At 42.7% G+C, this 69,967-nt stretch overlaps 6 protein-coding genes across 18 annotated transcripts in view; 3 read left to right on the plus strand and 3 right to left on the minus strand.

Annotated features, from left to right (window-relative positions):
- The first annotated feature begins 1,145 nt into the window (after positions 1-1,145).
- On the plus strand, positions 1,146-13,078 carry LOC110499935 (uncharacterized). Of its 3 annotated transcripts, none has more exons than XM_021576986.3 (9): positions 1,146-1,241; positions 2,123-2,325; positions 2,728-2,787; positions 2,981-3,076; positions 6,970-7,080; positions 7,193-7,316; positions 7,621-7,870; positions 8,012-8,061; positions 8,186-10,343. In XM_021576986.3, exons 2-9 carry the CDS (start codon positions 2,176-2,178, stop codon positions 9,565-9,567), a joined length of 2,223 nt encoding a protein of 740 aa, XP_021432661.3. In that variant the 5' UTR covers positions 1,146-1,241; positions 2,123-2,175; the 3' UTR covers positions 9,568-10,343. The 3 variants fall into 3 exon arrangements, with proteins under 3 accessions (XP_021432661.3, XP_021432659.3, XP_090069838.1); XM_021576984.3 differs by lacking the exon at positions 1,146-1,241 and adding an exon at positions 1,313-1,480; XM_090213712.1 differs by lacking the exons at positions 1,146-1,241; positions 8,186-10,343 and adding exons at positions 1,330-1,480; positions 10,367-13,078.
- Positions 13,079-14,015: 937 nt separating this feature from the next.
- LOC110499937 (uncharacterized) lies at positions 14,016-22,057 on the plus strand. Of its 3 annotated transcripts, none has more exons than XM_021576987.3 (9): positions 14,016-14,177; positions 15,008-15,210; positions 15,295-15,384; positions 15,605-15,700; positions 16,160-16,270; positions 16,383-16,506; positions 18,038-18,248; positions 19,936-19,985; positions 20,098-22,057. In XM_021576987.3, exons 1-9 carry the CDS (start codon positions 14,120-14,122, stop codon positions 21,210-21,212), a joined length of 2,058 nt encoding a protein of 685 aa, XP_021432662.3. In that variant the 5' UTR covers positions 14,016-14,119; the 3' UTR covers positions 21,213-22,057. The 3 variants fall into 3 exon arrangements, with proteins under 3 accessions (XP_021432662.3, XP_021432664.3, XP_021432663.3); XM_021576989.3 differs by having other exon boundaries at positions 14,031-14,177; positions 15,082-15,210; XM_021576988.3 differs by having other exon boundaries at positions 14,065-14,694.
- Positions 22,058-26,093: 4,036 nt separating this feature from the next.
- Positions 26,094-35,020, minus strand: LOC110499938 (uncharacterized). 6 transcript variants are annotated; one of them, XM_021576994.3, is made up of 10 exons: positions 34,816-35,020; positions 33,896-34,024; positions 33,514-33,576; positions 31,839-31,931; positions 31,636-31,731; positions 31,283-31,393; positions 30,965-31,085; positions 30,285-30,846; positions 27,742-27,806; positions 26,094-27,646 (listed from the first exon to the last, which is right to left on the minus strand). In XM_021576994.3, exons 1-10 carry the CDS (start codon positions 34,822-34,824, stop codon positions 26,295-26,297), a joined length of 2,601 nt encoding a protein of 866 aa, XP_021432669.3. In that variant the 5' UTR covers positions 34,825-35,020; the 3' UTR covers positions 26,094-26,294. The 6 variants fall into 6 exon arrangements, with proteins under 6 accessions (XP_021432669.3, XP_021432668.3, XP_090069835.1 ...); XM_021576993.3 differs by having other exon boundaries at positions 33,896-34,098; positions 34,816-34,992; XM_090213709.1 differs by lacking the exon at positions 33,514-33,576.
- A 226-nt stretch (positions 35,021-35,246) lies between these two features.
- Positions 35,247-45,023, minus strand: LOC110499939 (high-affinity choline transporter 1). The gene is made up of 9 exons (XM_021576995.3): positions 44,715-45,023; positions 40,268-40,451; positions 40,026-40,139; positions 39,708-39,863; positions 39,117-39,265; positions 38,629-38,772; positions 38,210-38,363; positions 37,864-38,081; positions 35,247-37,737 (listed from the first exon to the last, which is right to left on the minus strand). The coding sequence occupies exons 2-9, from the start codon at positions 40,449-40,451 to the stop codon at positions 37,171-37,173; spliced, it is 1,686 nt and encodes a 561-aa protein (XP_021432670.3). The 5' UTR covers positions 44,715-45,023; the 3' UTR covers positions 35,247-37,170.
- A 2,107-nt stretch (positions 45,024-47,130) lies between these two features.
- Positions 47,131-62,232, minus strand: LOC110501023 (integrator complex subunit 13). 4 transcript variants are annotated; one of them, XM_090213713.1, is made up of 17 exons: positions 62,103-62,232; positions 59,017-59,265; positions 58,789-58,863; positions 58,340-58,542; positions 54,729-54,809; positions 54,413-54,503; positions 54,008-54,136; positions 52,483-52,567; positions 52,244-52,336; positions 51,923-52,012; positions 51,618-51,796; positions 50,054-50,221; positions 49,752-49,906; positions 49,255-49,485; positions 48,295-48,428; positions 47,896-48,031; positions 47,131-47,417 (listed from the first exon to the last, which is right to left on the minus strand). In XM_090213713.1, the coding sequence occupies exons 2-17, from the start codon at positions 59,239-59,241 to the stop codon at positions 47,381-47,383; spliced, it is 2,112 nt and encodes a 703-aa protein (XP_090069839.1). In that variant the 5' UTR covers positions 59,242-59,265; positions 62,103-62,232; the 3' UTR covers positions 47,131-47,380. The 4 variants fall into 4 exon arrangements, with proteins under 4 accessions (XP_090069839.1, XP_036813094.1, XP_036813091.1 ...); XM_036957199.2 differs by having other exon boundaries at positions 61,772-62,165; XM_036957196.2 differs by having other exon boundaries at positions 61,908-62,151.
- Positions 62,233-64,301: 2,069 nt separating this feature from the next.
- LOC110499940 (anoctamin-6) overlaps positions 64,302-69,967 on the plus strand; it is a 24,485-nt gene continuing 18,819 nt past the window's right edge. Inside the window, exon 1 of the mRNA XM_021576996.3 lies at positions 64,302-64,532. Within this exon, the coding sequence (XP_021432671.1) occupies positions 64,439-64,532 (94 nt within the window). The 5' untranslated portion in view covers positions 64,302-64,438. The remainder of the gene's footprint in view (positions 64,533-69,967) is intronic.

Raw genomic sequence — 69,967 nt, forward strand, 5'->3', positions numbered from 1 at the left:
GGTCCTCATTTCTTTTTGATGACTTAATATAGTACACTTATCATAATTTGGTTGTAATCCAAAGAGGTTAGAAAAGGTATCTAGATCCTCTGAGGCTCTGAAGGTATCCAAATTGTGGATTTAAAAGAAACCATGAATCATCAGCGTACAATACCTTTGTTAAGCACCTTGTTTTGTAACACCTTGATACTTTGTAACACCTTGATATTATTGTTGGATCTGATTTTAACAGTTAACATTTCGATGGCAATAATAAATAGATATGCCGATAGTGGACAACCTTGTTTTACTCCTCTTGACAGTTAAAATCTCTCTGAAGTAGCCATTAACTATTTTACACCTAGGATTACTATACATAACTTCAACCCCCCCCCCCCCCCCCCCCACACACACACACATTGACTCGGCACCAGTACCAACTGAATATAGCCTCATTGTTATGTCATTTTCTTGTGTTACTTTTTGATTTTATTTTTTTAATTTAGTTTATTTAGTAAATATTTTCTTAAGTCTATTTCTTGAACTGCATTGTTGGTTAAGGGCTTGTAAGTAAGCATTTCACGGTGTATTCGACGCATGTGACAAATAACAATTGATTAGATTTATTTTGTGCTACCAGGGCCACAATAATATCCCTCCTCTCTGATTATCCGAGTGCGACCCCCTCCCCATAGGTTACTGCAGCTAGTGTTGCTAGTGTCACTCACTTAACTTTTAACACACTTTTCCAAACACAAAAACACAAACCCCACCTTCCATCACAATACATCCCTACATACCCACATACGGCTTCTTAGACTTTCAATGAGAATGACAGATCTATAACTCACATTTCTATGTCAATTTGGTTGCCTAAAAATATTACATTTTGCAGCATTAAATCCACTTCAATCAGTTTAGATGAATGGAAGGATATAGGTTAAATAAAGATTTTTAGGTGTTGAGAGAATTGAGACATGGATTGTGTATGTGTGCCGTTCAGTGGGTGAATGGGCAAGACACAATATTTGCGTGCCTTTGAACGGGGTATAGTAGTAGGTGCCAGGCGAACCAGTTTGTGTTATGAACTGCAACTCTGCTGGGTTTTTCACGCTCAACAGTTTCCCGTGTGTATAAAGAATGGTATACCACCCAAAGGACATCCAGCCGACTTGACACAACTGTGGGAAGAATTGCAGAGTCCATGCCCCGACGAATTGAGGCTGTTCTGAGGACAGGGGGTGCAACTCAATATTAGGAAGGTACTCTTAACGTGTTGTAGACGATGTACAGTATATCATTGCTGTGAACCCGTAATTAGGACTTTTATTTTGAAGACAATTTTGGACGCTGGAGTAATAGGCCTACTGGTGGCAAAGGTTTCACATCCTCTTTGTTCGTTGGCAGTAACGTTGGCTAGCTAGGTTTACTTTCTACCGTCTCATGCGGCGCTCACTAGCAAAGGTAGCTAAGATACTGATTGGCACATGGGCCATAATGGGTATGTATTCGTGGTAACTTATTATATAAAACAATATTGTGTTTTTTTTCTTGTTAATCTGTCTAGGTTGTGTTTTCTAGCTAGGTGGCCAACTAGCCATGATCAGGCAGGGTTGTCCTCATTCGTGTACACTTTACTAACCGTTTTGCAATGCAAAACGAAAACGAGCTTTTCTTATTGGATAAGTTCAGGCTGTCCCTGTCCGTTTTTTTTCCTCCTTCGGTGTCTAATGAACACGACCCTGATCTCAAGGAAGTAGCTGGGAAGCTAGCTAGGCCTACTTTGCCGTTTTTAGCGAAACCCCTTGATCTATCTAGCAGTGCCGCTACGGCGATCTGTTATATTATTGACTAACGTTCAGTTTTGAATTATGTTATTGTGCCCATTTGCGTACGTTCTGTGCAAGCTAGGCTTATAGCTAATACGTAAGTGCAAATTAAGCTATTAACGTTAAGTTAGCTATCTGCTGGCAATGTTATATCAACCGTAACATTTCTTATCACTCAATGAATAACTAACTACCTGTAGTTAAGATATGCAAAACTAGCTCATTTAGTTAGTTCTGCTATGTTAATGTTTTTACAAAATGGAATTGATTTAGCTAGCCATCTAACACACTTCACTGTACTTTTCACATTATAGATTCACCCATCCCTCTCTCCTCCCTGCGCCTTTTGGTTCCACCTCTACGGCTGATGTCTGCATTTATGTGGCAGGTAGCACAACAGAGGGCCATCAAGCACTATGGAAAATTAGAGGAGTTTGTGACCGTGGTAACACAAACTGTCCCAGAACTTATGACTGACAGACAAAGGACCCTCCTTATTTTGGGTCTGAGAGCAAGGGTAAGAAATGCCACATATTATGCCATACAGAATCCCTTCAATATGCTGGGACAGTCCCACCTGCATCCTGTCACATACTGTTTCTGAATGGGCTTTACAAAATAATGAAAATATGGGCATTTAAGATATTACATTCTAGTTATATTCGTGGATTAATTTACTTCTACCTGATGCCTTTTATGGAGGTTTTCAATTGTTTTTGTAATCGAAAAAAAAAACATAAGGCATCAGGTAGAATAGCTCAAATTACTGTGTTTATATGAATTTGTTAATATAATCTTGAAGCCCATTAAAAAACAGTATGCAACTTTATCCAGGAAGCAGGGGGACTTTCTTATTGTATAGGTAAAATGTAGAAAATAGTTTTATGCAAAGTATCAAACTTGATCACTTTTCTTGCAGGTAAACCCTGTCAGCCTCCGGACCCTCCTTTATAGAATAAAGTCTTCTCAACATGCACAGGTTGGTGAATCAAAGTATGAATACAATGCCAAGATTGGAGATTTTGTTCTGCTGAACACTTATGAGATAATTAACACCCTCATAATTCAGAAACATTTAAAAACAAGAGATTTAAGATTGTTGGTATGGATGGTTGTGCACCATTTGTCTGAAATTCTAAAAATGAGTTATTTTTTTAAACTTTGTTTTACAGTCCAATGATGCAGGCATGGAATCACCTGAAGCTAACTTTGCCAAGCTCACCCAAAGCTTGCTTATAGACCCGGTTGAGCGTGAACACTTCGTCCAAGTAAGTAGCTGTTAATGCCAAGCTTGTCTTGAACCTACAAGGCCTTCCCACACTACATCAGATTCAGTCTTTTACAATTATAACATGTCACACTGTGCAACGTGACCAAATTAAAATCTTGACATCAACCTGGCTGGGTTGTAAGGTTTACCTCAGTTCTGGCGTCATATGCTGTGAATGGCTTGCGAGGCAATGTCAGTCGACTTAGGCTACATCAACTGGGCGTATCAAGCATTGGCGTCAAAAGAAAAACAACAAGCTGTTGCTATGTTGATTGACAGACACTGCTCCTCCTACCTCTGTGACTGAGCGGTCCTTGTAATAAAAAGCTAAACTCTCGATTTGAAGAGGCTCATCACAACATGGAAACGCTAATGCCGAATATAAGCCCTGTAGCATAATCATTGGCATTACTCAATAAAAGCATTGCAATTTTGACATTCAAGCTGTGATGGTTATTTATAACTACAGAGCCAATTACTTGCACCAAGCTTTCATTCTACAAAGTGTGATTTAAAAAATTAACAATAAATGTTATGAATGGCATCATTGCTGGTCGTTTTCTTATTGATACAGCCATAACTTTTTCGAAGCTTAGGAAAAGTAGCGGTATTTAAAGGAAAATTCCACCCAAAAACTATATTTTGGTATTTGTTTTATTAGTCCATTGTAGGGCTGGGCGACTATATCAAAATAATTTGAAATTATGTTTTGTACGATATTTCAAGTAACTGTATCGCAAGAATCAAGTGTTTTTATTTTTTTATTTTTATGAGTGTTTATGTCCACTTGTTCTCATGTCTTTTTGGTCTCGGCTCCTTCTGTGATGTGTGCGCCTTCCCATTTTACACCAGAGATCTGTATGTAATGATGAGATGCGTCTTCGCATTAACAATTGGGGTTGTTGTCCCGAAGGCAAGCTTAGGTCCATAATAAGCCCATTTGAAACGCATTGGGCTTTATTTTGGACAGATTTTAGCGTGCGTGAACGCATCACGTGGCGTTTGACAAAGTTTGATTTTGGGTCCGGTTCAGTTTATAAATGTTACAGCATTATCAGAAAGCACAGCATTGATTTTCACGGCTACGCAGACGATACAACTTTTTACATTAGTGTCCCCGTTGGATTTTTAGCTCCACTGATAAATTATTAGACTGTATTAGTGATTTAAATACTTGGAAGGCTCACAACTTCCTCCAACTAAATCAAGTCAAGACCGAGGAACATCTTGTTGGAGCCAAAGCACAGAGAGAATCTGTCCACACCTATTAATTCACGGACAATACAGATAAAACACCAGGTAAAAAAACCTAGGTGGTGTTTTAGATTCTGAACTCCATTTTGAAATACACATTAGGAATGTGACATCTTTTTACCACCTGAGGAACATTGCCACGGTGTGGCCATTTCTCTTTTAGGCTGATACAGAGAGACTCATCCATGCTTTTATTACAAGCAGGCTTGACGACTGTAATGATCTTCTGTCTGGTCTACCCAAGAAAGCCATGAGTCAACTGCAAAACATACAGAATACTGCAGCACGGGTACTGACCAAGACCAGACGGACAGCACACATTACACCAATTTTAAGGTCTCGGTACTGGCTGTCTGTGTGTTTTAGTTTTTTTTGAATGAATTTTAAATAAATCCAAGAGTGTGCACCCCAATACATGTCAGGCATGCTTTTAAGTTATGTGTCCAGTACAGTAGATCCCACAGGTCCTCTGGCGCACTGGCCAATTAACTATCCCAAAGCCTAGGACCAGGAGTCATGGAGAGGCAGCCTTTAGTTACTATGCCCTCAGCCTCTGGAATAGCCTGCCAGAGAACCTGAGGACCAAAACTGTGATTTAAAAAAAATATATATATATCTTAAAACACACCTTTTTAGCTTTGCTTTTCCTTAGGGTACTTTTTAGTTGTTCAGATTGTTATTCATCCTCTTGTTGTGTAGTAAATATAGCATTTAAACATTTTTTTTTTCCTGTGAAGAACATTGTTGCATTCCAAGGCTGAAATGTGCTGTATAAATAAAGCTTGATTTAACCTGTTCATTTTCTGTAGCCTAATGCCTGCTACGTTAAGTTAGTCATTATTAGTGAATGTGCATTATGCAAGGTTCTGCTAATGTGTCCCTTTCCAACAATGCAGAGAAAATAGAAATAATATAAATTAGAAATAAATACAATGAGTAACAATAACTTGGCTATATACACTGGGTACTGTCGGGAAGAGTGGGTTGTGCCCGACTACACAAGCGGCAATGAGTGTAAACACGAGTTCAAGTTTCAGATGCTTTTACATTAGGTTTTTGTGTCTCTGGCATTGTAGTCCACAAACCGTTCAGGCCAGAGGGTGTTTGAAGACGGCGGCCACCTGTAGTCTCTTGCGGTGGTGTGGCCTCACTGGCAGAGTCCGTAACTCCCCTTCCAGGGAGTCTGTGGGAGAGAGAAACTGTAAGTGGGAGAGTAGGCACAGTGTGGCTGTGCCTTCCTAACTGCTGCAGGATAGATAATAAACAGTAAATGCAGCATGCTGTGATGATTTAAGAGTACAATGCAGATACTCTGTGTAGCTATTGATGAACTATTTAACAGTCTTATGGCTTGGGGGTAAAAACTGTTCAGGGTCCTGTTGGTTACAGACTTGGTGCATCAGTACTGCTTGCCGTGCGGAAGCAGAGACAAGTCTATGACTTGGGTGGGTGGTGTCTTTGACCGTTTTTATGGCCTTCCTCTGACACTGTCTGGTATAGAAGTCCTGCATGGCAGGGAGCTCTGCCGTATGCACTGCTCTCTGTAGCGCCCTGTAGGCTGTCTCATCATCGTCAGTGATTAGGCCTACCACCCTTATGTTATCGGCAAACTTAATGATGGTGTTGGAGTTGTGAGCGGCCACACAGCCGTGGGTGAGCAGGGAGTACAGGTGGGGACTAAGCACGCACCCCTGAGGGGCCCCCGTGTCGAGGGTCAGCATGGCGGATGTGTTGTTGCCTACCCTCACCACCTGGGGGGTGGCCTGTCAGGAGGTCCAGGATCCAGTTGCAGAGGGAAGTGTTTAATCCCAGGGTCCTTAGCTTAGTGGTGAGCTTGGAGGGCACATGTCAGCAATCACGTTTTCAAGATATAGAACTTTAGAAATTTACAAATACCAAAACACAGCATCATATGATTGTGCAAAAAGCAGCTGTATTTTGAAAGTTTTACATCTTAACTCGATTGCTGACATACAAAACATTTTGGGGCTACATCAACAATGGACTAATGAAACATACCAAAAGAGTGGAGTTTTCCTTTAATAGGCAGACCCTGTCACATTGAACAAGCCAAGACGTCCGACAATCGTTTACGACCTAAGAATTTACCCACAACGTGGACATTTTGTCTGGATGACAAAATCGTGTCATAAGGCGGCTAAAATCATGCAGTCTGTGCGGGCCTTTACTTGAACATTTTCTCTGGCCTGATTCAAGTTAGTTATGATGTTTGTGGAAAATATAGTTGAGTTGAGATTAAGTAAGATTGTTAGTCAACAAGATAGCATTTGAATAGTGAATAGGCCTACGCTACTATAAATCATAACTAGTCATTCACTAACATGAATTTGTCTGTGCTGTGTTTACACAGACAGCCCAATTCAGATTTTATTTTCAGTAATTGGTATTTTGACCAATCAGATCTGGTGTGATTGGTCAAAAGTGCCACAACATGTAGCCTTACATGCCACAACACTGATTCCTGTTCTTTGGGTACTGGATTATGCTAGCCTGGGTGCCAAGACAGCAGAAACAGGCTTGGCACCCAGGCTAAGATCATGCAGGGTCTCTCAAACAATAATTAATTGATCTAATTATTTTCCTTTTTGAATTATCTCACTGACTCCATCTTTTCAGGTGGTGTTTCCTGAAGAATTCAGACCTGATTTTGACCAAGTGCTTCAGGAACTGGTCTGTGACTTCCTCACTCGGCTGGAAGAGCTGCTTACACTACCAGACTTTAAGCAGGTGCAGAAATCACTTTCGTAAGATTGTCTTGAGACAACAGCATTCAAATGAATAACTGTAGTTGGCCTGGAATCTATTTTGGCATTTTTATTTGTGTCCCTCTTTTCCCTAGACTGCATTGTTGCTGAGTGCTGGCTCATCTGGCCTGGATGAATGCCTGCAGTCTTTCTCTCACTCAGAAGATCTCCAGTTTCTGCTCCAGAATTACAAACAATGCAGGACATTGTACACAAACAGTCAGTTCATAGAAAATTATCCATTTTTTACGCATCATTTTAGCACAACATGGTCAGATAAGGTTTATTGATGTAACAACTGTATCTGAGGAGAATAATATTATTTATGTGCAGGAAGTTCCTCTCACCATGTTCCTTACCTTCCTTGTTCATTTGAAAGGGATTTAAAGTAGGAAGGATTAGTCAAATAAAGTGACGGATTCAAATGTAATTTATGGATTTGAGAAGTTTTGCCTCTAGGTGTTCGGAACAGTCACCTAGATAAAAAAGTGTGTTTTTAATGTATTTGTTTTTGTCTGTGCAGTTTCCTCCTCTGACATTCCTCAGGAATCAGATATTGAATCCGATGCCTTCCCTGACCAGTTAAACCGTACCAATCTGGACACTGTTGTGGGGATGAGGACTGGGATACAAAGCAGAGACTGCCAAAGGATGGAGTTGGCATCACATTTAGTGGAAATGGGGAGCACAAGAGATATTATAGGCTGTGATGAAACCTGTGATGAAGGGAATGAAGATGACATTGATGTAGAGGACGACCCAAAACAGAAAAGGTATGAGAATAAATGTATTTTTGTTATTTCAAATGGTACAGTTGGTAAATATCCATTTGCATTTGGACAGTCTATCAAACAAACTTACCACTTGACCCAGAAATAGTCAACAATTTGCATTTCTGTTTGTGCTTTTCACAGGGCTGGTTCTGGTCATTCTCCTACCAGTGTCATGCAAGGTGGTGATACAGGTGAGACCTCACAAACTTTTAGTTGAGTACATTTACCCTTTGGAAAGCCTCAGTTGACCATTGTGGGGCAATGGTAAGGGAAACTTCCTCCATGAGTTCAATATTTGTATTCATTTTTTCGCAGACACTGTTGCAGGGGTGTCGTTTCAGGTGTTGACTCCCCTTTCTTCAGCTTCAAATGAGTGTGCCCCATCTACTTCCAGTTCATCACACATGAACATTTTCCACCAGTGTCCTCAGTGTGGGAAGTGCTTTAATTATCAGTCTCAACTTGTCCAACACCAGCAAATTCACTGTGGGGATAATCCATACAAGTGCTCCAACTGCGGGAATAGATTCAAATTCTTTACAAGTCTGTCAAACCATAAGAGGATGCAATGTGTGGGCACTGCCTTTAGCTGTTCCAAGTGCTGGAGAGAGTTTGGTTCTCTGCGTGAGAAATTGAGACACCAGTGTCCACACAACGAAGTCATGTACATCTGTCCACAGAGCGGGAAGAGTTTTAAGACGCCACAGCAACAACCATTCCAGTGCCGTCATTGCGCAATGGCCTTTTCCGAAATGGATCAACTGCATGCTCACGAAAAAATTCACGGAATCCCCCAAACTCTTGACTGTCACACATGTGGAATTACCTTCAGCAACTTGCCCAGTCTAGTGCACCACGTGGAAGCCCACAAGAGGTCGGATCTGAGGCCATCGTCGCACCTTCCAAAGAAGAAGAAAGGATTGCAGCTTCCGAAAACTCACCACTGTCACCAATGTGGAAAGTCCTTTGTAACAAACCGTCGCCTCAAGGATCACGTTCGTACTCATTTGAATTATCGTCCCTTCCCCTGCTCCTACTGTGGGAAATGTTTCACTCAGAAAGGTAATCTCAATGTGCACATAAGGATCCACACAGGGGAGAGACCCTACATGTGCTCTGTGTGTGGGAAGACCTTTCAGTCAGCAGGGAATCTGCAGGTACACCAGCGCTTTCACACTGGGGAGAAACCTTACCAATGCAAAGAGTGTGACAAACGTTTTACTAAGTCGAGCCATTTAGTGGTCCACATGCGTGGGCATACTGGAGAGCGTCCCTTCACTTGTAATGAATGTGGAAGGAGTTTTATCCGGAAAACTTGCTTAAAGAAACATTTGCTAGTTCATTCAGGGCAGAAGCCTTATTCACGGCCTCGTTGCCCGAATAATTCCAAGCGCAGCTCACAACCAAGCTATCATATGAAGGAGAATCCTACTAATGCGACTGCCATGACTGGACATGCGACTGCCATGACTGGACATGCGACTGCCATGACTGGACATGCGACTGCCATGACTGGACATGTGGCCGCCATGACTGGACATGCGGCCGCCATGGCTGGTCATGTGGCCGCCGTGGCTGGACATGTGGCCGTACCAGCAATCTATCATGACAGCCTTAACATAAAAATGTTGGCACATGTTGGCATGTCCCGAGGCTATGCCATGGAGAGACTAGGAGGTGGTCCTTCAAATTGTTGAACGCTGCCCTGCGCACAGAAAAATGTCCCAATACTTCCCCTCCGGCCCTACCTCTCAGTTTTGAGTAACCCTCTTAGTGGGTAGTTGGGAGTGCAATTCGCTAGCGAAGCAACAGGTTATGGGGTAAAATCAATACTAGTCCAGAGAGATTAATGGGTGTTCTAATTATTGTTAACATGGAAACAACTGCATTTTTCATTGTAGGTTTCAAACAAACCCTCTGCAATGGCTTCATGCACGGAATTTAATTGGAACAACTAAGAATTTATCATTAACACAGAAACAAAGGAATTGTCCGGTGTAGGTTTTCCAAAAACGTGCAGCGTCATTCACGGATGGGGGAGGGGCCTTGGAAGGTGAAGGGGGTGTGGACTGTAGTCTCTCTATACATCATGTCTCAGAACCTCATCACGTCCCTGATTTGGTGTCCAATCTACTGGACCAGTTAAGAAGCTACTTTTATAGTTTCATGTGATGTTCTGTTTTTCTCAATACAAATATTATTCCTTTACAGATGTATTATAGACATGTAGAGCTGTTTGCATGTAGACATGTTTATGTAATAGGAGCAGTAGTCATGGATAGAGGTTGAGCTGGTGAAATGCATGTGCAATTGTAATATAAGTATTTACTCTAACAGTAATAATGATAATGTGTTATTTGATAAGCGTATTTCTAGACTTTCAAGAAATCTAGAAAAGTGTATTTTCTTGTGTTATATTTGGAGGGTTGTGATATTCTTTGTTATACCTATTATTAAAGGTTTTAATACTTAAGCTTCTATTTATTTATTTTTTAGGGGCACTCAGCACTGTGCTCTCTGTGTTACATGCGACCAACCTGCACAATCACATGCTATCGCAACACCATCAGGTTGTATATTCTGTTTTCTGGGTTATTGGCTGCTCACAACTAGGGTTGCAAAGGGTCAGAAATGTTCCTGACATTTTTAGTGGGAAGTTAAGCCTGGAATTTTGCTTAAATTTGTCAATGTTGGCTCATAAAAGTTAACCTTTTTTTGTGGGATACACATAAGGCAATTCTAGGTCTTGTGGCATATTTTGGTTAAACTATCCCCAATTCAATAGAATTGCAACCCTCTGCATGCACAGTGCAATCTTCCATCACATGTACAGCTGATTCTCAAGGTCTTGCACACTAATGAGATGCTATTGAACCCACACTACAACACTGTCTGAGCCAAGGACTACATGCTTTCTGGTAAGTTTTCATTACAATACTGAGTGGAGTGAATATATTTTACATGACATACAATATTTTTTTGTTAACAGTAGCCTACAGAAAAGTGTGTTTAAATCATTTCTAACTTGTTAACAATTTATGCTAGTTAGTTTTTGCTACCATGTGGGTGTTCGCTTATTTGAGCCTGCTAACTGAGTGTTAGTTAACCTGTTTCCATACATGTTTCATTTTAAAACATGCATCTTACAAAGGAGTTGTTTAATATAACTGCTTAACTATATCTGTACATGGAATTGTATTTGGGATTTTTTTTCCTCTTTTTTTCTCCTAATCTTTACAGGAAAATGTCACTGTCTGATGTGTGGAGACATTTCACTGCAGCTAATGTAGAAGGAAAAGCTGTGTACATTTGCAAATTCTGTGCCAAATCATATGTGAAGAATGCAACAAAGATGCATAATCATCTGGCTAAGTGCATAAAGTTCCCTCAACACTCACTACAAGCAACCTCTGACAAAAGTCCCTCTACTTCTATTCGAGGTGAAAATGATGAATCCGACACCTTATCAATAGCAACAGCTCATGGGCCTCTTGGAATCAGAAGTTTTTTTGACTCAATGGAGGAACATCAGAAATGCTGACGAATGTCTTGCTCGAGCTGTGTATGCAACTGGTTCACCTCTGATGCTCACAGGCAATGTGTATTGGAAGAGATTTTTGAATATTCTTCGCCCAGCAAATACCCGCCCAACCAGACATACATTATCTACTCATTTGCTGGATGCAGAGTTCAACAGAGTTCAAGTGAAGGTCAAGCAAATCACAGAGAAAGCAGACTGTATTGCAATCATCTCAGATGGGTGATCGAATGTTTGTGGGCAAGGAATAATTAACTACATAATCTCCACCCCTCAACGTATTCTACAAGAGCACAGACACTAGGGACAACACACACCGGTCTCTACATTGCAGATGAGCTGAAGGCAGTCATCAATGACCTTGGACCACAGAAGGTATTTGCACTGGTGACAGACAATGCTGCGAACATGAAGGCTGTTTGGTCTAAAGTGGAAGAATCTGACCCTCGCATCACACCCATTGGCTGTGCTGCTCATGCATTGAATCTGCTCCTCAAGGACTGCATGGCACTGAAAACAATGGATACACTCTACAAGAGAGCCAAGGAAATGGTTAGGTATGTGAAGGGTCATCAAGTTATAACAGCAATCTACCTCACCAAGCAAAATGAGAAGAATAAGAGCACCACATTGTAGCTGCCCAGCAACACCCGTTGGGGTGGTGTTGTCATAATGTTTGACAGTCTCTCCTGGAGGGGAAGGAGACTCCAAGAAATAGCCATATCACAGTCTGCCAATATGGATAGCCCCATCAAGAGGATCCTCCTGGATGATGTAGTTTGGGAGAGAGTGGTAAGCAGCCTGAAACCTATAGCAGTAGCCATGGCACGGATTGAGGGAGACAATGCCATCCTGTCTGATGTTCAGACTCTGCTTGCAGATGTAAGAGAAGAAATCCATACTTCCCTGCCCACTTCACTGTTGCTCCAAGCAGAGGAAACTGCAGTTCTGAAATACATCAAAAAACATGAAGACTTCTGCCTGAAGCCCATACACGCCCCAGCTTACATGTTGGACCCCAAGTATGTTGGCAAGAGCATCCTGTCTGGTGTAGAGATCAACAAGGCCTATGGTGTCATCACTACCATGTCTCGCCACCTTGGCCTGGATGAGGGCAAGGTTCTTGGCAGTCTGGCAAAGTACACTTCCAAGCAAGGGCTTTGGGATGGAGATGCAATATGGCAGTCGTGCCAACATATCTCATCAGCCACCTGGTGGAAGGGACTTTGTGTTTCTGAGGCTCTTTCCCCTGTTGCCTCCATCATCCTCCAAATCCCACCAACATCAGCCGGCCTCAGCACAACTGGTCCTTGTTTGGGAACACACACACCAAATCACGCAACAGGCTGACCAATACAAGGGTTGAAAAATTGGTGGCCATCCGGGCAAATTTGTTTTGGCTTTTTGAGCCTGACAACGAGCCATCCTCAACTAGGTTGGAAAGTGACAGTGAAGATGAGGCCTCAGTCTGATTGAGGAGGAAGCCTGAGAGGAAGACAACCAAATATTTAGTTTTTAGACTATAATTTTACAGATGTATGTTGAAAGCATTTTTGGGAGATGCGATGGATCATTGGGGATCATTCAATATTCCCTTTCTTTTGTTGTTCAGTGTAATCATCCCATGTGAAGAGTCAACTCATTTAATTAAAGTTCAATTAGTAACTAAATTATTTTTTATTTTTTATTTTGGAAGGATTTAATCATTTGCAATTATGTCTACTTATAAGGTCAAATGTTTATGTTTGTCTCCATATATGGTAAATATATCCAAAGCAAAAAACATCTACATTTATGTGGTATTAATATTACTTTGCATATATTTCCGTTAACTCCCACATATTCTGTTAATTCCCACGTAAAATTTCCACCAATGAATATTCTCCAAACTGTGCAACCCTACTCACAACACACTGTTTCTGAAAACACTCACCCTCTTCCATACAGTTTCATAGAATTGTGGGTGCAATCAGCATTTACTCCCTGAATAGTGTACAGTGAATTATAGGAACAGGGTTTAGTGTGTGTGACTGCCGTACTCTATTTTGGCACAAAGTGACTATCAATGGGGAGGCATCATGAACAACACAGGTAAACACATTGGTGGATACCTTATCAACTTTCAGAAATGATTCAATTCCCTATGGTCCCTTGGTCTGACATGTCACAGAGTATTATGACTCCACTCCCATGAAGCTCCAGTAGGTCAAGTGGCTCGCATAATAAAAAATGTAAGTATATAACGGATGTAAGCCCTACCCTTACATAGCTTTCCTTGATAGGGACACATCTTAGGCTGCCATTGATTACGACTATTCAATTCACAATCACAGCATGAGGAAGTGATTAGTAGGCATACTATTTTAGACAGATATGGTCTATAATGGTATGATGATGTAGATGTCTCATGTTAGTCTACAATGCCCTTGTTACATATGTCTTAGACCTTATTATACTAATGATGAAGTTAATGGTTACATGTAAATATAGTTAGTAATAACTAAAATGCAGATTGTATTGGCAATAATCAAGTTCATTAATACATATATTGAATAGCTTGATGGTTAAATATTACACATTTAGCATAATTGATGACTTTTATTTTGAAGACTTTTTGGACACTGGCGTTAAAATAGTACTTGGTGGCAAAGGTTTCACATCCTCTTTTATGGTGGTAACATTAGCTAGCTAGATTTACTTTCTACTGTCTCATGCGGCGCTCACTAGCTAAGGTAGCTAAGATATTGATTGGCACATGGGCCATAATGGGTATGTATACGGTATTGGTGGTAACTTGCAAGATTAGAAAACAATATTGTGTGTTTGCTAGCTAGCTTTCTAACCTAGGTGGGCCAGGTCGCTAGCTAGCTATGACCAGGGTCGTATAAGAACAAACCGTAGCTAAACGTTTTGCAACGGAACATGTAAACGAGCGTTTCTAATTGGACAAATTCGGGTCGTCGCTCCACGTTTCGGTCAGTTTTCTAGCACTTGGTGTCTAGTGAAAACGACTCGGACGTCAAGGAAGTAGCTGGATATCTAGCTAGCTATTGTGCCGTTTCTAGCAAAACCTCTTGTATATCTAACGTTAGCTAGCTGTGCCTTTCGATATTTTTATGAAGCAATAAGACCGAAAGGTTGTGGTATATGGCCAATATACTACGGCTAAGGGCTGTTTACACGACGCAACGCGGAGTGCCTGGATACAGCCCTTAGTCATTGTATATTGGCAATATACCACAAAACCCCTGAGGTGTCTTATTGCAATTATAAGCTGGTTTCCAAGGTAATTAGAGCATTAAAAATACATATTTTGTAATACTGTGGTATACGGTCTGATATACCACGGCTGTCAGCCAATCAGCATTCAGGGTTCCATCCACCAAGTTTACAATATGTTATTGACTAGCTAGCCAGCTATTATTATATTATTGAGTGTCCACATGCACATTCGGCGCAAGCTATTGTCTGCTGGGATTGTTATGAAATTTGTTATGACAATGTTATTATGACATAACGGTAGCTAAGATGTGCATAGCTACACGTAATTGATTTAACTAGCCATCTAACAGTAACACACTGTGCTTTTCACATTATAGATTCCCCCATCCCTCTCTCCTCCCTGCGCCTTTTGGTCCCACCTCTACGACTGATGTCTGCATTTATGTGGCAGGTATCACAACAGAGGGCCATTAAGCACTATGGAAAATTAGAGGAGTTTGTGACCGTGGTAACACAAACTGTCCCAGAACTTATGACTGACAGACAGAGGACCCTCCTTATTTTGGGGCTGAGAGCAAGGGTAAGACAATTCTTTCTAATCTTTCATACAGGATCACTATAGTTTTATGCAAAGTATCAGACTCCATCACCACTTTTCTTCCAGGTAACTTTGGGGCGATTTTCTGCTGAACACCCTGTCAGCCTCCAAACCCTCCTTTATTCTATAAAGTCTTCTCAACTTGCACAGGTTCAGGTTGGTAAATCAAATGTCATAGTACAATGTCAGGATTTGAACTTTTTTTCCCCCTGCTGGACACTTAAATGAGAATTAACACCCTGATAATTCAGCCACATTAAAATCAAGAGCTTAAGTTAGTTGGTATGGACAGTTGTGTTCCATTTGTCACCCCCCTTTAACACCAAGTCTAAAAATGACCGTCCGGTTTCAGTGTGTTTTCCACATTGTTTTACAGTCCTATGATGCAGGCATGGAATCACCTGAAGCTAACTTCGCCAAGCTCACCCAAAGCTTGATTACAGACCCAGTTGAGCGTGAACACTTCGTTCAAGTAAGTAGCTGTTCATGTCAAGCTTGTCTTGAACCTGTTTTAGTTTAACATTTTCTTTAGCCTGACTCAACCTAATAAAAATGTATTTTGCTTATATAGCGCTTCTCATTACAAAATGGAATCTCAAAACGCTTCAAAAGCAAAACAAACCGGCACAGCAAATAATCCAAATGGAAAGTGAATGGTGTCTAGTCAGCTTCAGATAGTTGAGGCAGTTTGGAACGGCAGTCTTTGCCATATGTCTTGACTGGATCGATGGTACAGCCAGAGAGAACCTAGTAATAATGTCCTTGAAAAATTGCATTTTGTTGTATGATAAGTCATAACTAGTAGACTCTGGCAAGAGAGAAGAAAAAGACTTGGCACCCAAAGTAGGATTATGCAGGGTCTCCCAACCAATCATTAAGTAGGCTAACTGTTTTCCTTTTGCATTATCTCACTGGCTCTCCATCTTTCCAGGTGGTGTTCCTTGAGGAATTCAGACCTGATTTTGACAAAGCGCTTCAGGAACTGGTCTGTGACTTCCTCACTAGGTTGGAAGAGCTGCTTACACTACCAGACTTTAAGCAGGTGCAGAAATCACTTTCGTAAGACAGTCTTGAGACAACAGCATTCAAATGAATAACTGTAGTTGGCCTGGAATCTATTTTGGCATTTTTATTTGTGTCCCTCTTTTCCCTAGACTGCATTGTTGCTGAGTGCCGGCTCCTCTGGCCTGGATGAATGCCTGCAGTCTTTCTCTCACTCAGAAGATCTCCAGTTTCTGCTCCAGAATTACAAACAATGCAGAACATTGTACACAAACAGTAAGTTCATAGAAAATTATATTTTTTTTATCCAAATCATTTTAGCGCCACATGGTTAGATAAGGTTTATTGATGTAACAACTGCATCTGAGGATCAATCAATCAATCAAATGTATTTATAAAGCCCTTCTTACATCAGCTGATGTCACAAAGTGCTGTACATAAAGCCTAAAACCCCAAACAGCAAGCAATGCAGGTGTAGAAGCACGGTGGCTACAAAAAACTCCCTAGAAAGGCCGGAACCTAGGAAGAAGCCTAGAGAGGAACCAGGCTATGAGGGGTGGCCAGTCCTCTTCTGGCTATGCCGGTTGGAGATTATAGCAGAACATGGCCAAGTTGTTCAAATGTTCATAGATGACCAGCAGGGTCAAATAATAATAATCGCAGTGGTTGTAGAGGGTGCAACAGGTCAGCACCCCAGGAGTATATGTCAGGTGGCTTTTCATAGCCAATCATTAGGAGTATCTCTACCACTCCTGCTGTCTCTAGAGAGTTGAAAACAGCAGGTCTGCTACAGGTAGCACGTCCGGTGAACAGGTCAGGGTTCCATAGCCGCAGGCAGAACAGTTGAAACTGAAGCAGCAGCACGACCAGATGGACTGGGGACAGCAAGGAGTAATCAGGCCAGGTTGTCCTAGGACTCAGGTCCTCAGAGAGAAAGAAAGAAAGAAAGAAAGAAAGAAAGAAAGAAAGAAAGAAAGAGAGAGAATTAGAGAGAGCATACTTAAATTCACACAGGACACCGGATAAGACCTTAGAAATACTCCAGATATAACAGACTGACCCTAGCCCGACACAAACTATTGCAGCATAAATACTGGAGGCTGAGACAGGAGGGGTCGGGAGACACTGACAATACCCCCGGACAGGGCCAAACAGGCAGGATATAACCCCACCCACTTTGCCAAAGCACAGCCCCCACACCACTAGAGGGATACCTTCAACCACCAACTTACCGTCCTGAGTCAAGGCCGGGTATAGCCCACAAAGATTTCCCCCACAGCACAAACCCAAGGGGGGTCGCCAACCCGGACAGGAAGATCATGTCAGTGACTCAACCCACTCAAGTGACGCACCCCTCCTAGGGACGGCATGGAAGAGCACCAGTAAGCCAGTGACACAGCCCCTGTAATAGGGTTAGAGGCAGAGAATCCCAGTGGAGAGAGGGGAACCGGCCAGGCAGAGACAGCAAGGGCGGTTCGTTGCTCCAGTGCCTTTCCACTCACCTTCACACTCCTGGGCCAGACTATACTCAATCATAGGACCTACTGAAGAGATGAGTCTTCAATAAAGACTTAAAGGTCGAGACCGAGTCGGCATCTCTCACATGGATTCCATAAAAAAATTATCTGATTTATGTGCAGGAACTTCCACTCACCATGTTCCTTACCTTTCTTGTTCATTTTGAATGGATTAGCCAAATAATAAACAATTTGACAGATTAAAATGTAAATTAGGGATATGAGAAGTATTCAGAACAGCCTGGCAGATATTTAATTTGTTTTAAACTTATTTGTTTTTGTCTGTGCAGTTTCTTCCTCTGACATTCCTCAGGAATCAGATATTGAATCCGATGCCTTCCCTGACCAGTTAAACCGTACCAATCTGGACACTGGTGTGGCTATGAGAACAGCACATTTAGTGGCAATGGGGAGCACAAGAGATATTATAGGCTGCGATGAAACCTGTGATGAAGCGAATGAAGATGACATAGATGTAGAGGACGAGTCAGCACAGAAAAGGTACAGTGCCTTCAGAAAGTATTCACACCCCTTGACTTTTTCCAAATGTAGATGTTACAGCCTGAATTTAAAATTGATTAAATTAAGATGTTTTGTCTGTGGCCTACACACAATACCCCACAATGTTAAATTATGTTTTTAGACATTTTTACAAATGAAAAGCTGAAATATCTTGAGTCATTAAGTATTTAACCCCTTTTGTTATGGTAAGCCTAAATAAGTTCAGGAGTAACTATTTGCTTAACAAGTCACATAAGAAGTTGCATGGACTCACTCTGAGTGCAATAAGTGTTGAACATTATTTTTCAATGACGACCTCATCTCTGTACCCCACACTTACAATTATTTGTTAGGTTCCTCAGTTAATTTCAAACACAGATTCAACCACCAAGACCAGGGAGGTTTTCTAATGCTTCGCAAAGAAAGGCAACTATTGGTAGATGGGTCCAAATAAATGTTTAAAAGCAGACATTGAATAGCCCTTTGAGCATGGTGAAGTTACTAATTATACTTTGGATCGTGTATCAATACACCCAGTCAGTACAAAGATACTGGTGTCTACTCAGTTGCTGGAGAGGAAGAAAACTGCCAATGGTGAATATATAGTGAATATAAAACAGTTGCAGAGTTTAATGGCTGTGATAGGAGAAAACTGAGGCTGGACAACAACATTGTAGTTACTCTACAATACTAACCTGATTGACAGAGTGAAAAGAAGGAAGCCTGTACAGAATAACAAATATTCCAAAACATGCATTATGCTTGGCCTACCGAATGGCGCAGCTGCCTAAGGCAATGCATCGCAGTGCTAGAGGCGTCACTAGAGACCCGGGTTCGATCCCCGGCTGTATCACAATCGGCCTTGATCGGGGGAGTCCCATAGGGCGGCGCACAATTGGCCCAGCGTCATCCGGGTTAGGGAAGGGTTTGGCCAGGCGTGCTTTACAAGTAGGCCGTCATTGTAAATGAGAATTTGTTCTTTACTGACTTGCCTAGTTAAATAAACAATTAAAATACAAGGCACTAAAATAATACTTACTCAGTACCACTCTCCATATTTTCAAGCATACTGTTAGCTGCATCATGTTATAGGTATGCTTGTAATCATTGGGGACTGGGGAGTTTTTCAAGATAAAAAGTAAACAGAATGGAGCTAAGCACAGGCAACATTCTAGAGGAAAACCAGGTTCAGTCTGTTTTCCACCAGACACTTGGAGATGCAGGACAATAACCTAAAACACAAGACAAAATCCACACTGAAGTTGCTTACCAAGAAGACCGTGAATGTTCCGGAGTGGCCGAGTTACAGTTTTGACTTACAGCTGTAATTGCTGCTAAAGGTGCTTCTACAAAGTATTGACTCAGGGGTGTGAATACTTATGTAAATGAATTATTTCTGTATATCATTTAATACATTTGCAAACATTTCGAAAAACATGTTTTCACTTTGTCATTATGGGGTATTGTGTGTAGATGGGCGACAATATTTTTTTATTTAATCCATTTTAAATTCAGGCTGTAACAACAAAATGTAGAATAAGTCAAGTGGTGTGAATATTCTGAGACCCTGTATGTGAGAATTAATTTATACATTTTTGTTGTTTTAAACAGTGCATCAAACAACTTTACCACTTGACTTAGTAATTAATGGTCATCAATTTGCATGTCTGTTTTGTGCCTTTCACAGGGCTGGTTCTGGTCTTTCTCCTACCGGTGTCATGCAAGGTGGTGATACAGGTGAGACCTCACAAACTTTTAGTCAAGTGCATTTACCCTTTGGAAAGCCGCAGTTGACCATTGTCGGGCAATGGAAGGGGAAACGTCAATGTTTTTATTCATTTTTCCACAGACCCAGTTGCAGGGGTGTCGTTTCAGGTGTTGACTCCCCTTTCTTCAGCTTCAAATGAGTGTGCCCCATCTACTTCCAGTTCATCACACATGAACATTTTCCACCAGTGTCCTCAGTGTGGGAAGTGCTTTAATTATCAGTCTCAACTTGTCCAACACCAGCAAATTCACTGTGGGGATAATCCATACAAGTGCTCCAACTGCGGGAATAGATTCAAATTCTTTACAAGTCTGTCAAACCATAAGAGGATGCAATGTGTGGGCACTGCCTTTAGCTGTTCCAAGTGCTGGAGAGAGTTTGGTTCTCTGCGTGAGAAATTGAGACACCAGTGTCCACACAACGAAGCCATGTCCATCTGTCCACAGAGCGGGAAGAGTTTTAAGACATCACCACAATATCCATTCCAGTGTCGTCACTGTGCAAGAAGCTTTCCCGAATCGAATCAACTGGACACCCACGAAAAAAGTCACAGTGTCGTCCAAACGCTTGACTGTCACAAATGTGGAATTACCTTCAGCAACTTGCCCAGTCTAGTGCACCACGTGGAAGCCCACAAGAGGTCGGATCTGAGGCCATCGTCGCACCTTCCAAAGAAGAAAGGATTGCAGCTTCCGAGAACTCACCATTGCCACCAATGTGGAAAGTCCTTCGTAACAAACCGTCGCCTCAAGGATCACATGCGCACTCATATGAATTATCGTCCCTTTTCCTGCTCCTACTGTGGGAAATGTTTCACTCAGAAAGGTAATCTCACTGTGCACATAAGGCTCCACACAGGGGAGAGACCCTACATGTGCTCTGTGTGTGGGAAGGCGTTTCCATCAGGAGGGGATCTGCAGGTACACCAGCGCTTTCACACTGGGGAGAGACCTTACCAATGCAAAGAGTGTGACAAGCGTTTTTTTAAGTCGAGCCATTTAGTGGTCCACATGCGTGGGCATAGGGGAGAGCGTCCCTACACTTGTAATGAATGTGGGAGGGGTTTTATCCGGAGAACTTGCTTAAAAAAACATTTGCTAGTTCATTCAGGGGAGAGGCCATATTCATGTCTTCGTTGCCCGAATACTTACAAACGCAGTTCACACCTGAACTATCACATGAAGAAAAATCATTGAAAAATTTAGTGTATTTACATTGTTGTTTTTTTTGTAGAGCTTTTGTAATAGTGGCATTAGTGGAGATGCAGGAAGTACACCCAGTACCAAACTAATTTATCATATCCTCAACACTTTAAAGCCTTGTTTCCCAGTTGAAGGGGAAGTTCAGTCATTTTCAGCTTGAGGATTCCTCATCCTTTAAGTAGTCTATGGGCCAGGAGACACTAATCTGTGCTTCAGGTTTCTTTAAACGGACACTACAAACTAACAAGCTAACGTGAGCCTCCACTAGCTGATAATCAATGGAAGTGATATGGGGCATCCATGAAATGTAAAAAAAAAAAAAAAAAACATTACCTTTTGCTAATGTAAAACCAAATATTGGATTTATCTCAGTTGATTTGGCTATTACATTGAGAACAATTGCATAATTGACCCTATCACTCCCTTTGATTTATAGTTATAGGTGTTTAAAATTAGCTTAAGTTTGTAGTGGCTGCTTAAAGAAAACTGAACCATAGATTACAGGTTTTCCTGGCCCATAGACTACTTTCAAGGTGATGAACCATCTAACAATAAGTTGTTAAATAGTAAACTTGCCCTTTTTAAAAATCACTCTGCAAAATAGTTGAGGATGCAAATATGTACATAAGCCACTGGTTGAGGCTGTTCCATCTGTTTGTTTACGTAATGTTATATGGAGTTTTGGTGAAAGTGTTTAAATGTTCAGCACCTGGATTTATTTCCATGGTGATATAGTGATTTAGTGTTCTGTTGAATGCAGTATAATCGCCAGAATCTACTCTTCTGTAATTTAGTTATGCATTAATATATCAATAAACATATCCATCTAAAAATGCCAACCGTTTAGCCTTTGTGTAAACGTTGTGTCATTCCAAAACATTAAAGTAGATGAATGATTGAGTCAAGCATTTTCAGAATCATTACATGCTGGTGTGCTCCCATCTGGCACTGGCTTACAGGGTTATCGTACAGATGACTGTTCAGAACTGGGACGCGACTGCCCTAGATGTCCTGGGTGGACCAGAGGGCCCCCGACTGGGCCTCGTGCAATCAAACAAGCCAAAGCTCAGAAGGACGGGTAACTGCCAACATACAGGAAACACTTGAGTAAATGAGGGATACAAAGTCAATTGAAAGCTGTTGCTCCCACACAGGTGTGGTTCCCGAATTAATTAAGCAATTCACATCCCATCATGCTTTGCGTCATGTATAAAAATTCCCAGTTGCCCATTATTTTGGCTACAATGGCTAGAAGAGATCTGTGACTTTGAAACAAGGGTTTCAAAGAAGCATAGGGGGTTTAAAGGGTGTGTCTCACCAGATATCAACACAATTGAACACTGAGACAGGGTTTATCACCACCAGCAACAAAAACCCAAATTGTGGAATTTCTTGGGCAAGAATGGTGGCACATTCTTCCAATAGAGTTCCAGACACTTGTAGAATCTATGGCAAGGGGCATTGAAGCTGTGCTGGAAGGCCCAAAGCCCTATTAAGACACTATGTTCGTTTTGCTTCTATCAGTAACATGTTCTCACTTTGCAGTGGGTAAAACATGAGCTGAAACAGATATCTTTATCCAGAAACATGATTCCATCAGCACAGTTCACATAGGCTGTGTAGACACAGGCAGCCCAATTCTGATCTTTTTTCCACTAATTGGTCTTTTGACCGATCACCAATCTTTTTCAGAGCTGATCTGATTGGTCAAAATACTCATTAGTGAAAACATTATTAATTTGTCTGCCTGTGTAATGCAGACATACAGGTTTCACAGGGTTTTCCAAGTTGTTTACTACAGCGGAAGTGTTTTTTTTGACAGTTTACCCACCTTTGAGGAAAAAGTCATTAAAATTATAGGTTGTGTTACTTTTTTCACCGTGACCGGCGATCAAGGTTTACCCATCTATTTGTTTTACCACTACATTACATGCAGATGAGCTTCAAGTTGGGACTGAGTCCTCCAGCTGGGGGGTAGTGTCTCATCCAGACCTGACACTATGGACCTCAGGACCAGTTTCCTAGAAGGGTGATATCTTCTGTGTGGATAAAATAAATACAATTCTTCTTCACGATGCTAAAGTAATGCTGGTGATTGTATTGAACACCCAGAAAGGTAAAGGTATGAGATACTCTGCTACAGAATGTTTGTCATTTGTTATTCCTGACGTTCTTCGCTGTGTGTCAATCTTGCTAACCTTCTCATTGAAGTGATTTCTGCAAATGAAACAATATACACAAAGTGGTGGGGGCATTTTCTAACCTTCAGAAAGCTTACCAGGTCATGTGATAAAAATAAAAACTTGCAGACTTGAATACCTTTGCAGTTGCACTGTAAGAGTTGGTAGTGTATTATATCAAATCTACTGTTTTCACTAACAATTATAGTTCTGAATCAACAGAACCCAGTTTTTCAAACGTTATCTATTCTATCGGATAGGTTGAAATGCATAGAAATATAATGAATAGAAGGGACTAATCATTGACTTGAATGGGGACCCCCCCGTTCTATTCATTATATTTCTATGAAATCCATATAGATTTTTTTAAAACTGGGCCCAGGGCTGACATACTGGTAATGACCCACAAACAAAATAACTAAAATCCAATCAGATATCATCAGAGCCTACATAAACAATATTTTCTAGATATCTCAATCAAACATAATAAAGTGGGCTTGGGAGGACATTCCCAAGCAATCAGACATTTTCAATCCACAGTCAATGGGGAATGTGGCCGTTTGGCAGGCATTTTAATAATAAGGCATAGAAATTTGACATGTCCCCAACCGATTGTGTTTTTTGTTCGTTTATTTACGTTTTTTGTAACTTATTTTTTTACTTATTGTGTACATAATGTTGCCGCTACCGTCTCTTATGACTGAAAATAACTTCTGGACATCAGGACATCAGGACAGCAATTACTCACCATGGACTGGCAGGACCATGTGCACAACACCATAGTGCCTGTGCCCAAGAACACTTAAGGTAACCTGCCTAAATGACTACAGACCCGTAGCACTCATGCCATGAAGTGCTTTCAAAGGCTTGTCATTGCTCACATCAACACAATTATCCCAGAAACAATAGACCCACTCTAATTTGCATACCGCCCCAACAGATCCACAGGTGCCACTAGGTAGTGGAGTAGGAAGCCACTAGGTAGTGGAGTAGGAAGCTATGGAGCCACTAGTTAATGGTGTAAGGAGCTATGGAGCCACAAAGTAGTGCAGCTGCCCAGTAACACAAGCCTACCAGACGAGCTAAACTACTTCTATCCATACTGCCCCAAGAGGCTTCTTAACAGATTCTACCCCCAAGCCATAAGACTCCTGAACACCTAATTAAATGGCTACCCAGACTATTTGCATTGCCCTCCCCCCCTTCCCTCTCTTTTACACCGCAGCTACTCTTTTATCATCTATGCATAGTCACTTTAACTCTACCCACAGGGGCGGCAGGGTAGCCTAGGGGTTAGAGCGTTGGCCTAGTAACCGAAAGTTCAAGTTCAAATCCCTGAGCTGACAAGGTACAAATCTGTCGTTCTGCCCCTGAACAGGCAGTTAACCCACTGTTCCTTGGCCGTCATTGAAAATAAGAATTTGTTCTTAACTGACTTGCCTAGTTAAATAAAAGGTTTTTAAAAATGTATATATTACCTCAATTAACTGGTGCTCCCGCACATTGACTCTGTACCGGTACCCCCCTGTATATATTCTCACTATTGTTATTTTACTACTGCTCTTTAATTACTTGTTCATTTTATTTGTTATTATTATCCATACTTATTTTTTACTGCATTGTTGTTTAGGGGCTCATAAGTGAGCATTTCACTGTAAGGTCTACACGTTATATTTGATTTGAAATTAATATTTGGCTGCATTTACACAAGTAGCCAATTCTGATATTTTTTCCACTAACTGGTCTTTTGACCAATCACATCAGATCTTTTTCAGAGCTGATCGGATTGGTCAAAATACCAGTTAGAGGAAAACGTATCAGAATTGGGCTGTCTGTGTCATCTCAGCCTTTGCAGCAGGAACTCCATATATGAGCATAGGCCAGTCACCATGACATAGTTACCTCACACACTAGGGGGCACGTTCAGTAGGTCACAAGTTAGTTTTGGAACGTTCAGATATAAATATGTAATGTAAAACAAACATGCTGCTCTGACAAGGAATCATGTCGGCTCTATTTCTATACGCAAAGTTTTTAAATTCAAAAGGCACTCGCACATCTGAGCTAACATTTTTGCAGGTGCATGGTAACAGTTGAATAAAATGAGAATAAAGAAGAAACCTGCACGCTGCAAAGTTTGGCAACTGAAAGTGGCCCTGCAGGCACATGACCATAAGCCATAATTACACCTCACACACCTGCATACAAGTTTACGTTTAACAATAGAAAACACGTAATTGCTCAAATACCTACTACCTCCATGTGGAAATGTAGATGACATTTGTAGCAGTTTGTGTTGCAATTATAATCTATAAACGGTAATAAATAAAAGTTTAATAAAAAAAACAATATTTACATTTACGTACACACCTGTTTCTGTGTATTGTTTTTAATTAAGCCAAATGCTTATTACATATAGAATAGGTAAGGTAGAATATAATAAATTAAGCCTACTGTAACAGCTTTCATTTGCATAGAAGAAAAAAAATAGTTGTATTTCAAAGTTCAAATATTGTCTTCTCAGTTTTTGTATTGGTTTTTATGCTGACATTTGTTACATTCAAAATAAACTGACTCAAACCACAAACTTCCAGGGAGAAGCAGGCCCAAACATCCAGAGAGAAGCAGGCCCAAGCTAGAAAGTATCATAAAATGGCTCATTTATATGACACATACTGTAACTTGAAAGAGGTTATTTTATATTTTGAAATGTTTATTTTCCATACATGTTGGCAGTAATGTACACAAACTACAGTTTCACAAAAAGGCATGGTGAGCATGGTTTTCAGTTATACATTGACGTTATTCAGCATAACACATTGACAGACAGTGAAACAGCAATCCATGGTAACGTTTTTCAGAAAGAAACCAAAACAGGAAAACACACCGGACTCTCTCAAGTGTGTGTTTGTAGGTGTCTCTTCAAGTGTGTGAGACGGGTGTAACTTTTTACACAGTGATGGCATGGGTATGGCCTCTCTCCTGTATGGGTGAATTGATGTTTAGTTAAGACAGAGCTCTGCGCAAAACTCTTTCCACACTCAGGGCAGGTGTAGGGGCGCTCTCCTGTGTGACTGCGTATGTGAACCGTCAAATGACTTGACACTGTGAAGGCCTTTCCACAAACTGTGCACCTGTAAGGTTTCTCTTTGGTGTGAGAGCGCTCATGCTTCTGCAGGTCACCGACTGAGCAAAACCCTTTCTTGCACCGAGAGCAGATGTGAGGTCTCTCCCCCGTGTGAATCCTTGTGTGCACAGTAAGATTAGCTAACTGCGAGAAACATTTCCCACAGTAAGAGCAGCTGTATGGACGCTCGCCCGTGTGAGTCCGCATGTGTGACGTCAGCTGACTTTTGGAGATATACTGCTTATTACAACGAGGACATGTGTGGGGTTTCTCCCCCGTGTGCGTCCGTTGGTGGAGTACAAGGGTGGCTAAGGCACCAAAGCACTTTCCACACGCATCACACTGATGGGGTTTGTCCACTGCATGAGTTTTTTGGTGGATCTTCAGCTCTACTGACCCAAAGAATTTGTCTTCACAGTGTCGACAGTTGAAGAGAGGTTCACGAGAGTGAGTTTGCTGGTGACTCTTTAGTTCGGAGCGGGAACTGCAACTCCGTCCGCAATCCGTACAGTTGAGCTGTGCCCTATGTGTCCTCTTATGTTGGAGCCGTTCACTTAAAGATCCAAATGTTTTCCCACACTTGGAACAAGCGTACCCCCCCTCCACTGAATGGGTCCTGTTGTGCCTGGTTAGGCTCGACAGGAACTTGAAACGTTTTTCACAGAGAGAGCAGTTGAACGACGGCGTCACACTATGTGTTTGCTGGTGCTTTCGCAAATCAGAAGTCGTCTGGCAACTCTTTCCACACAACAGACATTTGAGGGACTTGTGAGTAGATAGGTGTTTGAACCGCTCGCGGAGAGATCTGAAACTCTCTCCGCACTTGGGGCAATCGAAGGTCGCGTCTAGACAGTGTTTTTGGTGGTGTTTTGAAAGCCCAGTTGAATTACTGAAAGTCTTTCCGCACTGGGTGCATTTGTAGGGTCGATCTCCAGTGTGAATTCGCTGATGCTGAACCAGTTGAGATGGATAGATAAAACACCTTCCACACTGGGAGCACTTGTTGGCAATACGCCGTGCAGTGGACAATGCTTTGGAAAGGGTCTCCGAGGATGGCGATACGTCACTAGGTGGTGGTTGAGCGCAGCTAGACAGCCGAGAAGACTCCCCTGAAGCAGGTTCTGTGGAGAATAACGCAATAAAATAAATGCCATTGTCTTTGCACAACTATGGATTCCTTGGGGCCCCGTTTACAAGTAAGTTTCAAAAGTCGTACCGTTGTTTTCCTCTTCTGTGTCATCATGGTCTGGAGAAAATGGTCTTGATTCTTCAGCACCAGTCCTGTTAGGGGAGGATCCACAGCGCATGTTCAGTTAAATACTAATGCACCACAGTATTAGATAACAGTAGTTTAATATAATGGATTCAAATGTAAAGATGCATGGTGTTGATGGTGTATGTCAAACAAACCTAACTATAACATTTTCCAACAAGATAGAACTGCCAAAGGGGGTGGAGTTGCAATCTACTGCAGAGTTAGCCTGCAGAGTTCTGTCATACTATCCAGGTCTGTGCCCAAACAATTCAAGCTTCTTCTTTTAAAAATCCACCTTTTCAGAAACAAGTCTCTCACCGTTTCCGCTTGTTATAGACCCCCCTCAGCCCCCTGCTGTGCCCCAGACACCATATGTGAATTGATTGCCCCCCATCTATCTTCAGAATTCGTACTGTTAGGTGACCTAAACTAGGACTTGCTTAAAACCTCGGCCGTCCTACAATCTAAGCTAGATGCCCTCAATCTAAAAAAAATTAACAAGGAACCTAACAGGTACAACCCAAAATCCGTAACCATGGGCACCCTCTTAGAGATCATCCTGACCAACTTGCCCTCTAAATACACCTCTGCTGTCTTCAACGAGGATCTCAGCGATCACTGCTTCATTGCCTGCGTGCGTAATGGGTCCGCGGTCAAACGACCACCCCTCATCACTGTCAAACGCTCCCTAAAACACTTCTGCGAGCAGGCCTTTAACCGACCTGGCCCGGGTATCCTGGAAGGATATTGACCTCATCACGTCAGTAGAGGATGCCTGGTTGCTCGTCAAAAGTGATTCCCGCTCCATCTTAAATAAGCATGCCCCATTCAGAAAATGTATAACTAAGAACAGATATAGCCCTTGGTTCACCCCAGACTTGACTTCTCTTGACCAGCACAAAAACATTGTGGCGTTCTGCATTAGCATTGAATAGCCCCCGCGATATGCAACTCTTCAGAGAAGTCAGGAACCAATATAGTCAGTCAGTTAGGAAAGCTAAGGCTAGCTTTTTCAAACAGAAATTTGTTCCTGTAGCACCAATTCCCAAAAGTTTTGGGACACTGTAAAGTCCATGGAGAAAAAGAGCACCTCCTCCCAGCTGCCCACTGCACTGAGGATAGGAAACACTGTCTCCACTGATAAATCTACGATAATCGATCATTTCAATAAGCATCTTTCCACAGCTGGCCATGCTTTCCACTTGGCTACCCCTGACACTGCCAACACCTCAGCACCCCTTGCAGCAACCCGCCCAACCCCCTCTGGACCCTCTCTTTCTAAAATCAACCGCCCAAATGGTTGGAACCCCTATTACTGGCCTATTCAACCTCTTTCGTATCGTCTGAGATCCCCAAAGATTGGAAAGCTGCCGCGGTCATCCCCTCTTCAAAGGTAGAGACAGACCTAAACTGTTATAGACCTATATCCATCCTGCCCTGCCTTTATAAAATCTTCGAAAGCCAAGTTAATAAACAGATCACCGACCATTTCGAATCCCACCGTACCTTCTCCACTATGCAATCTAGTTTCCGAGCTGGTCATGGGTGCACCTCAGCCACGCTCAAGGTTCTAAACGATATCATAACCGCCATCGATAAAAGACAGTACTGTGCAGCCGTATTCATCGACCTGGCTAAGGCTTTCGACTCTGTCAATCACCGCATTCTTGGATGTAGTCTATCACAGTGCCATCCGTTTTATCACCAAAGCCACATTTCTTACCCACCACTGCAACCTCTATGCTCTCGTTGGCTGGCCTTCACTACATATCAGTCGCCAAACCCACTGGCTCCAGGTTATCTATAAGTCTTTGCTAGGTAAAACCCTGCCTTATCTCATCTCACTGGTCACCATAGCAACATCCACCCGTAGCACGAGCTCCAGCAGGTATATTGCACTGGTCATCCCCAACGCCAACACTTCCTTTGGCAGCCTTTCCTTCCAGTTCTCTGCTGCTAATGATTAGAACGAATTGCAAATATCTCTGAAGCTGGAGTCTTATACCTCCCTCTCTAACTTTAAGCATCAGCTGTCAGAGCAGCTTACCGATCACAGTACCTGTACACAGCCAATCCGTAAATAGCATACCCGACTACCTCATCCCCATATTATTACTTACCCTCTTGCTCCCCAGTATCTCTACTTGCACATCATCATCTGCACATCTATCACTCCAGTATTAATGCTAAATTGTATTTATTTTTGCCTCTATGGCCTATTTATTGCCTACCTCCCTACTCTTCTACATTTGCACACATTGTATATAGATCTTTCTATTTTTATTTTATTTTGTGTTATTGACTGTACGATTGTTTATGTGTAACTCTGTGTTGTTGTTTTTGTCACACTGCTATGCTTTATCTTGGCCAGGTTGCAGTTGTAAATTAGAACTTGTTCTCAACTGTACTACCTGGTTAAATAAAGAAATACATATAAATAAATAAATCATAAATAAAATAAAAACCTAATTCACAAGCACAATTCCAACACACTTTTCTCTTACGTTTCCTGTGAGGATTCAAGCAGAGGTGTATCAGAGTTCACACTGGACTCAGCCATCCTCCCTTCTGGGCTCTTTCTAGATCTCTTGGAGGAATTGACTCTGTGGTCCCCTTTGCTTTTGAGTGTAAGTTGGGCGGGAAATATTGAGGGTTTTTGAGCCACACTGGAGGTGACCATTGGAGAGTTGGCTGCGAGGTCTGGTGCTCCAGCAGCACACAGGTCCCCAACAGCCCCTTCACATCTCCTCTGGTCCTTTGCTTCGGTAATAACCCTTCCCACAGCACTTGTGTTTTTATTCTCCTCTTCCACACCTCTCTCTGTGCATTCATCATCATCGCTACCCATGGTAGACACTCTGTCTTCTTTACTGTTCTGGTTTCCATCTAAACCTGCTCTTGATTCTGTCTGTTGAGAATCTCTGCTGTCTGACAAAGTTTCCATCTCTCTGCTTACATGGGTAGAGCCTTCCAAGTTAGGCAAGACATCTAAGGTATATGCCACTCCCACTGTGGTAGGGAGGGACAGTGAAGCGAGGATGCAGTCTTCTGCCGAGGAGGGAAATGCTGACAGACACAAGGGTAGAGGACAGTAAAGTAAAAAGTCAGTATGTCAGAAAAGTTAACATGTAGTGAGTGGCCTGTCACAATGTGTTTCTTGTGATAAAGGAGCTTAGATTATCACGTTTGTCTAACTTTCCACAGCATGTGTGGTGCTGAAGCAGGTATTGCAGGTCCTCTGTGTGAGAAAGAGACTGCAGACACTCATCCGAGGCAGAGGGTACAACGCTGAGCCAGGATGCAGTCTATGAAGACAGTACACCGAAAATGAGAGTGTAACAAAAGCATAGAAATCCTTTTACATCTCAAACATCACTCTCAATGTGTTAAATGCAACATTTTAAAGATGATCATATAACAACAAACATAGAGCCAAAATGGAGCTCATAAAGACTGCATTGAATATCAGGGCTATTTACATCTCCCTTGGTTTTCTCTCTACCTGCTTAAGGTCTGGCACTGGTAGCAGATCTTCTAGTCTGGAGAGGAACTGACAAACAAGTGCTTGCAAAGCTCTGTCAAAATCACAGCCATACACCACAGGGAAATCTGCCTGAGAGGGAGATAGAGAGAGCAAGTGAAAGGAGTCACACAATTTGTATGACAGACAAGTACGTCCGCAAAACCAAGGATAGATAATATTAACATATAACATAATATGTTGCTATAGCAGAAGGGCAGACTGACCATTCGTCAGAGATTAACTATAAACTTTTTTTGATAATTCAACTGGTTAATAATGTCTGCTATTCAGTGACAAAATGTTGTTACTCACAATTAAGATTTAAGCCATACCTTGAAGAATTGGATCCTCTCGACTGGGTCTTCAAGAAGGTTTTTGGTGAGTTTGAGGAAGTTTTCTTCCAACTCATGCATCTGTGCATCATTATTCTGTAACATAAACCCAACACAATGATACAAAAAGCAGGGCAACCAGAAAACGTGATATATTTGACCCTATATACAGAAAAGTGCAAGAACAAACCATACCAACTCACCTGTGAAAGACCACAGGATGAGAATCTGTCAAGATGGATCTTAATTTTGTTGAGGTCTCCTGGATGCTCACCTTGAAACAGCTGAAGAGTTACCTGAAAAATATTAACTGTATCCTTGGCCGTGTCTACACTTGAAGTAGGAAGTTTACATACACTAAGGTTGGAGTCATTAAAACTAGTTTTTCAACCACTCTGCAAATTTCTTGTTAACAAACTATAATTTTGGCAAGTCAGTTAAGACATCTACTCTGTGCATGACAAAGGTACTTTTTCCAAAAAATTGTTTACAGATTATTTCACTTATAACTCACTGTATCACAATTCCAGTGGGTCAGAAGTGCCTCGTTACTTGACATCATGGGAAAATCAAAAGAAACCAAGACCTCAGAAAAATAATTGTAGACCTCCACAAGTCTGGTTCATCCTTGGGAGCAATTTCCAAATGCCTGAAGGTACCACATATATCTATACAAACAATAGTGCGCAAGTATAAACTCCATGGGACCACGCAGCCGTCATACCGCTCAGGAAGGAGATGCGTTCTGTCTCCTAGAGATTAATGTACTTTGGTGTGAAAAGTGCAAATCAATCCCAGAACAGCAGCAAAGGACCTTAAGAAGGTGCTGGAGGAAACAGGTGCTATTTCTACAGTAAAACAAGTCCTATATCGACATAACCTGAAAGGCCGCTCAGCAAGGAAAAAGCTATTGCTCCAAAACCGCCATAAAAAAAAACAGACTATGGTTAACAACTCCACATATGGAGAAAGATTGTACTTTTTGGAGAAATGTCCTCTGGTCTGATGAAACAAAAATATAACTGTTTGGAGGAAAAATTGGGAGGCTTGCAAGCCGAAGAACACCATCTCAACAGTGAAGCATGGGGGTGGCAGTATCGGGTAGTGGGGGTGCTTTGCTGCAGGAGGGACTGGTGCACTTCACAAAATAGGTGGACTCATAAGGATGGAAAATTATGTAGATATATTGAAGCAACATCAAGACATCAGCCAGGAAGTGAAAGCTTGGTCGCATTATTTTGAAAAATAATGCCCTTGTTTTGGCTAGAGTTATTTGCAATCCCTTTAACTTTGCTTGCTGGCTAGCTACAGAGGTTAGCTGGCTAGTAAGCTACAGTAGTTAACTACTGCCATCAAGTTGTTGTTGTGTTATCATATTTAGCTTATTCCACCGTTTGCAGAATGCATACTGGCATTTGAATATAGCGCAGGAAAAGGGAATTGGGACACATTTAAATGTAGGTGTAGACGCATGATGTGTTCGGATTTCCATGATCAGAATACAAAAACAGCATTAACTGTCAAGTCTACACGGCCTAGCCCTTGATCATGACTCTGTTCCATTATTTTTTATTGATTTAACCTTTATTAATTTAACTTTTAGTACATTACACATAAGAGTTATTGGATGAAGGTGTCTTCTGTACAGAGTTTTGTTAAGAGCCCCTATGCTCAATCTGAACATTAACACGCATCGCTTGCGGTACGATTTTGGAAACATAAGGACCTTCTTTCATATTAGTGAGAAATAATAAAAAAGGTTTAATTGATACACACCTTTATAGGGATAATTATGGTTCCCACACGGCCATATCTCGTTACAGCGCATGTTTACGGAAGACAGAGGGACCAATTGTGCTAATTATCTATCTAGCATACCTGTGTGTAACCGAAGAAGGCCGGCAGAATCGTGTTGAACCTGAAATATACTGTTTGCTGCAACTGTGATAAAGCCGGTTAAAACAGTGTACAGTAAGTTAACATTTTTGCATTTATGAAATTATTTTTGATGTGATATGAAAGTATAGGGTTTTTTGTTTCTAGAACCATATCACGTAACAATTGAAATCGATTCACCTTTAGATGGTAGTATTTGGCTGTCATAGCCAATCTACCTCTGAAAATAGCATAAGGTCCTTGGACCTTCAGGAGTAACGGTAGGCTCCTTAAGAGCACATCTGGGCTAGACACAGCCCTTCATACACCTGACACATTGTTAAACACATTACTACACCCAGGGTACGTTTCAGAATTTACTTACCCTTGCCCTTAATGCCAGAAGAAGCAATGTCCTCTGTCTGTCAGTTATAAGTTCTGGGACAGTTTGTGTAACCACTGTCACAAACTCCTCTAACTTTCCATAGTGCTTGATGGCCCTCTGATGCGCTACCTGCCACATAAATGCAGACAATAGCCGTAGAGGTGGGACCAAAAGGCGCAGGGAGGAGAAAGGAAGGGGGTAATCTATTGTGTAGAGAAGGATGTACAGTAATATCAAAGACAGTACAGTATAAAGATAACTGCTTCTCCAATAGAAATCCCTGATCTTGCTTGTAGGAGATGTCATGGCAACGTTGGCTAGCTAAGCTCATGCGCAGAAACAAGTCATCGTCTAACAGTGATCTCGCGCCGAACTGCGAATGTCTATCAACCAAAGGTTGCTAATTCGAATCTCATCAAGGACAACTTTAGCATTTTATCAACTTTTCAACTACTTACTACTTTTTAGCTACTTTGCAATTACTTAGTATGTTAGCTAACCTTTCCCCAAACCCTTTAACCTAACTCCTAAACTTAACCCTAACGTTAGCCACCAAGCTAGAATTCTTAACATATCATACACTTGCAAATTCGTAACATATTGTACGTTTGAAAATATGTAACATATAATACGTAATATTGTACTTCGTAACATATCATACAAAATGGCTAATGGACGTCCACAAATGATTACATACCATACGAAACTTAACATATCATAATAAACGGCAGGTGTTGATTTACATACAGAACAATACGACATGCTCTGAGACCAGGTTGCAAAGCTAGCTAGCTGGGGCCATATAGACATATAGATCCCTCATATAAAAATAAACTGTGTGCTAAAATAGCTACAATGTCCACGGCAAGTTTGAAGCCATATATAACTAGGCTACCTACAGGAGGCTGTTAGCTACATACCCATAGCATCCATCTTTTGCTGTGTTATAAGTCTGCTAAATGACTCTATCAATGCTGAAAACTGTTTACAGCATTCTGCTGTAAAACTGCAGTATTATTATTAGATGTTGTTCTAAAATGCATTAACAAAACAGAAAGAAAAAACGTGTCCTCGAGTATTTAGCTACTTCCGGGTGGGAACGTCCACAAAATTGTCAAAATAAAAGTCCTTTTCGCTGCACGTGTTCTGATCATGAAGTAACTTACTTTACATCATTCATGAAACTGTTTCTTTTTTATTTTTGATGTGGTGGAAGTAACCAACAAAAACATAAACATGTTTATTGAATTGAATACCATTTAAATAAATAATGGTTTGATTAATTGACAACTAATATGATCAGTTCATTAATACCAAATTAATTAAACTGTAAATGAGATACAGGCAGAAGAAAGGCCTTAGATTTTATTTGACAGTATTCAGTCCTTTCTCCTCAGTCTGGTCCTTAGCAGCCACAGCTGTTAAAGATCACCTTCTGACAGACCTAATTAACACATCCCATCTATGGGGCAGTAGCCAGTAAGGAAAAGGGGGCCTGCCAAACGTGACACAAGAAGGATTGTGGCTGAGGAGAGAAGTAAGGGAAAGAGCAAAGAAGAGGTATGTGTGTGTGGGCACATCAAACAGGCCACAGAGGAAAAGCCCTATCCCAAAGCCCAAACACACTCCATAATCATTGATCTGTCTAGACAGAAATAGGATAGCTAACTGGGCTAACACCACTGTGTATATGATATTATAGACACTCAGGATCCAGAATGTGCACACAAAGAATCTCCATTGAAAATGCTACTTAGTCCAGAACCGAGTTAATATGTGTCTGGGAGACAAACTCTTAAAGTGACAGTTCACAGTTTTACCTTGTTTTTCCACCTAACTAGGGTGGTGTCATTCATGCTTGATCACTCGTAATTTAGCTTGTATTTTTATTTATTTCTAAACAAACAGACTTTGAAGAATATTCATACAAATGTACCATAAACATGAAGATGACAAACAAGTAACAAGAAAAGGTAACAATACTTTCCACAAGCTACATTTCTTTGAAAAGGTAACATTGTTAATTGAATTAACCTCTCTTGGGTATGGGGCAGTATTTTCACCTCCGGATGAAAAGCGTGCCCAAAGTAAACTGCCTGTTACTCAGGCACAGAAGCTAGGATATGCATATGGGTAGATTTGGATAGAAAACACTCTACAGTTTGTAAAACTGTTCAAATACTGTCTGTGAGTATAACAGAACTGATATGGCAGGCGAAACCCCAAGGACAAACCATCCAGGGAATAAAAAAAATGGAGGTCATAGGATTTTCCAGTTGTTTTCTATGGGATACCCTTATTATTAAGAACCTAGCTGCAGTTCTTATGGCTTCCACTAGATGTCAACAGTCTTTAGAAATTGTTCGATGTTTTTCTTTTGAAAAGTTAAGAAATAGTCACTCCAGGTGGACTCTACTGTTTTGGTGCGCGTGAACTGGAGCACGCTTCACGTTGTTTTTATCAGGTATTAGAAACTGTTTATTCTGTCTTAAATTTGATTGATTATTTACATTTTAGGGTACCTGAGGTTGGATTAGGAACATTGTTTGAAATGTTTGGACCAAGTTTACAGGTAACTTATTAGATACTTTGTAGGCATGTTGGGCGAGTTGAAACCGGTGTATTTCTGAATCAAACGCGGAAAATACATTGACATTTTTGGGACATAAAGAAGGACATTATCGAACAAAATGACTATTTGTGATGTTTCTGGGACATTTTGGAGTGTCAACAGAAGAAGATCTTTAAAGGTAAGGCATTAATTATATCGCTATTTCTGAATTTTGTGGCGCACCTGCCTGGTTGAAATATGATTTTCATGTGTTTGGTGAAGGTCTACAATTTTGTTTCTGGTGTCCTTTGACAGCTCTTTGGTCTTGGACATAGTGGAGTTTGGAGTGTGACTGTTTGAGGTTGTGGACAGGTGTCTTTTATACTGATAACAAGTTCAAACAGGTGCCATTAATACAGGTAACGAGTGGAGGACAGAGGAGGCTCTTAAAGAAGAAGTTACAGGTCTGTGAGAGCCAGAAATCTTGCTTGTTTGTAGGTGACCAAATACTTATTTTCCACCATAATTTGCAAATAAATTCATTAAAAGTCCGACAATGTGATTTTCTGGATTTTTTTCTCATTTTGTCTGTCATAGTTGAAGTGTACCTATGATGAAAATTACAGACCTCTCTCATCTTTTTAAGTGGGAGAACTTGCACAATTGGTGACTGACTAAATACTTTTTTGCCCCACTGTAACTATCTACATGATGGAACCCCAAGTCATTGTAAAGACCTCATATCTTCTGTGCCCGCATGAGGAGATGGGTCCATCTGCCTTGTGTTCAGTCCAATCTTCTCAGTCAGATCCTTAGCTACCATATCCTTCATCAAAATCCTCCTTTTTTGGCCAAGTCCATATACATCCCAGTTGTCAGGCAGTAGCCCTTTAAGGAAAAGGCAGGCTGCGAAACGTGACACAACCAGGATGGTGGCCAGAGAGACCAACATGATGCCGGTGCGGAATGGGAAGACATGCAGCAGACGCCCGTCCTCGTGTAGGCTGTCCCAGGGAAGGGGCATGAGTCCAGGCACACCAAGCAGGGGCTCTCCCACTAGTAGCCGCAGCAGTAGCCCTACCACAAGGCCTGCCAAGGCACCATACCCATTGACCTTCCCAGGTAGAAAGAGGACGCAGATCAACTGTGCACACACTACCGTGTACATCACATCTCCACTGAGAATCCAGAAGACATACACAGAGGAGGTCGTCATTGCCAAGCCCGCCCCCATGAAACCAAACAGTAGGATGGACACCTTTACAACCCGTAGAATTTGTTTCTCAGAGGCCTAAAATGAAGAAGAAAAATCAATCGCAGTGCCCTATTCAGTAAATTTGTGGGAAACATTTACAAATAGATAGTTACATAGAATAAACTAAGATGTTTGTAAGTAGATTCTCCAACTTTCTCTCACCCTTTTGCTGAAAATGTTTTTGTAGATGTTTCGGGCAAAAAGGGACGCAGAAGACAGCAGGGCCGAGTCAATAGATGACATCACGGCAGCAGCAATGGCGCCGATTCCGGCAAGAGAGACGAAAGGTGGACACAGGTAGCGCAGGGAGATGGGCAGAATCATACCCGCCTTGCCCTGCTCGTAGGGAGTAGGTAGACCAAAACTGGTCTGGTTCCAATCTAAGTGAGGGAGAGAAAAAAAGCAAGCTTATGATATTTATAGAACTCTCAGTGATTGACATTATTGGGACAGAGTCGGCTCTTCCCATGAAGCCTACTCCTCCATTTTGATAAACACACTGCTGTACCTGTGGATGCTGCCACAGCACCAATGAGAAGAGGTGGTATGGCGAGGATGAAGCAGAAGACAGAGGCAGCATAGCAAGTGAACTGAGCCTGAGCCACAGTGGCTGTGGCCAGGACTCTCTGGTAGAAGGCCTGGTAACAGATTCCACCTAGAGTCTGAGAGAGCGAGACATTGAAATGGACCATAAAAATGTTGAAATCCAAAAAGTGACAGGATCTAAATGAGAAAACAACCAGCACAGAAAATAGAAAGGTAACACAATACAATGAAAATTATAGGGTCTTCGTTTGGGAGACATTTAGATATAGATCTATACAACAGATGGTCTGTGATGTGGAATCAACTAGATATTAGACCATGTTTGACCACCTCTGACAAACTGTGAAATTGGAGTGAAATGTGACTTTATGTTGACATTACCACCAGTAGCAGGTCATCCAGCCAGCGCCCTGCATCTGCCAACTTCAGCCTGCCGGTCCATGGCTCCTGATACAGTTTTGTCACCGCTGTGACTGTAATGTCTGTTGAGGCGGGGCTCATCAGTATGAAGGGCACACAGAACCACTGGAAGGGAAAAAACATAACCACAAAACCATTGAAAGGGAAGAAAATAATAAGTTGAAGCAATTCCCATACAGAAACGCTGACACGTAAATAAAGTGAATCTTGGCGTGTATATATACAGTAGACCACACACGTGCCTCACTCACTATAACACATTGACCCTAGAACCAATAGTTACTCCGCTGTCCCCATAGCAGAAACCTTTGAAGAACACTTTTTGGTTCCAGGTAGAACCCTTTTGGGTTAAATGTTGAACCCTTTCCATAAAGGGTTCCCTTATGGGGACAGACAAACAACCCTTTTGAAAAAAAAATGTCTAAGAGTGCAGGACAAAGTTTTATCACCAGACTGAGGAACATGAAGATGAGCTGGATGACATCAGTGTAGGCCACCGAGTACAGCCCTCCCAGTAATGTGTAGAGAACTGCCACGGCAGCAGACAGGGCCACAGCCAAGGGTGATGGGATATCCATGATCACACTCACCGTTCCCCCTAGAGCAAAGCATTGTACAGATTGTTCACACATTCTAGCTAGCGTAGTAGCTTGCAAGCTTCTGTGTGTAGCCTATCGCCATCAACGTCCCTGAGATCTAGTGTCATGATGTCGCTAGAAGGCCTCAACCATTCACCCAATGTATAACTTACAGACATGCCATGCAGGTTCATGCACTCATTCATGCATCAGGGAGTTGGCCAACATCAGCAACTAATAATGTGAGAGTTTAGACTTTAGACTCATTCTCATGCTTCCAGAAAATGTGGTGGTGGAAAATAATTACTTATTCTTCAATAAATGACATCAAAGAATCACTCAGAGAAATCTAAGCTAGAGACAGTTTTTCCACGTGACATAACCAGGTAAACGTGGCTCTAGTCCTGGCACGTGCTAAAAGGTGCTGTGATGGCTATTTTGCTGACAGAACAACTGACTTACCCAATGCAGCGAGCACACAGGCTATCCAGAAGATGTCAGCAAGGAGTGATGGAACAAAGAGAATAGCAGTTAACGTGTTTCCATACTTCTCCTGGAACGGATCCATTATGGTGACGTAATTCTTCTCTCGGACCGGTTTCACAAAGAACAACGCACCTGCAGTCACAAATCCATTTACTGTGAATTATTTACCTTACACCACATGGTTGCCATATGTTTGATGCCATTCCATTCGCTCCATTCCAGTCATTATTATGAGCCATCCTCCACTCAGCAGCCTCCACAGCCCAAGTGTTATGATAACATAACCATACATACCTACAACCAGGCTAAGGACGAAGCCTATTGGTCCGATGGCCCAAGCCAGGCCCCTTTTAGGGTCGTAGACCACCTCAGCATTGCCTAAGATGAAACCTCCTCCCACCCATGTAGCTGTAGAGAATGGGTGGTCACACAGAACAATCACTAAACATTGAAAAACACTAAAGTATTTTGAAAGAGACAATGACTTTCAAATCTAGGTGATCTTATGTTACAAGTTAGTTAGGTTGACAACACACCTGTGGTAGTGAAGATGCTGACCCAGATGTTGAGGTTCCGCCCTCCAACCATGGCAACCTCACTAAGGTTTCCAGTGCACTTCCTCTCCTCGCGTTTGGACTTCCTGGACGCCCAGACGCCTGTCGCGAGGACGATGAGGTAGAACACCCCGATTGACAGCAGGCCGGGCCAGTTAAGCGCCATCTTCAGGGAGGAGAGGGAATTTCTATAAGATACATAAATATTGACGACAGACCATCGAGACTTAGGCCAATGTCACACAGAGATGGACGAAAACGTAAACTCAGCAAAAAAAGAAACGTCCTCTCACTGTCAACTGCATTTATTTTGAGCAAACTTAACATGTGTAAGTAGTTGTGTGAACATAACAAGATTCAACAACTGAGACATAAACTGAACAAGTTCCACAGACATGTGACTAACAGAAATGGAATAATGTGTCCCTGAAAAAAGGGGGGGATCAAAATTAGAAGTAACAGTCAGTATCTGGTGTGGCCACCTGCTGCATTAAGTACTGCAGTGCATCTCCTCCTCATGGATTGCACCAGATTTGCCAGTTCTTGCTGTGAGATGTTACCCCACTCTTCCACCAAGGCACCCAGACATTTCTGGGGGGAATGGCCCTAGACTTCACCCTCCAATCCAACAGGTCCTAGACATGCTCAATGGGATTGAGATCCGGGCTCTTCGCTGGCCATGGCAGAACACTGAAATTCCTGTCTTGCAGGAAATCACGCACAGAACGAGCAGTATGGCTGGTGGCATTGTCATGCTGGAGGATCATGTCAGGATGAGCCTGCAGGAAGGGTACCACATGAGGAAGGAGGATGTCTTCCCTGTAATGCACAGCGTTGAGATTGCCTGCAATGACAACAAGCTCAGTCCAGACCATGACGGACCCTCCTCCTCCAAATCAATCCTGCTCCAGAGTACAGGCCTTGGTGTAACGCTCATTCCTTCGACGATAAACATGAATCCGACCATCACCCCTGGTGAGACAAAACCGCTACTCGTCAGTGAAGAGCACTTTTTGCCAGTCCTGTCTGGTCCAGCGATGGTGGGTTTGTGCCAATACGTTGTTGCCGGTGATGTCTGATGTGGACCTGCCTTACAACAAGCGTAGAAGCCAGTCCAGCCTCTCTCAATCTATTGCATTGCGGACAGTCTGAGCACTGATGGAGGGATTATGCGTTCCTGGTGTAAATCAGGGAGTTGTTGTTGCCATCCTGTACCTGTCCCGCAGGTGTGATGTTCGGATGTACCGATCCTGTGCAGGTGTTGTTACACGTGGTCTGCCACTGCGAGGACGATCAGCTCTCTCTGTAGCGCTGTCTTAGACTTCTCCCAGTACGGAAATTGCAATTTATTGCTCTGGCCACATCTGCAATCCTCATTCCTCCTTGCAGCATGCCTAAGGCACGTTCACGCAGAAGAGCAGGGACCCTGGGCATCTTTCTTACGGTGTTTTTCAGAGTCAGTAGAAAGTGTCCTAAGTTTTCATAACTGTAACCTTAATTGCCTACCATCTGTAAGATGTTAGTGTCTTAATGACCCTTCCACAGGTGGATGTTCATTAGTTGTTTATGATTCATTGAACAAGCATGGGAAACAGAGTTTATACCCTTTACAATGAAGATCTGTGAAGTTATTTGGATTTTTACAAATTATCTTTGAAAGACAAGGTCCTGAAAAAGGGCTGTTTCTTTTTTTGCTGAGTTTATATAGTTTTGTCCACTTTGTCCATCAAAAGTTCAACTATTTCATACTTTTTACGTACATCTAATGATAATTTGCATAATGTTTAGCAAAACTCTGGTTGCCTCTTGAAACAAACTGTTAAATCGCTCATAGGCTGTCTACTATAAATTGCCAATATCCACCAGCAAGCAATGCTTCACCTAGCCACGCTAGCTTCGCCCTGAGTAGCTTGCCATGTGGGTGCTAGCAAGCCAACAACATGATAGGTACTGCTAGGTATCGACAGCCAATCCAGTAGGGGCTGGAAGCTATTCTAAGCTTTAATTGGTTGTGCAATATTGGCAATAATTTACATATATCAAGCTTTCCCCAATTTAAGTCCTTCCCTGTTCAGGATCTGTTCAGCGAGCTGCTCTTGCCTTGCTAACTTACTACCTTACGCTGAAAATGAATGGGCTCCGTAACTTTGTCGGAGGCATCTCTTGCTAGTGGACATGTCCGGTAAGTGACGGATCACTTCAGTTTATTATTTCCAAAGAAATGTAGCTTGTGGTATCAAACAACATTCACACTTATCAATAGCAAATCCAGCCCGTTGTTCAAGCTCGCTAGACCTTCCCTCCCCCGATTGGTTAATCACACAGTGGTTTTGTTCTGTGATTTTCATAAAGTTCAGCCTAACTTGTTGCCTCTTTTTGTTCACCAGAAGTAGTTTGCCTCACTCATTTAACCCAGGTGCTTTGCTGAAAAAAATGTACGGCCATTGTGGTATGAGTCAGATTGACCCGTATAATTTAAACACACTCAAGACAGTCAAAGAATCAAGGAAAAACAACCAAAACTTTATTTGTCTTGTCAGACCTTTCAGAAAGAAGAAATGCAAGAACATTTGATTTAAAGAACTCTATATTTAAGTACTATTTGTTAAACATATTTTCTTTCTCACAAACAAGCATTTTCTGTTGGAGCTCATTTTTGAGTGTCTGTGTCAGATATCTGCTGCCCTCACACTGAGAAGCTTGGGGAAGCTCCATTTCACCCAAACATAATTATAAAAGTGCAAACAGAACCAGTCAAAACAAAATACATCAGACATTTGTTTATTTTGGACCTGTGAAATTATCTATACACATGAAAGCCTCTGGATCAAAATGACCCACAACATCATGTTTGTACACAAAATCTACAGACATTCTACAACACATCAGTGTGTCCACATTTTGAGTTAGGTTCATGACGCTAAACGAGGACAAGGTATTTAATTTCATGGAGATAGAGGTTAACTAGTATTTTAGGGGTCAAGTTGATCAGCAACATAATAGGAGGGTTAACAGAAGGTGTTTCCCTCCTTTGAAAAATAATGACTCCTGCAATTTGTCACATATAGTGGACAACCTCTGACAATGTCTCCCTGTGTCTTTTCCTCCCATTGGAAATTACTTATTTCTGGTTGTTTGATTTCTCAAAGTAATGTCCATTATAAACGTGCTGTTAGGGTGAACTCCAATCTAATTTGCATAACACCAGCATTTAAAACAACAGAAAGGAGTCTTCTCCACATGGAATATATGGGAGAAATGAACGTGAAACCCAAATAAGGGTAAAGCTCGGAGGGATTTGTGTTCAGAGATGTTGCCATAGATCTTCATCTTCACCTTAGCCCAATAACTCACCAAGGCAACCAGTAAAGAGAGAGCAGATATGCATTCAGTCAGTCGGTTTCATTAACATGCTGACACACACACACACACACACACACAATCATCCCATACCAAAAACATCTCTTTACAAAGGCATTACACTGGAACCACATATTAGAGGTGGATGGAAATATGTGAATGGTCTTACACATAAGAAAATGGTAATGTATTTACTGTATAATTACAAAATAGTTATGCTGCATGTCAAATCAAATCAAAGTTTATTTGTCACGGGCGCCGAATACAACAGGTGTAGTAGACCTTACAGTGAAATGCTTACTTACAGGCTCTAACCAATAGTGCAAAAAAAGGTATTATAGGTGAACAATAGGTAGGTAAAGAAATAAAACAACAGTAAAAAGACAGGCTATATACAGTAACGAGGCTATAAAAGTAGTGAGGCTACATAGACACCGGTTAGTCAGGCTGATTGAGTCAGAACTAGTAAACTCGGAAATGTCAAACTTGGAAACTAGTTGTAGAAAGATTATACTTTCCAAGTGTGAAACTTGGGTATCAGAATCAACCAATAGGAAGCTCTACGCAAACAACTTACGTTAATTTTAACTCCGAGGTTCCCGAGTTTCTGACTTGTCAAAAAATGTAGCATTACACTTTAATTACTACACACAAAAAAAATTGTTATATCATTCTGCATTCAAATTCATTGTGGTTTCATATATGGAAACTATGAGACAATTATATTATGTAAACAGATCTTGTACAGTTCTGTAATGTCTTCGCAATATTTTCATAAGACCAGACAGTACAGTACACCCTTCAAATGTTATTATATTTCTAAATGTCAGTCAATTATGCAAATACAGTATAACATTTTAATATAAATTTAGTCCTATTTTAATGTTCCAATATTCAATAGATACTGTCACATATTGAATTGGTTTTATATACTTTGTAGTATTTCTCTTCAAGTTCAGTAGACACTTCTTTGATTGATGTTTCAGCATTGAGACATACCAAAGTGTACTCCCAAGTACGATCAATATGGCAAAACAAATATAAGATGCTAAGAACTGTTTAAACTTACCTCGATGTGCAATTTCCTTGATCCTCTCAGAGGAAAAACCTAAATGTACTTTGAGAACATCTTCTAACTCCTCCCTCTAGTCCTAAGAGTTTATTAGTGTAGTCAATATAACAAGTTAATAATTGATCATTACAGTACACTCATGTGGACTAAACTAAAAAACAATTGCAGTAAAAATATGTTGACCACACTGTGAAAAATATATTAGTGGAATTTATGATTTACTGATTTATTTTAGCTTTGCACTACTACATTGAGCTGTATTCTGTCATCGTCAGTTACATCCCTTATAAGGAATCATTATGGTCTGGGATTCCAGTGCGCCAATTTCCTCATGTTAATCATTAAACTGTCTGGCCCATATCCATATCCTGCTGAGACATGATGGCCCCCAATACAAGTTAGTTCAGGTGTGACCCCACAGCATAAACCCAAACCCAGCGGGACCAGGTGGCCACTTTGTCAAGGGTCAGCTTGCAACTCAAGCCAAACAATCTTTCACTGCAGGGAAACTGGGTCAATTAAAATCTAAGCTAAGTAATGCTCTGTTACTCAACTCCATATGTAAAGAAAAAGGGAAATGTTGAGACTTTGAGTAACAACTGACCACTGTTGTCCTGTTGCGTGATCACATTCTTTCACAGTGGAGAGCTGAATAAAGGACAGGGCAACTAAAGCCTAGAGGCATTGAGAAACCCAGTGATAGTTTATTTTTTCAAAAGTCTCTCATTGATGTCACCCCCTGGGTTTGTCAACATCCCCCTCTCTATCCATCACAACTGTAAGAGGGGGATGAAATAGGACATGGCTGCATAATAGGGGTGGATGGGGCTTCTTTTTGAGGTGGCTGTATCTTGTGCATGTTGCTACAGGGTTTTGTCTACATAAATGAGCTGACAGGTGCATTTCATATATGTAGACTACATAACTTGAGTTACAGTTATAATGTAAGGCTATTTTATATTATTTTCTATATGATAGTAAAGTGGAACCCTGAACAAATAAAACTATAGAAAGCAATGTGTTCAGCCAGCCTTGAATGTATCATAGAAGCCTTTGGAGGGTCCCTGCCTGGTAGCATTTATGGTTTCCTCGTAACCAGGCAGTCTAGTAATTGGACACATAATGGTATGACACCAATGCGGAGGACGACTTGAATGATCATGTTCAACTGTGCCACAGGGTGGTACCTCTCCTGGACAAGCTGTCCCGCTTCTTCAATGACTCTGGCAGCCACCACCTTGCGTGCTATCCCTGGCACCTGGATCCACTCTTGTGTCTTGATACAACTTCACCCTATGACAGGTGGGGGGGAGATGGTGTTGAGGGACGGTACCCTGTGGGTCAGGTCTGGCGCATGTGGGAGGAAATTAGTTCAGAGGCCAGACAGAGTAGCCCTGCGTTCAGCCAGGCAATGCTCCCAGAGTTCCCCATCAGCAAGGTAGGCCCTGTGAGCTTCAGACGTGACTGTTTCTCCAGCCCAACTACTGCCACAACTATAGCCTCTAGTCCCACTCTTTCCACCAGTACTCCATATCCCACTTCTGTCAACACCGTCCCAACCTCGGATCCCACTAGTGTATCAGTGCGACAGACAGACCCCTATCATTGGATGGCCAGTGTGTTGACAGCTCTGCTAGTGGTCTGCTGCCTCTTTCTGGCAGTCACCCTTACATTTACAGTTTTCTATTTCTGTAGAAACCGTGTGAGGGTAAGGACTCTTGCGATTTGGCCCTCAGAGGGGGTTGTCCCAGGTCACATGGATCTGAGGACAATAAGGCCAAGGATGCCCCCCCTGTTCTAACCAGAAGTGCCCCACCTCCCCCGAGGTTGTGGCTTAATGCCTCACCAGCCAGTGGAGAGCATCTCTCTCCCACATATCTCCAGGGAAGACTACCTTATCAGAGAGCAGTGTATTTCACCCACCTCCATAATACCAGTTCCCACCCCAATACCCACATAACAGACCATGGGAACACAAATCCCAAGAAGAAAAGCATACAAACAAATGAATCCATTCTTGGAAGTGAGGTTGTGACATATTCATACACACTACGAGGGTTGTTGAGACAAATGTGTTGCACAACCGTTTTGGAAGGCAAAGTATTTATGGATCTTAGGAGGGCAATTATGAATGTGCCTTTTATACTGGAACTGTATTGCTGTGATAATCGACACACATTTGTACTTCTATGTACCAAAATGTACAACAAAGCATACATTTTCATTTTTCATTTCATTGAGGAATCTTAGTAGAATTAAGATGCAATATCCATCATAACTGGATTTTACTACTGTATATTTCAGACAAAAACCTTCCAAACTGACAAAACTGCATTTTGTTATTTATGAGACTTGATGCCAAGTAGTACCATTAACCAAACCACGAGAAAAGTAGAACGGCACAGGAAAAAAATACTGCCTGATGACAACTTTATTGCTTCACACAATATGTGAGCCTATCCATACAAACGTGGGTAGAAAACCTAAAAATCACAAAAATTACAAAGTCTGACTGCTACCCATTAATCTATGCCTGGTATGGACAGAGTAGGGGAGGACAGTCCATACACCTCAGATTGACATGATCTCTGGTCCAAGCTCATATTCCTGCTGTGGTAAGGTGTTCGGTGGAGTGGGTGCATCCTGTACAGAGACAGGTCACATCATCTGGTGGCTTTCCCATTCTCGTGGACGTCCATTCTGTTAACAGTAGAAGAAAAGTCAACTAATTATTTATCATAAGACTGTCTACTCCATAACAGGTATTGGACAATCAGATTTCAGTCAAGAAAACAAACTACAACATCTATATCAAACATTATAAACGGAGTGGTTCGAGCCCTGAATGCTGATTGGCTGACAGAAGTGGTACATCAGACAGTATACCACAGGTATGACAACATGTATTTTTACATTTTACATGTTTTTGTATTTTTACGACTTTGGTAACCAGTTTATAGTAGCAATAAGGCACCTCTGGGATTTGTGGTATAGGGCCAATATACCACAGCTAAGGGGCTGTATCCAGGCACTTCGCGTTGCATTGTGCATAAGAACAGCCCTTAGCCATAGTATATTGGCCATATAACACACCCTTTCGGCCTTATTGCTTAATTAGAACTAGGGGCTATAATACACTGATGTGGGGAATGGTTATATACAGTACATTATCACACACCCATTCTCATCTTTAAGGTGCTGGTATAACTCTGCCTTGTTGTTCACAGAGCTGATCCTTCCGGCAAACTCCTGGTGTTTCCTGGAGTTGGCCACAGTGATTCTGTTAGTCCACATGGTGAGCAGGGACACCGGACCTACATTGTAACCACAGGCCGAAAACACACACAGAGACAGAAAGATCAGTGAAAAGGAACAATACTGGTAATGGCACACCTTAATGTATTGTCTCTGAATAAAAAAGGTAATTAATGCAGTGATGAAACAAAACAAATAATAATAGAATACTACTCATTGCAATGATAACCATGAACATGGCATTCAACAAATATGCCAGTTCACACCATGGATCTGAGGACAATAAGGTCAAGGCCAACCAGAAGGGGGGTGGGGCATGCACCTTTGGCTTTTTCAGGTAGTTGGATCTCTTCCAGACGGGGCTTCTTGTTGAGAGGCTCTGGCGAGTCAGGAGAATCCTTTATGACCTCCGACTCCCCCTGCTCCTCCTTTCCACGCTCTAGTGCCCCCTTCAGCCTGGTGGATGAATCAAATTGTATTTGTCACATGCGCCAAATACAGCAGGTGTAGAACTTGTGAAACACTTAGTTACAAGCCCTTAAACCAACAATACTTTAAGAAGTAAAAAAGTGTTAAGTAGAAAAAAGAAAAGTAACGAATAATTAAACAGCAGCAGTAAAATACAGAGGTACAGAGTCAATGTGCGGGGGCACCGATTAGTCAAGGTAATTGAGGTAATATGTACATGCAGGTAGAGTTCAAGTGACTATGCGTTGATTATAAACGGGGAGTAGCAGCAGCGTTAAAGAGGGTTCTGGGTAGCCCTTTGATTAGCTGTTAAGGAGTCTTATGGCTTGGGGGTAGAATCCAACAGTATGACAGTGACGAGGAGAATACCAGGGTAAAATACTAAACCGGTATATACAGTGCCAGTCAAGTTTGGACACCTAACAAGTGCTCAGCATATGTGGGAACTCCTTCAAGACTGTTGGAAAATCACTCCTGGTGAAGCTGGTTGAGAGAATGCCAAGAGTGTGCAAAGCTGTCATCAAGGCAAAGGGTTGCTTGGGGTGATTTGTTTAACACTTTTTTTTGGTTACTACATTATTTCATAGTGTTAATGTCTTCACTACTTTTCTACAATGTAGGAAATAGGAAAACATAAAGAAAAACCCTTGAATGAGTAGGTGTGTCCAAACCTTTGACTGGTACTGTATATATTATTACAAATATATATATATTTTTTTTTTCTTCAGAATCACAGAGTTGATTGGATGCAGGTCTGTTGTTTAAAACAGTAGGTCAGGCTTAGGTCAAACAAAATGTGTGTTGTCACCCTGACCTCTCTGACTCCTGCCAATTTTTGTCCTCTGAATCCTTGTTGATGCTCTTCTCTGCCTTGTCCTCCTTGTCCTCCCTCTTCCTCCCCCGTTTCTTCCTCTCCTCCTCCTCGGGGGGTTTGCTGCGGCAGGCGATGATGCAGTCCAGAACCCTCTGGTGTCGCTCACTGCCAGCTACGTGGGTCTTCACCAGAGTCTCCAGCTCGTTCCACATGATGCGGTATTGCTCATCCCTAAAGCCCGGAGGAGACATTAACCAGTCAGGACAGGAGACCAGGCACACACACTGAACTTATACATGGTTCCCACCTCCAAACACTCAGGGAGCGACACAGTTACACTTTCAGACTCTCCCCAATTCACTCTCTTCCGCACACATCCTTAACATACAAACACAGACACGTACACACACACACACACCCTGTTTCCCACCCCTAAACACTCAGGGAGTGACAATAAGTCACAACATCAGTCTCTCTCTCACACAGAGACAGACTACCTTTTAGGGCCCTTTCCCCTGGAGCCCACAGTGGAGATGGGAAGAGGGTCGTTCTTCCTCTCCATATCCACCAGGTTGTAAACGGTCTTCTGGCAGGTCAGCAAGTCCTCCTCACTCAGACTCTCCTTCACTATGAGGTTAGCCAGCGGAACCACCTGGATCACACACACAATTAACACATACACAGTCACACACATACAATGAACACACAAGTCACACAGACCGTTAAAAAAATAAATCAAACGAGTGATATGAGGTGAGCAACTGTGCAGTGTGTGAAAGAAGGCTGTTGTCCTGCTCACCGCCTGCATGTTGAAGATGGTGGTCTGGGAAATGATCATTGGCCAATAGCGAGTGTAACGCTCCAGCTGGGCTTTGGCTCTCTCCGCCGGGGGCTTCCCACTAGCCTCAGTGTCTGGGGACTCTGGGACAGGAGTCAGACGGTTCTCCCTCATGAACTCGCCAAAGTCCTGCGGCAGACACCCCAAAGATACTGGTATAAAACTTTTGGTCCCACTTTAGAATAAGTGTATTTTATACCTACCAGTGTTAACATGGTAGTTACATAGACACAGCGTAAATATAGGACATTGCAGGTACACATCGTTACATAACACAGTACACAGCTGTTACACCAGTTCGTTGTTTATGTGTTTTCACAGTGACATTTTATATGCATTAGATTTGTAAACAAACTCCAATTAGTTGTGACTAAACCTCCTCTGCCCCTTACAGTGATGTAGTAGTCAGTCACTATGGGGTAGAGGAGGAAGGCGCTTACAGTAATGTAGTAGTCAGTCACTATGGGGTAGAGGAGGAAGGAGCTTACAGTAATGTAGTAGTCAGTCACTATGGGGTAGAGGAGGAAGGGGCTTACAGTAATGTGGTATCTAGTCACTATGGTGTAGAGGAGGAAGGGGTGGGAGGGGCTTACAGTAATGTGGTAGTCAGTCACTATGGGGTAGAGGAGGAAGGGGCTTACAGTAATGTGGTATCTAGTCACTATGGTGTAGAGGAGGAAGGGGTGGGAGGGGCTTACAGTAATGTGGTAGTCAGTCACTATGGGGTAGAGGAGGGAGGGGATTACAGTAATGTAGTAGTCAGTCACTATGGGGTAGAGGAGGAAGGGGCTTACAGTAATGTGGTATCTAGTCACTGGTGTAGAGGAGGAAGGGGTGGGAGGGGCTTACAGTAATGTAGTAGTCAGTCACTATGGGGTAGAGGAGGAAGGGGCTTACAGTAATGTGGTAGTCAGTCAATATGGGGTAGAGGATGAAGGGGTGGGAGGGGCTTACAGTAATGTGGTAGTCAGTCACTATGGGGTAGAGGAGGAAGGGGCTTACAGTAATGTAGTAGTCAGTCACTATGGGGTAGAGGAGGGAGGGGCTTACAGTAATGTGGTAGTCAGTCACTATGGGGTAGAGGATGAAGGGGTGGGAGGGGCTTACAGTAATGTGGTAGTCAGTCACTATGGGGTAGAGGAGGGAGGGGCTTACAGTAATGTGGTAGTCAGTCACTATGGGGTAGAGGAGGAAGGGGCTTACAGTAATGTAGTAGTCAGTCACTATGGGGTAGAGGAGGAAGGAGCTTACAGTAATGTGGTAGTCAGTCACTGGGGTAGAGGAGGAAGGGGTGGGAGGAGCTTACAGTAATGTGGTAGTCAGTCACTATAGGGTAGAGGAGGAAGAGGTAGGAGGGGCTTACAGTAATGTGGTAGTCAGTCACTATGGGGTAGAGGAGGAAGGGGTGGGAGGGGCTTACAGTAATGTGGTAGTCAGTCACTATGGGGTAGAGGAGGAAGGGGCTTACAGTAATGTGGTAGTCAGTCACTATGGGGTAGAGGAGGAAGAGGTGGGAGGGGCTTACAGTGATGCGGTAGTCAGTCACCCGGCCCCCACAGCCCTCGCTAATGGAGGGAGGGTCCTCCAAGGTGGAGCGGGTGCTATTGAGCACATGCAGGAAGATCTCCCCGCCGTGGCTGCTCAGCATGTGGCTGATGACCTTTGACCCGGACTTCCTGGGCTGCTCCAGCAGCACTGAGCGACCTGCAATGCAATCAATCACCATCTGTATTTCAACTACATTTGTTTGTATTTTCTGTATGCAAGTAGTATTAACATTTAGGGTAGGGGGTAGAGGCAAGGGGCAGGGGCAAAAATATTCAGGCTCACCGTTCAGCAAGAAGTTGGTCAAACACGATGAGGGTCGGCTGTTGACGTCCGTAGGCGAGATCCGATAGGCTCCAGTGCAGTAGTGCAGTTCTGAGCCACCAGTTCACACACAGACACACACGCAAGAAAGATGGGAAATATCCAGATAAGCCAAAGGAGAATATTACAACAGAAAATGCTCTTGGGATTTTGATGTGTCGATATCAAGGACCTCTTATCTTTATAATTTCAAACGCCACTCAAGCCCCACCTCTACCGAAACTTTTCATTGAGTTAGCGCGACAACAAATAACTACGTTTCCCAGGGTTCATGGTGCCTACCTACACTGTTGGTGCGAGGAGTGCACCACTTAAGAGTAACCGTCTCCTTAAGTCCACTGTCTCGACTCGTACTACCAGCCATGTGAAGGTCGCCTGAACGACAGAAAAAAAGGAGAGATGAAAGGGAGAAACTGAATGTTTACTGTAGTGGTTTTATGGCCAAGCCACTAAAAGCCACAATAATTTAGTGGCCAAAACAATACAGATTATTTTATTATTATTATTTCTTAAAACCTCACCACTTTTGAAGAACTCAAGATGGGCGTCCCTGTGATGCAGGAGCTCTACGTCGTAATTGGCCGACGTGTTGGCGTGCTGCTCCTCCTTCACACCCAAAGGAGACGGAGAAGACCAAAAAAAAGACATCAGCGAGGTATCCTTTTCATTGACATTGTAGTCATTTCGCAGACGCTCTTATCCAGAGCGACTTGCAGTAGTGAGTGCCTATCCACTGCTGTCAAGACAAACAAACACTGCTGCTTTCATGTTAACAAAGGTTCAAGAAGTACCAGCAAATGCATAAACCACTGATTTTTGCATCGTCTCTCTCTTTTGTTCTCTCTTCCGTTCTTCCTATAAGGTGATTCCGGTGATGTGAAGATTGACAGCTGTGGTTGTTGCAGTCTAAAGTTTAAGGGTCTGACGTGTATTTCAGTGAAAAGGGCTGTACATGTTTTCTAACTCAGATGAATAACATGGGACTACATGGAGGACAAAAACATTTGGGGCGAAAGTTAGGAGATAGGCGTCTACCTACCTATCATGGCTAAGGACTAAATGACTTACTATTCAAATAAGAGAAAGAGAGAGAGGAAAGAGAGAGGGAAAGGAAAGGAGGGACAGAGGGTGGTCTGATACCAATACGTACTACTCAACACAGCACAAAGGACCACAACAAGACACTACAAGGAGGGACTGCGACCAATCAACTCTGAGGTAGAGAAGGCACCAACAAGGAGTCATACAGGACATGAGGCCGGGGGAGGGGGGGCAAACTACAGGGCACGTAATGCGTACATTCTCATCCACCAAACATGCTAACACTCTCAACACTGATTGGCTGCTGGAATGTCAAGTGGACAATTGGCGGCCAATCAAAAGTGAGAGCTGTTGAGCGTCCGATGGATGGACAAAACCAATCCACACAGCCTTGCGTTCTGCGGTCCCTCTTGGTGTGTGTTTAAGAGTACTGACCTGCTCGCAAACATTTAATGTGGGCTAGCAAAACAGAAAATACAGCATGAAAACAGCAGCGGTTCCAAGAGTCATTTCAACATGATGATGAACAAATAAAGAACAGTGTGTAAAATCATAGTGCACAATGGCTGACGGGGAAGAAGAACAAAGTTTGGGACATTTTGGGGCCGAGGATGTGGTGGGGGTGTGGCAAGGTTAGGGTATCAGAAGGTTGAGGCGAGTGAAGCGATAGGTGCATTGGGTGGAAGGGCCAATAGAAAATGTGTAATGTGTTGGTTTGTGGATGCAGAGAAAATAAGTGGGCGGGTCAGGATAGGTCATTTTGCAGACGGGACGTCGCCCTTTACAAACGTTCGTCCAGCCTTCAAAAATAGCCCACCTTATTCCTTAAATAACTAATCTAACATCAGTCATGACATGAAGGAGGCGGGAAAATAGTTAACTCAAGACTGCTGGGACACAGCCCTGAAGGAAGTAATGGGTGGGAGTCAGTGAAAAGGGTGAAAGGTTATAGATGGGGCTGGTGAAGGCCTGAACCTTGGGAGAGCTAGAGGACAGAAGACGTACCTTCATTGGGATGTTGGTGATGGTGGTGGAGGCAAGGTCAAAGTGCTGCTGCACTAGAATGTTGAGTTTGGTGGCCAGGTGCCTCCCTGCCCGCACACTGTGAACCTCGCTGGTCAGCAGAGAGGAGACCTGTCGGTACAGAGGAGGACTATGTAGGACTTTAACACTAACAAAGTAGCATGCCATTTTTTATTGTATGGCATCTCTATAGAACTTGGTAACTACAGCATGTGGAAATGAGCACACGTTAACAGGATACTAACAGTATATTTTATCTACATCAGATTAAGTATGCGTTGATATGACAAAGTGTGTTTGGAGCGATGTTATACATATCTAGATTAACCTTTAGACTAGGTGAAAACAGAGTCAATTTAATGCAACCCTGAGCAGGTTTAAACCTACCTCTTTCTTTGGCCGGTCTGAGACCAGTGTGTCCTCTCCTTGAGGGAAGATGTGGACGAGCACCAGCTCACACTGCTGGATAGACATCAGTCTGAAACACAGAGACACGTTGGAATGCATTGGAAAGATTCAGGACACTTCTTTAGGATCCTCTCAAAACCCTTCTAAGATGACCAATGAAATTAACCCAGTCTAACAAATCTCCTCCTCTAAAATCCATTTGAATTCTCCCATCAAAAATCTGACTTCTAAAGTTCATATTTATCCCCACTAAAGAGTGTAAAAACAGTGTTATTCTCATCTCAATATCTCATACCTGTCTGAGCCTGCTGCCATCTTGTTTTGCTCTAGAATGGTCTCTTGCACACAATCCTCCAGCATTCGCACATGGGTGTCACTGTAACAGACAAACACACAATACCCCATTAGGATTTCCATGGTTGCCTTCAAAGATGGGCAGTATCTACAGGTTCTCAATTAATAACCAGGTTTAACAGAATCAATAGATCATCTCTTTTGGTACGGTCCTTCGGTGGCTCACTTTTGGAGTCAGGTCCAGGAGTGGTTGTTAAGTCATAATCTGTGTTCAGAGGGACCTACAAACAGCACTCTTAGGAGATCTGAAAAACCACCATCAATCAATGGGAAATATGAGTATTTATTTTAAGGGAAATCTTGGCACAAACAGAGAGGTTCAAGACCTTCGTAAGTCTTCTGGGAAAGATGGGTTAGTCTGTGGACATCGGAGGGTTGGAATTAAGATTGTGGTGGTTAATTCGTCGGGGCATGGACTCTACAAGCTATCGAAAGCATTCCACAGGGATGGTGGCCCATGACTCCAATGCTTCCCACAGTTGTGTCAAGTTGGCTGGATGTCCTTTGAGTGGTGGACCATTCTTGATATACACGGAAAACTGTTGAGCGTGGAAAACCCAGCAGCATTGCAGTTCTTGACACTCAAACCGGTGCACCTGGCACCAATTACCATATCCCGTTCAAAGGAACTTGCCCATTTACCCTCTGAATGACACACACACAATCCATGTCTCAATTGTCTCAAGGATTAAAAAACCTTCTTCACCCTGCCTCCTCCCTTTCATCTATACCAGGGCTCCACAACCCTGTTCCTGTAGAGCTGCCCTCCTGTGTGTTTTTCTTCCAACCCCAGTTGTAACTGACCTGATTCATCTTATCAACGAGCTAATTATGAGAATCAGGTATGCTAGATTAGGGTTGGAGAAAAAATGTACAGGACAGTAGCTCTCCAGAAACAGTGTTGGAGAGCCCTGATCTACAGTGGATTTAACAAGTGACATCAATAAGGCATCATAGCTTACACCTGTATTCACCTGATCAGTCTATGTCAGGGTTCCCCAACTGGGAATTTGGCCCCAAAAATTATATGAACAAAAAAATGTTTTTTTTATTGTTGGACAGAAGACTGTAAAAAGACCAGCAAATCAGCTCCAAGTGACTTTAATTTCGGAAATCTGTTCCAAAGTATTATCACACATATTAGAAATGTGTAATTGTATACAAATGTCAGCAAGATTTGAAGTGATTAGGTTTTAGTCTTCCATTTGGGCTTCTTGTGGTCAATGAGCAGTCTATACATTATTTGTAATTATGTTCCGTCCCCCTGAACATTCACTCATGAAAAACAAATAGATTAAAAAAAATACATTTCAAAAAAAAGAAATCGGCCTGCAGCTGAGTCCAGTTGATGATCCCTGGTCTATGTAAAGTACACTCAGTGTATATATAGAATTGTAATGTTTTCCACAGGTCCTACAACTAGGGGAGAGGGGGGGTAGTGGAATAATAAAAAAATATATATACAGTCTAAAGTTTGGACACACCTACTCATTCAAGGGTTTTTCTTTATTTGTAATATTGTATACATTGTAGTGAAGACATCAAAAGTATGAAATAACACATATGGAATTGTGTAGTGAGCAAAAAAGTGTTAAATCAAAATGTATTTTATATTTGAGATTTTTCAAAGTAGCCACCCTTTGCCTTGATGACAACTTTGCACACTCTTAGCATTCTCTCAACCAGCTTCAAGAGGTAGTCACCTGGAATGCATTTCAATTAACAGGTGTGCCATCTTAAAAGTTCATTTGTGGATTTTTTTTCCTTCTTAATGTGTTTGGTAGGGGTGGTATACAGAAGATAGTCCTATTTGGTAAAGCCCATATTATGGGAAGAACAGCTCAAATAAACAAAGAGAAATGACAGTCCATCATTACTTTAAGACATAAACCAGCAGCATACCACCCTGCATCCTACTGCTGGCTTGCTTCTAAAGCTAAGCAGGGTTGGTCCTGGATGGGTGTTGGTCCTGAACCAGATGTTGCTGGAAGTGGTGTTGGAGTGCCAGTAGGAGGTCCCCTTTCCTCTGGTCTAAAAAAATATCCCAATGCCCCAGGGCAGTGATTCGGGACAATGCCCTGTGTAGGGTGCCATCTTTCGGATGGGATGTTAAACAGGTGTCCTGACTCTCTGTGGTCACTAAAGATCCCATGGCACTTATTGTAAGAGTAAGGGTGTTAACCCCAGTGTCCTGGCTAAATTTCCAATCTGGCCTTCATACCATCACGGTCACCGAATCATCCCCAGTTTACAATTGGCTCATTCATCCCTCTCCCCTGTAACTATTCACCAGGTTGTTGCTGTAAATGAGAATGTGTTCTCAGTCAACTTACCTGGTTAAATAAAAAAGGTCAGTCAATCTGGAAAATTTTAACGTTTTTTCTTTGAAACTTTCTTCAAATACAGTCACAACAACTATCATGGAACTGGCTCTCATGAGGACTGCCACAGGAAAGGAAGACCCAGAGTTACCTCCGCTGCAGAGGATAAGTTCATTCGAGTTACCAGCATCAGAAATTGCAGCCCAAATAAATGCTTCACAAAGTTCAAGTAACAGACACATCTCAACATCAACTGTTCAGAGGATACTGTGTGAATCAGCCCTTCATGGTCAAATTGCTGCAGAGAAACCACTACTAAAGGACACCAATAAGAAGCAGACTTGCTTGGGCCAAGAAACACGAGCAATGGACATAGACTGGTGGAAATGTGTCCTTAGGTCAGGAGTCCAAATTGGAGATTTTTGGTTCCAACCGCCATGTCTTTGTGAGACGCGGTGTGGGTGAACGTATAATCTCTGCATGTATATTTCCCACCTTAAAACATGGAGAAGGTGTTATGGTGCTCTGCTGGTGACACTGTCTGTGATTTATTTAGAATTCAAGGAACACTTAACCAGCATGGCTACCACAGCATTCTGCAGCGATAAGCCATCCCACCTGGTTTGCGCTTAGTGGGACTATCATTTGTTTTTCAACAGGACAATGACCTAACACACCTCCAGGCTGTGTAAGGGATAATTGACCAAGAAGAAGAGTGATGGAGTGCTGCATCAGATGACCTGGCCTCCACAATCACCCAACCTCAACACAATTGAGATGGTTTGGGATGAGTTGGACCGCAGAGTGAAAGAAAAACAGCTAACAAGTGCTCAGCATATGTGGGAACTCCAAGACTGTTGGAAAAGCATTCCAGGTAATTGCTGGTTGAGAGAATGCCAAGAGTGTGCAAAGCTGTCATCAAGGCAAAGGGTGGCTACTTTGAAGAATCTCAAATATATTTTGATTTGTTGAACACTTTTTTTGGTTACTACATGATTCTGTGTGTTATTTTTTAGTTTGGATGTCTTCACTATTATTCTACAAAGTATAAAAAAGTAAAAATAAAGAAAAATCTGTGAATGAGTGTGGATTTGGGGATTTTAAATTATACAAGTAATGTTATTTGATAGTTCCAAATATTTCTGTTAATTTCATTGCTGATCTATCCCCTAAAAATTTTTTATTATAATAAATAAACAAACAATTATTTACTAATTATGTTAATGTTTACCTCTTGGCGTTTGTAAGGCAGATAATGCGCCCCCTGTTGGCCACCCTGTCAGCAGTGTCCATGAGGGTGGTGCGTGCCTCGTGCTGGTACTCAGTGATCTTACACAGTGACTCCACCGCTGCCACCAGGCCGTGCAGGACGCTGCAACACTCAGGGTCCTCCTGCGGGTTAGGTGGACCCACAGCTGCCAGAGCAGACATGAGCTATCACATGAATACAAAGGGAAGCAGGTCAAGTCAACAATACATACAACAAAACCTCTATCTGGACAGGATTGGTTAACCTCAAATTGAGACAATGAGATTGGTAGTAGTGTAGTGAGTATTGCAATAACAAAAAGCTGTAGACTTTCAACAATAGATTGCTTAGAACCATAGAATTAGTGCTGTACAAAATTGCTGCCCTGTTGATAAATAAGCATCCATCTCTCGAAGATGGAAATAAAGTACCTCATGAGTGCTTTGGTCCTCTTGCCTCCAGCTGTTCAGAATGTGGAACTCTGAATCACTCACAATGTAGTTGATCTGAAACATAACCACTGAAGCAATATAATGTGCTGTGCCCAACTCGGAATATGAATGAACACAGACGAGTTGGCCAACCCAGACAGACTATACTCTGTTCTAAAACAGACTAGACCACCAGGCAACGCCAAGCTATGGGATGGAGGGACTTACCAGTTTCTTGAGGGGGTAAACGTCGTAGAGGATGCGGCAGTACTCCATGGAGCACTCCACAGCACAGGTCCACAGGGACTTGGACACTGGGGCCAGTGGGATCATGCCCTGGCCACGGCTCTTGGTCAGCACGTCACACTCCACCTGCTGCCGACTGGACTCTGCCATATAAGGGCAGTGGTCGACCACGAAGGCCGTCTTGTGGGAGACTGAGAACATCTTCATCTCTGGTTCAGCCCTGTGTGAGTTCTGCAGAGGTGATAGGAGATATTTAGTCTGATGCTAAGAAACCATCTCTTCTCAATTTAGATGAAAAGAGCAAGGCACCAGTAACAGTCAGGAAAGCTAAGGCCAGCTTCTTCAGGCAGAAGTTTGCATCCTGTAGCTCCAACTCCAAAAAGTTCTGGGACACTGAAGTCCATGGAGAACAAGAGCACCTCCTCCCAGCTGCCCACTGCACTGAGGCTAGGTAACACGGTCACCACCGATAAATCCATGATTATCGAAAACTTCAATAAGCATTTCTCAACGGCTGGCCATGCCTTCCGCCTGGCTACTTCAACCTCGGCCAACAGCCCCGCCCCCCCCGCTGCTCCTCGCCCAAGCCTCTCCAGGTTCTCCTTTACCCAAATCCAGATTGCAGATGTTCTGAAAGAGCTGCAAAACCTGGACCCGTACAAATCAGCTGGGCTTGACAATCTGGACCCTCTATTTCTGAAACTATCCGCCACCATTGTCGCAACCCCTATTACCAGCCTGTTCAACCTCTCTTTCATATCGTCTGAGATCCCCAAGGATTGGAAAGCTGCCGCAGTCATCCCCCTCTTCAAAGGGGGAGACACCCTGGACCCAAACTGTTACAGACCTATATCCATCCTGCCCTGCCTATCTAAGGTCTTCGAAAGCCAAGTCAACAAACAGGTCACTGACCATCTCGAATCCCACTGTACCTTCTCCGCTGTGCAATCTGGTTTCCGAGCCGGTCACGGGTGCACCTCAGCCACACTCAAGGTACTAAACGATATCATAACCGCCATCGATAAAAGACAGTACTGTGCAGCAGTCTTCATCGACCTTGCCAAGGCTTTCGACTCTGTCAATCACCATATTCTTATCGGCAGACTCAGTAGCCTCGGTTTTTCGGATGACTGCCTTGCCTGGTTCACCAATTACTTTGCAGACAGAGTTCAGTGTGTCAAATCGGAGGGCATGCTGTCCGGTCCTCTGGCAGTCTCTATGGGGGTGCCACAGGGTTCAATTCTCGGGCCGACTCTTTTCTCTGTATACATCAATGATGTTGCTCTTGCTGCGGGCGATTCCCTGATCCACCTCTACGCAGACGACACCATTCTATATACTTTCGGCCCGTCATTGGACACTGTGCTATCTAACCTCCAAACAAGCTTCAATGCCATACAACACTCCTTCCGTGGCCTCCAACTGCTCTTAAACGCTAGTAAAACCAAATGCATGCTTTTCAACCGATCGCTGCCTGCACCCGCATGCCTGACTAGCATCACCACCCTGGATGGTTCCGACCTAGAATATGTGGACATCTATAAGTACCTAGGTGTCTGGCTAGACTGCAAACTCTCCTTCCAGACTCATATCAAACATCTCCAATCGAAAATCAAATCAAGAGTCGGCTTTCTATTCCGCAACAAAGCCTCCTTCACTCACGCCGCCAAGCTTACCCTAGTAAAACTGACTATCCTACCGATCCTCGACTTCGGCGATGTCATCTACAAAATGGCTTCCAACACTCTACTCAGCAAACTGGATGCAGTCTATCACAGTGCCATCCGTTTTGTCACTAAAGCACCTTATACCACCCACCACTGCGACTTGTATGCTCTAGTCGGCTGGCCCTCGCTACATATTCGTCACCAGACCCACTGGCTCCAGGTCATCTACAAGTCCATGCTAGGTAAAGCTCCGCCTTATCTCAGCTCACTGGTCACAATGGCAACACCCATCCGTAGCACGCGCTCCAGCAGGTGTATCTCACTGATCATCCCTAAAGCCAACACCTCATTTGGCTGCCTTTCGTTCCAGTACTCTGCTGCCTGTGACTGGAACGAATTGCAAAAATCGCTGAAGTTGGAGACTTTTATCTCCCTCACCAACTTCAAACATCAGCTATCTGAGCAGCTAACCGATCGCTGCAGCTGTACATAGTCTATTGGTAAATAGCCCACCCATTTTCACCTACCTCATCCCCATACTGTTTTTATTTATTTACTTTTCTGCTCTTTTGCACACCAATATCTCTATGACCATCTGATCATTTACATGATCTTGTTAATTGTTTACTCCATGTGTAACTCTGTGTTGTCTGCTCACACTGCTATGCTTTATCTTGGCCAAGTCGCAGTTGCAAATGAGAACTTGTTCTCAACTAGCCTACCTGGTTAAATAAAGGTGAAATAAAAAATAAAAATAAAAAACATTAGCTAGCTGCAGCCGACGTACTGACACCAATTTACATTGCTAATATATACAGTAGCTAACTAGGCTGAACGAGAAACATGCCCTATGACAATGTCCTTTAGCTATAGATTTAGCTAGCTAACGTAAATTGGCTAAGATAAGTTACCCTGGATAACGGTCGTTAGCTAGCTTGCTTACTTACTTAACTTGGCTAGCTAGATTTAATTACAAGCGTTAGCTAGCTAGCTAGTTTCCAGACCGATTAAAAAAAACTTGCTACGTTAGCTAGCTAGCTAAGTAGTGGGTGAGCCGTCTGCAGAAGTACCTGGGACTGATGAGACTGAGGCGCGTCGATTTGCCAACGTTAAACCAAGCTAATGTTAGTTTAGTTTGCTAGCCAGATTAGCTATCAAACATAGTTATCTTACAAATTAGTCTAAAATAAAGTCAGGTTTTCACACCATATAGCACCCGTATTTTATGGTTCATTTCCACCAGCGAAAATACGGATTGTAGTTGTACAACTAAGTTAATAGCTATCTATGTGGGTAATAAAAAAAACGACATAATGCTGGAGCAAAACAAATAAATCCGAGGCGGCTGTAGATGTTATTGATGGAACTATGTCCGTCGTGTATGGATGGTCCGTGTCTTACATCAACATCTTTTCATGGTTCCTGTCTTCTTTGCTTAGATAAATTGAGCAGGGTTCCCCAAGTGGAGGCCCGCGGACCAAATTTGGTTTTATTTGGCCCCCCAAGTTTTCTGAATTTTCATTGTTGGACAGGCTGTAAAACACCAGGAAAATATCTCCAATTGATTTTATTCTGGAAATATGTCCCCAAGTATTCCCACTCATATGTTTTTAATTTAACTAGGCAAGTCAGTTAAGAATAAATACTCATTCTTTCTTATTCTTCTTTACAATGACATTCGGTTACTGGCCCAATGTGATTGTATACCAGAGAATATAAATGTATTGGATTTATATAGCACTTTTATACCAACTGAGCAACCATTTTTGTGTCAGAACATTCACCACACATCAGCTATCAGGTGGAGAGATGAGGAGTGATGTATGCCAATTAGGAATGAGGGGGATGATTAGGCGGCCATGATGGAATGTGGCCAGGTTGGGAATTTAGCCATGACAACGGGGTGAAAACCCCTACTCTTACAATAAACTTCATGGGATTTTGAATGACCACAGAGTCAGGACACCAGTTTTAATGCCCCATCTGAAAGACGTTGTTCCCAAATGTAATCAAGGTTTGAAATGATGCTGTTTTAGTCAAATATTATATCTGTTTAGGCTTCTTGTGGTCAATTTGAAGTGTACAAATATGTTTTTATCATGTTCCACCCCCCAGACCATCCACTCAAGAAAAAATTGGCCCATGGCTGAATCTAGCTGATGATCCCTGCTGTTGAAAATGTGCACAATCCATGTGCAGCATATGACACGTTCAATTGAAATATTTTTCATTTAATCATATAAATAATGTATTTAGACAAATCATGTATTTGCTTTCATTTCAATTTGTCATCATGGCTATACTCTGTATTATGATAAGAAAGGTTGGAACAGTATTTGTCATCATGGCTATACTCTGTATTATGATAAGAAAGGTTGGAACAGTATTTGTCAGGGCACAATTATGATGGGGAACAGTATCTATTTGATAGAGAACAGTATAAGGAACAGTTGACCCAAACCTATCTGATGGGGTATCAGTACCTGATAGGAAGCAAAGATGGGGAACAAAAGTATCTGCGAACACTGTGATATGGAACTTATCTAATGGGAAACAGTATGGTGGGGAACAGTAGGTACATCAAATATGGAACAGGGAACAGTAGGTCTATCTAATATGGAACAGTATCTGACAGGGAATTTGGTTGGGACAGAACAGATAACAAGATGTGCTCGATATTCATTGTCAACACTCAAGATATAAAATTCAGAAAGCACTCGCACATCTGAGCGGTCTTTGTTGCAGGTGCATGGTAACAGTTGAATAAGATGAGAAAAAAGAAGAAACCCGCACACGGCTCTTGCTAGTATCACTGCTCTTGCTAGTATCACTGCTCTTTATTAAGCTTTATGTGTCGGCCTCAAGGCCTTATTTGTATTGCTTTTAATCTTTTTAAATGAATATCTTATTAACACTGTTCTAGCTAGCTATTTGTGTAGGTAGCGTTCAAGTCAACCCAATGTTAATATGTTTTCAAAAAACAAAAAAAGCTCTGACGAAGGCCTTGAGGCCGATAGGTAAAGCTTAATAAAGAGCAGTGACAATACCAAGAGCCGTGTGCGGGTTTCTCAAGACATGAAATTGCACAATATATGAATGGATGTCAAACGATTGTTCAATTAAATGTGAGGTATTTTGGCCTTCCTACTGATATGTTAATTTTGTTCATTTCATCACTGCTTTTTCAGGACCACTATGCTCTTTGATGCCACCCAGGGGCCACCTGGTTGAGAATGACAGACCTATAACCAGCAAATGCAATAATACCATTTTCCAATGAGAATCATTCATTACATATGGAAACTGGAAAACAATTGCATATTACAATACGGGCCTAAAGAAGGCTGTTCAATTATTAGACCGTACTTATGTGGGTGTAACAAAACTGCCGGTCCTGCCAAGTCGCTCAAAAACTGATCTCGGAAATGGCAGACCTACATTGGTTTGATAACAACATTGAGGGAGGAAACCCGCCAGTCGGAGACTACTAAAAAAACACCTCCTAAAGTACCCATAGTACTCATAGGACTACCCCACCCATTCTCTCAAGTTTGAACTTGATCTAAAAAGCATGCAATGTTTTTTCATTTGAAACCATGTTGTGAAATAAAGTGGGAACTTTTGAAATACATGCAGCTCATTGGTAGTGATCTTACATGATGCGTTAATTCCGCCGTGACATTTTGCTATCCAGGTTTAACCGTTGATGACTTGTTGTGATATGTGACATATTTGAGATGAATGAGAGTGGGGACAACATCCTTGAAATGGATTCTTTGTCCGAGACAAAATTGGATGGCGACACGGAGATAGAGATGGGAATGGAAGTTGGTGAGTTAACGTAGATTTCATTATCTTTTGCAACGCGAGAGGATTTATTGCAAGAGAAAAGGGCGGAATAATGTAGTCTTCCTCTGTAACCTTTCATTTCCACCTATCTGAACCAAAATTATATTTTATTTGCTCAAATGTTATTCTGTTGTGTCCCTTATATATTTTCTCCTTTGTTATTTCAAACTATAAAAAGTATGCAATAACAGTATTGACTTTTGGCACCACCATTGCCCTCTGTAATGAGAGGGTTCTGCTTAGCTGAGGAACGCTCAACTCAGTTATCTTTTGTATGGGCATCTATCTATCTGCCTCAATATACCCTACACTATACGTTATCATAAACTTCATTATCATCAGTGTTTATAAAACTGTAAATTAGTTTGGACTGAAACTGTCTCAGCAACTGTCAGTCCAAGGTCACTCATGCACAGGCATACCTTCGATGCTCTCGGTGTTTACCATGAAGGATGCTCCATACCACTTCTTACAATGCAGCGAATTTTAGATGTCGTGACCGGGACTCGAGCCTAAATATCTGTGATTGTTAGGCTAACACGGTAGCCATTACACCAATAAGTCAGACTCAATTGACGAGGTCACTAGTTGTTGAACTAAGGTCGCTGGAATACATAAATATTCCTTTATCACACTGGTGGACATAGCATAAGCTAACAACCACACTGATTCACAGATGCAAGATGTCAGTCATAGCCTATGGCTGGCTGCACAGCTTGCCCCTATTATTGGCCCAATGTACACTCCGACTTTCCCACACAATCAAATATCTTCGATCGTCGGGATCTTCGGGCAGTTTGTTAATAACTAGATCATTACTTTGTAGTTATTTAAGTTATATATAATCAGAAATTATTTCTTATGGGGACCTTCATGTGTGTTTAAAATAGTATTGTTTTTTTATTCATACATTTTGAATGTGTATGTTAAACACTACATATATATTAGAACAACAATACAATGACAATACCAATGGCTGCTCCCATCAGTGGGGGCTCTGAATAGTGGGTGCACTCGTCCCCACCTGCCCCAAGAGGCCTGAAGGGCAAAGCCCCTGCCCCCGCCCCTAGGGATTTTCCAAGGGCGGGAAGGACTGAGCCCCTCCCGACGTCCAGGAGGGCATGGAAGCGAGCGCATCCACCAGCACAGACACCGCTCACAGCATGAAACCAAAACACAAAACATAAATAACTAAATGAAAAACATACAATAATCACATCCCCACCCTCACCCCTGATTGGAGGACCTCAAACCTTTATACTGTGCATGTGTGTATGTATTTATTCCCTCACTCATTAATTCCAACCTTTAGACAGCCACAGATCAACCCAGCTTTCCCAGTAAATCATAATTCTACCATTTCCTCTTGCTACATCCCTCCATTCTCACATGGTGTTTCATTAGGGACTTGAAACCCCCGTCTGCAACATTTCTGCTGAAATTGACCCCAAAATAAACATTTTACCCAACAGCACAATGTTATTTCATATTGACTGACTGTGGTCCTTCAAATCCCCCCAAAATGCAGTTTGTAGGTCCAACCGTGCCCTGATATTATGACATAACATTCATTCCTGGACCTGACTCCAAAAACAAGCCACCGATGGACAGTACCAAAAGAGATACTCTTTGATTCTGTTTCCACATGGCAGAGTCTGCACAGGGCTGACTGTTTAATGTCCGATATACAGAGCATTCTTTTTGTAGCGAGAATTTCATGTAATAGCTTAAATTGAAAAAAAAAAACGGATTGATGCGTCAATTGCAGTGGTGTAAAGTACTTAGGTAAAAATACTACTTAAATCTGTACTTTACTAAACAATTTATATTTTGGACAACTTTTACTTTTACATTCCTAAAGAAAATGATTTACTTTTTACTTTTTACATACATTTGTCATGACTCTAGCCCTTTCAGAGAATTGGCTAGCAGATGTGAACAACCCCCCATCTCCTGTTAGGGGGAGGCAGTTTTGCGACTTTACAACCACGACCTCATTTCTTTTCAGATACACTTCTCTCATTGACCATGCAGTATGGAGAGAGAGAATTTCACAGTAAGACAAAGAGTCTCTCCCGCCCAATTCTACTACATCCCAGAATTGGAGAATTAAACATTATTCATAATTTAGAGAATGTGGAAACGGTCGGTGGCGAAGTCAGCTACGACCCTGTCAGTTTTGTTTTATGTTTGTGACCTCATGAAAGACAATACAGCCACTATACCCTAACTCTGTTAATACAGATTCCTCAGTTATGAGGCTTGCATCTAATTCTTGTATAAAATTAATGAGTAAAGATGAAACTATTTGTGAAATGATATAATGTAATGTTAACCTTTAAAATGAGAACATTGTCTCCCCTGTAAAGTTTAACTAAGTCAGTAGCCACGCCCCAGTGTTAATAGACATTGGTTGGAAATGATGAACCAACAACTTTTCTAAATTTCTATAAAAGCCCCCATGACCCAAAGTCACCTAAGTTCCAAATAATGGGAGGACTTGTCAAGAACACTGACCAACGAGGACAAATCTCCAGAGTGAGATGAACCTCTCAGACCATGTGAACCTCTCACACGACAACCCGGAAGATTCTACAAAGGACGAGGGCGACATCAACTGGGCAAACCAGAGCCTCACATCACCAGCTCAACTATCGAAGTCAGCTTCACATAAATACAATGCATTGCTTTTCCAAATGAGCGATCGTTAGTGGCATATGTATTTATGTGAGAATAGCTTCCCAGGTCCGATAGAGACCCATGTTCTTAGTCTTCCTCTGAATTGACTGTGTTATAACCACACTGTTTTGTGTTATTTAGTCAACTAGGGATGGTATTTTACTGTATAATGTTATCATGAATTGTATATTCTGTAATTGTGTAATTAGTTAGTAAAAATAAATGATTGAGCCTATTGGTGTATGGATGATTTATAGGAAAGGCTGGGTTCGTGCAGATAGCCAAGAATTTTACGTTGTTTGGAATGAGAACTGATGAGGTAGTAATTCATTAATAGAAGTGTCACGTTCTGACCTTTATTTCCTTTGTTTTGTCTTTATTTAGTATGGTCAGTGCGTGAGTTGGGGTGGGCAGTCTATGTTTGTGTTTCTATGTTTTTCTATTTCTGTGTTTGGCCTGATATGGTTCTCAATCAGAGGCAGCTGTTTATCGTTGTCCCTGATTGAGAACCATATTTAGGTAGCCTGTGATTCACTGTTGGTTTGTGGGTGTTTGTTTCCTGTGTCAGTGTTTGTGCCACACGGGACTGTTTCGGTTTGGTTTATTGTTTATTGTTTTGTATTTCATAGTGTTCAGGCTTTTCTTATTAAAATCATGAACACTTACCACGCCGCATCTTGTTCCGATCCTTACTCCTCTTCAGACAAAGAGGAAGAAATCTGTCGTTACAGAAACACCCACAAACAGAGGACCAAGCGGCGTGGTAAGGGGCAGCAGCAACAGCGGCCAAAGACACAGGACTCATGGACTTGAGAGGAAATTCTAGATGGGAAAGGACCCTCAGCACAGCCAGGGGAATATCGCCGCCCCAAAACAGAGCTGGAGGCAGAGAAGTGCTGGTATGAGGAGGCAGCACGGCGGAGTGTTTGGTAGCCCGAGAGTCAGCCCAAACATTTATTGGGGGGGGTACACAGGGAGTGTGGCTAAGCCAGGTAGGAGACCTGTGCCAACTTCCTGTGCTTACCGGAGTGAGAGAGGGACCGGGCAGGCACCGTGTTATGCTGTGGAGCGCACGGTGTCCCCGGTGCGGGTGCATAGCCCGGTGCGGTACATTCCTGCTCCTCCTATCGGCCAGGCTAGAGTGGGCATCGAGCCAGGTGCCATGAAGCCGGCTCTACGCATCTGGTCTCCAGTGCGTCTCCTTGGGCCGGCGTACATGGCACCAGCCTTACGCATGGTGTCCCCGGTTCGCCAGCACAGCCCAGTCCACCTTGCCGCACTGGTCGGGCTACGGGGAGCATTCAACCAGGTAAGGTTGGGCAGGCTCGGTGCTCAAGAGCTCCAGTGCACCTGCACGGTCCGGTCTATCCAGTGCCACCTCCACGCACCAGCCCTCCGGTGGCAGCCCCCCCCCCCCCCCCCGCACCAGGCTGTCTCTCCGTTTTCTGCCTACAGGGTCTCCCGCCTGTCCAGCCCTGCCAGAGCCTTCCTCCTCTCCAGCGCTGCCAGAGTCTCCCGTCTGTCCAGAGCTGCCAGAGTCTCCCGTCTGTCCAGAGCTGCCAGAGTCTCCCGTCTGTCCAGAGCTGCCAGAGTCTCCCGTCTGTCCAGAGCTGCCAGGGTCTCCCGTCTGTCCAGAGCTGCCAGGGTCTCCCGTCTGTCCAGAGCTGCCAGGGTCTCCCGTCTGTCCAGAGCTGCCAGGGTCTCCCGTCTGTCCAGAGCTGCCAGGGTCTCCCGTCTGTCCAGAGCTGCCAGGGTCTCCCGTCTGTCCTGAGCTGCCAGGGTCTCCCGTCTGTCCAGAGCTGCCAGGGTCTCCCGTCTGTCCTGAGCTGCCAGGGTCTCCCGTCTGTCCTGAGCTGCCAGAGTCTCCCGTCTGTCCGGAGCTGCCAGAGCCGCCAGTCTGTCCTGAGCTGTCAGCCAGCCAGGAGCTGCCAGAGCCGTCAGCCAGCCAGGAGCTGCCAGATCCGCCAGCCAGGAGGTGCCAGAGCCGCCAGCCAGCCAGGAGCTGCCAGAGCCGTCTGCCAGCCAGGATCTGCCAGAGCCGTCAGTCAGCCAGGCGATGCCGGAATCGCCCTTTACTCCGGAGCTGCCGGAGGCGTCCTTCACTCCAGCGCTGCCGGAGTCTGCCGCCTGTCCGGCGCTGCCGGAGTCTCCCGCCTGTCCGGTGCTGCCGGAATCCCCGTCCATTCGGGACCCATGTCTAGGGTCCCCAGTCCAAGGTCGGTGGCGAAGGTCGCCACTTTAAAGAGGCTACGGAGGCGGGCGAAGAGGCGCATTAGAACTATGGTGAAGTGGGGTCCACGTCCCGCGCCAAGAACCGCCACTGCGGACAGACGCCCACCCAGACCCTCCCCTATAGGTTCAGGTTTTGCGGCCGGTTTGAGAACCATATTTAGGTAGCCTGGGTTTCACTGTTGGTTTGTGGGTGTTTGTTTCCTGTGTCAGTGTTTGTGCCACACGGGACTGTTTCGGTTTGGTTTATTGTTTTGTATTTCATAGTGTTCAGGCTTTTCTTATTAAAATCGTCATGAACACTTACCACGCCGCATCTTGGTCCGATCCTTACTCCTCTTCAGACAAAGAGGAGGAAATCTGCCGTTACAAGACTGTACTCGATAAGATATGAAAATATCTTTAGAGCCGATACGGGAAAAATACTCTATAAAAATGTTCCTGTGGTGCCCCGACTTCCTAGTTAATTAAAGTTTACATTATTAGTTTAATAATTACATATAGAGAAT

Source organism: Oncorhynchus mykiss, chromosome 21 (assembly GCF_057628025.1).
Source record: "Oncorhynchus mykiss isolate SJ-2025 chromosome 21, ASM5762802v1, whole genome shotgun sequence".
Taxonomy (NCBI): Eukaryota; Metazoa; Chordata; class Actinopteri; order Salmoniformes; family Salmonidae; genus Oncorhynchus; species Oncorhynchus mykiss.

Coding starts and splice junctions, on each gene's coding strand:
- LOC110499935 (XM_021576984.3), top strand. CDS start 1,423: ATGCGGCGCTCACTAGCAAAGGTAGCTAAGATACTGATTGGCACATGG. Junction 1,481..2,122: donor TGGCACATGGGCCATAATGG/GTATGTATTCGT, acceptor TTCACATTATAG/ATTCACCCATCCCTCTCTCC. Junction 2,788..2,980: donor AGTCTTCTCAACATGCACAG/GTTGGTGAATCA, acceptor TTTGTTTTACAG/TCCAATGATGCAGGCATGGA.
- LOC110499937 (XM_021576987.3), top strand. CDS start 14,120: ATGCGGCGCTCACTAGCTAAGGTAGCTAAGATATTGATTGGCACATGG. Junction 15,701..16,159: donor AGCGTGAACACTTCGTTCAA/GTAAGTAGCTGT, acceptor CCATCTTTCCAG/GTGGTGTTCCTTGAGGAATT. Junction 16,507..18,037: donor CAGAACATTGTACACAAACA/GTAAGTTCATAG, acceptor TTGTCTGTGCAG/TTTCTTCCTCTGACATTCCT.
- LOC110499938 (XM_021576991.3), bottom strand. CDS start 34,201: ATGACATCTCCTACAAGCAAGATCAGGGATTTCTATTGGAGAAGCAGT. Junction 33,577..33,895: donor TTCTGGCATTAAGGGCAAGG/GTAAGTAAATTC, acceptor GCTTTATCACAG/TTGCAGCAAACAGTATATTT. Junction 31,394..31,635: donor AGAGGATCCAATTCTTCAAG/GTATGGCTTAAA, acceptor TCTCCCTCTCAG/GCAGATTTCCCTGTGGTGTA.
- LOC110499939 (XM_021576995.3), bottom strand. CDS start 40,451: ATGGCGCTTAACTGGCCCGGCCTGCTGTCAATCGGGGTGTTCTACCTC. Junction 40,140..40,267: donor CAGCATCTTCACTACCACAG/GTGTGTTGTCAA, acceptor CATTCTCTACAG/CTACATGGGTGGGAGGAGGT. Junction 38,364..38,628: donor TGGATGACCTGCTACTGGTG/GTAATGTCAACA, acceptor TCGCTCTCTCAG/ACTCTAGGTGGAATCTGTTA.
- LOC110501023 (XM_036957196.2), bottom strand. Junction 54,504..54,728: donor ATGGCAGCAGGCTCAGACAG/GTATGAGATATT, acceptor TCTGTGTTTCAG/ACTGATGTCTATCCAGCAGT. Junction 52,013..52,243: donor TCCTCGCACCAACAGTGTAG/GTAGGCACCATG, acceptor CTGGTGGCTCAG/AACTGCACTACTGCACTGGA.